The following is a 72,089-nucleotide window of genomic DNA, read 5'->3' as shown; positions in this document are numbered from 1 at the left end:
GATGGTGGCCTCATAGAATGAGTTTGGGAGTGTTCCTTCCTCTGCAATTTTTTGGAAGAGTTTGAGAAGGATGGGTGTTAGCTCTTCTCTAAATGTTTGATAGAATTCACCTGTGAAGCCATCTGGTCCTGGACTTTTGTTTGTTGGAAGATTTTTAATCACAGTTACAATTTCATTACTTGTGATTGGTCTGTTCATATTTTCTGTTTCTTCCTGGTTCAGTCTTGGAAGGTTATACCTTTCTAAGAATTTGTCCATTTCTTCCAGGTTGTCCATTTTATTGGCATAAAGTTGCTTGTAGTAGTCTCTTAGGATGCTTTGTATTTCTGCAGTGTCTGTTGTAACTTCTCCTTTTTCATTTCTGATTTTATTGATTTGAGTCCTCTCCCTCTTTTTCTTGATGAGTCTGGCTAATGGCTTATCAATTTTGTTTATCTTCTCAAAGAACCAACTTTTAGTTTTATTGATCTTTGCTATTGTTTTCTTTGTTTCTATTTCATTTATTTCTGCTCTGATCTTTATGATTTCTTTCCTTCTGCTAACTTTGGGTTTTGTTTGTTCTTCTTTCTCTAGTTTCTTTAGGTGTAAGGTTAGATTGTTTACTTGAGCTTTTTCTTGTTTCTTTAGGTAGGCTTGTATAGCTATAAACTTCCCTCTTAGAACTGCTTTTGCTGCATCCCATAAGTTTTGGGTCGTCGTGTTTTCATTGTCATTTGTCTCTAGGTATTTTTTGATTTCCTCTTTGATTTCTTCAGTGATCTCTTGGTTATTTAGTAACGTATTGTTTAGCCTCCATGTGTTTGTCCTTTTTATGTTTTTTTCCCTGTAATTCATTTCTAATCTCATAGCGTTGTGGTCAGAAAAGATGCTTGATATGATTTCAATTTTCTTAAATGTACTGAGGCTTGATTTGTGACCCATGATGTGATCTATCTTGGAGAATGTTCCGTGCGCACTTGAGAAGAACGTGTAATCTGCTGTTTTTGGATGGAATGTCCTATATATATCAATTAAATCTATCTGGTCTATTGTGTCATTTAAAGCTTCTGTTTCCTTATTTATTTTCATTTTGGATGATCTGTCCATTGGTGTAAGTGAGGTGTTAAAGTCCCCCACTATTATTGTGTTACTGTCGATTTCCTCTTTTATAGCTGTTAGCAGTTGCCTTATGTATTGAGGTGCTCCTATGTTGGGTGCATATATATTTATAATTGTTATATCTTCTTCTTGGATTGATCCCTTGATCATTATGTAGTGTCCTTCCTTGTCTCTTGTAACATTCTTTATTTTAAAGTCTATTTTATCTGATATGAGTATAGCTACTCCAGCTTTCTTTTGATTTCCATTTGCATGGAATATCTTTTTCCATCCCCTCACTTTCAGTCTGTATGTGTCCCTAGGTCTAAAGTGGGTCTCTTGTAGACAGCATATATATGAGTCTTGTTTTTGTATCCATTCAGCCAGTCTATGTCTTTTGGTTGGGGCATTTAATCCATTCACGTTTAAGGTAATAATCGATATGTATGTTCCTATGACCATTTTCTTAATTGTTTTGGGTTTGTTTTTGTAGGTCCTTTTCTTCTCTTGTGTTTCCCACTTAGAGAAGTTCCTTTAGCATTTGTTGTAGAGCGGGTTTGGTGGTGCTGAATTCTCTTAGCTTTTGCTTGTCTGTAAAGCTTTTGATTTCTCCATCAAATCTAAATGAGATCCTTGCTGGGTAGAGTAATCTTGGTTGTAGGTTCCTCCTTTTCATCACTTTAAGTATATCATGCCACTCCCTTCTGGCTTGCAGAGTTTCTGCTGAGAAATCAGCTGTTAACCTTATGGGATTTCCCTTGTATGTTTTTTGTCGTTTTTCCCTTGCTGCTTTCAATAATTTTTCTTTGTCTTTAATTTTTGCCACTTTGATTACTATGTGTCTCGGCGTGTTTCTCCTTGGGTTTATCCTGTATGGGACTCTCTGCGCTTCCTGGACTTGGGTGGCTATTTCCTTTCCCATGTTAGGGAAGTTTTCGACTATAATCTCTTCAAATATTTTCTCTGGTCCTTTCTCTCTCTCTTCTCCTTCTGGGACCCCTATAATGCGAATGTTGTTGCGTTTAATGTTGTCCCAGAGGTCTCTTAGGCTGTCTTCATTTCTTTTCATTCTTTTTTCTTTAGTCTGTTCCGCAGCAGTGAATTCCATCATTCTGTCTTCCAGGTCACTTATCCGTTCTTCTGCCTCAGTTATTCTGCTATTGATTCCTTCTAGTGTAGTTTTCATTTCAGTTATTGTATTGGTCATCTCTGTTTGTTTGTTCTTTAATTCTTCTAGGTCTTTGTTAATCATTTCTTGCATCTTCTCAATCTTTGCCTCCATTCTTATTCCAAGGTCCTGGATCATCTTCACTATCATTATTCTGAATTCTTTTTCTGGAAGGTTGCCTATCTCCACTTCATTTAGTTGTTTTTCTGGGTTTTTTTCTTGTTCCTTCATCTGGTACATAGCCCTCTGCCATTTCATCTTCTCTATCTTTCTGTAACTGTGGTTTTTGGTCCACAGGCTGCAGGATTATAGTTTTTCTTGCTTCTGTTGTCTGCTCTCTGGTGGTTGAGGCTATCTAAGAGGCTTGATGGGAGGCTCTGGTGGTGGGTAGAGCTGACTGTTGCTGTGGCGGTCAGAGCTCAGTAAAACCTTAATCCACTTGACTGTTGATGGGTGGGGCTGGGTTCCCTCCCTGTTGGCTGTTTTGCCTGAGGCAACCCAACACTGGAGCCTACCCGTGCTCTTTGGTGGGGTTAATGGCAGACTCTGGGAGGGCTCACGCCAAGGAGAACTTCCAAGAACCTCTGCTGCCAGTGTCCTTATCCCCATGGTGAAACAGAGCCACCACTCGCCTCTGCAGGAGACCCCCCAACACCAGCAGGTAGGTCTGGTTCAGTCTCCCCCAGGGTCACTGCTCCTTCCCCTGGGTCCCTATGCACACATTACTTTGTGTGTGCCCTCCAAGAGTGGGGTCTCTGTTTCCCCCAGTCCCGTCAAAGTCCTGCAATCCAATTCCCACTAGGCTTCAAAGTCTGATTCTCTAGGAATTCCTCCTCCCGTTGCCTGACCCCCAGGTTGGGAAGCCTGACGTGGGGCTCAGAACCTTTACTCCAGTGGGTGGACTTCTGTGGTATAAGTGTTCGCCAGTCTGTGAGTCACCCACCCAGCAGTTATGGGATTTGATTTTACTCTGATTGCGCCCCTCCTACCGTCTCACTGTGGCTTCTCCTCTGTCCTTGGACGTGGGGTATCCTCCTTGGTGAAGTCCAGGGTCTTCCTGTCAATGATTGTCCAGCAGCCAGTTGTGATTCTGGTGCTCTCGCAAGAGGGAGTGAGAGCACGTCCTTCTACTCCGCCATCTTGGTTAATCGTCTATTTTTAGTTTTTTAAGGAACCTCCATACTGTTCTCCATAGTCGCTGTATCAATTTACATTCCCACCAACAGTGCAAGAGGGTTCCCTTTCCTCCACACCCTCTCCAGCATTTATTGTTTGTAGATTTTTTGATGATGGCCATTCTGACTAGTGTGAGGGGATACCTCATTGTAGTTTTGTTTTGAATTTCTCTAATGATTAGTGATGTTGAGCATTCTTTCATGTGTTTGTTGGCAAACTGTATATCTTCTTTGGAGAAATGTCTTTTCAGGTCTTCTGCCCATTTTTGGATTGGGTTGTTTGTTTTTTTGATATTGAGCTGCATGAGCTGCTTGTAAATTTTGGAGATTAATCCTTTGTCAGTTGCTTCATTTGCAAATAATTTCTCCCATTCTGAGGGCTGTCTTTTCATCTTGTTTATGTTTTCCTTTGCTGTGCAAAAGCTTTTAAGTTTCATTAGGTCCCATTTGTTTATTTTGTTTTTATTTCCATTCCTCTAGGAGCTGGGTCAAAAAGGACGTTGCTGTGATTTATGCCATAGAGTGTTCTGCCTATGTTTTCCTCTAAGAGTTTTCTAATGTCTGGCCTTACATTTAGGTCTTTAATCCATTTTGAGTTTATTTTTGTGTATGGTGTTAGGGAGTGTTCTAATTTCATTCTTTTACATGTAGCTGTCCAGTTTTCCCAGAACAATTTATTGAAGAGGCTGTCTTTTCTCCATTGTATATTCTCGCCTCCTTTATCAAAAATAAGGTGACCATATGTGCATGGGTTTATCTCTGGGCTTTCTATCCTGTTCCATTGATCTATATTTCTGTTTTTGTGCCAGTACCATACTGTCTTGATTACTGTAGTTTTTTAATATAGTCTGAAGTCCAGGAGCCTGATTCCTCCAGCTCCGTTTTTCTTCTCAAGATTGCTTTAGCTATTTGGGGTCTTTTGTGTTTCCATACAAATTGTGAAATTTTTTGTTCTAGTTCTGTGAAAAATGCCATTGGAATTTTGATAGGGATGGCATTGAATCTGTAAATTTCTTTGGGTAGTATAGTCATTTGAACAATGTTGATTCTTCCAATCCAAGAACATGGTATATCTCTACATCTTTTAATTTCTTTCACTAGTGTCTTATAGTTTTCTGCATACAGGTCTTTTGTCTCGTTAGGTAGGTTTATTCCGAGGTATTTTATTCTTTTTGTTGTAATGGTAAATGGGAGTGTTCCCTTAATTTCTCTTTCAGAAATTTCATCATTAGTGTATAGGACTGCAAGAGATTTCTGTGCATTAATTTTGTATCCTGCTACTTTATCAAATTCATTGATTAGCTCTAGTAGTTTTCTGGTAGCATCTGTAGGATTCCCTATGTATAATATCATGTCATCTGAAAACAGTGACAACTTTATTTCTTCTTTTCCGATTTGGATTCCTTTTCTCTCTTTTTCTTCTCTGACTGCTGTGACTAAAACTTCCAAAACTATGTTGAATAACAGTGGTGAGAGTGGGCAACCTTGTCTTTTTCCTGATCTTAGTGGAAATAGTTTCAGTTTTTCACCATTGAGGACGATGTTGGCTGTGGGTGTGTAATATATGGTCTTTATTATGTTGAGGTAAGTTCCCTCTATGCCTACTTTCTGGAGGGTTTTTCTCATAAATGGGTGTTGAATTTTGTCGATAGTTTTTTCTGCATCTATTGAGATGAAAATATGGTTTTTTTCCTTCAATTTGTTAACATGGTATATCACATTGATTGATGTGCATATGTTGAGGAATCCTTGCATTCCTGGGATAAACCCCACTTGATCATGGTGTATGATCCTTTTAATGTGCTGTTGGATTCTGTTTGCTCGTATTTTGTTGAGGATTTTTGCATCGATGTTCATCAGTGATATTGGCCTGTAGTTTTCTTTCTTTGTGACATCTTTGTCTGGTTTTGGTATCAGGGTGATGGTGGCCTCGTAGAATGAGTTTGGGAGTGTTCCTCCCCCTGATATATTTTGGAAAGTTTGAGAAGGATAGGTGTTAGCTCTTCTCTAAATGTTTGATAGAATTCTCATGTGAAGCCATCTGGTCCTGGGTTTTTGTTTGTTGGAAGATTATTAATCACAGTCTCAATTTCAGTGCTTGTGATTTGTCTGTTTATATTTTCTATTTCTTCCTGGTTCAGTCTTGGAAGGTTGTGCTTTTCTAAGAATTTGTCCATTTCTCCAAGGTTGTCCATTTTATTGGCATATAGCTGCTTGTAGTAATCCTTCATGATCCTTTGTATTTCTGCAGTGTCAGTTGTTACTTATCTTTTTTCATTTCTAATTCTATTGATCTGAGTCTTCTCCCTTTCTTTCTTGATTAGTCTGGCTAGTGGTTTATCAATTTTGTTTATCTTCTCAAAGAACTAACTTTTAGTTTTATTGATCTCTGCTATTGTTTTCTTCATTTCTTTTTCATTTATTTCTGATCTGATCTTTATGTTTTCTTTCCTTCTGCTAACTTTGGGGGTCTTTTGTTCTTCTTTCTCTAAGTGCTTTAGGAGTAAGGTTAGGTTGTTTGAGATGTTTCTGGTTTCTTGTGGTAGGATTGTATTGCTCTAAACTTCCCTCTTAGAACTGTTTTTGTTGCATCCCATCAGTTTTGGGTTATCGTGTTTTCATTGTCATGTGTTTCTAGGTATTTTTTGATTTCCTCTTTGAGTTCTTCAGTGATCTCTTGGTTATTTAGTGGCGTATTGTTTAGCCTCCATGTCTTTGTATTTTTTACAGATTTTTCCCATTATTGATATCTAGTCTCATAGTGTTGAGGTTGGAAAAAGATACTTGATATGATTTCAATTTTCTTAACTTTACCAAGGCTTGATTTGTGACCTAAGATATGATCTATCCTGGAGAATGTTCCATGAGCACTTGAGAAGAAAGTGTATTCTATGCTTTTGGATGGAATGTCCCATAAAGATGAATAAAGTCTTTCCTGTTAAATGTGTTATTTAAAGCTTGTGTTCCCTTATTTATTTTCATTTTGGATGATCTGTCCATTGGTGAAAGTGGGGTGTTAATGTCCCCTACTCTTATTGTGTTACTGTCGATTTCCCCTTTTATGGCTGTTAGCATTTTCCTTATATATTGAGGTGCTCCTATATTGGGTGCATAAATATTTACTGTTCTTATATCTTCTTCTTGGATTGATCCCTTCATCATTACGTAGGGTCTTTCTTTGTCTCTTGTAATAGTCTTTATTTTAAAGTCTATTTTGTCTGATATGAGAATTGCTACTCCAGCTTTCTTGTGATTTCCATTTGCATGGAATAACTTTTTCCATCCCCTCACTTTCAGTATGTATGTCTCCCTAGGTCTGAAGTGGGTCTCTTGTAGACAGCATATATACGGGTTTTGTTTTTGTATCCATTCTGCCAGTCTATGTCTTTTGGTTGGAGCGTTTAATCCATTTACAATTAAGGTAGTTATTGACATGTATGTTCCTATTACCATTTTCTTAATTGTTTTGGGTTTGTTATTGTAGGTCTTTTCCTTCTCTGATGTTTCCTGCCTAGAAAAGTTCCTTTAGCATTTGTTGTAAAGCTGGTTTAGTGGTGCTGAATTCTCTTATCTTTGGTTTGTCTGTAAAGGTTTGAATTTCTCTGTCGAATCTGAATGAGATCCTTGCTGGGTAGAGTAATCTTGGTTGTAGGTTTTTCCCTTTCATCACTTTAAATGTATCCTGCCACTCCCTTCTGGCTTGCAGAGTTTCTGCTGAAAGATCAGCTTTTAACCTTATGGGGTTTCCCTTGTATGTTATTTGTTGTTTTTCCCTTGCTGCTTTTAATATTTTTTCTTTGTATTTAATTTTTGATAGTTTGATTAATATATGTCTTGTCATGTTTCTCCTTGGATTTATCTTGTATGGGAATCTGTGCTTCCTGGACTTGATTATTTTCTTTCTCATATTAGGGAAGTTTTCAACTATAATTTCTTCAAATATTTTGTCAGTCCCTTTCTTTTTGTCTTCCTCTTCTGGGACCCCTATATTTCGAATGTTGGTGTGTTTAATGTTGTCCCAGTGGTCTCTGAGACTGTCCTCACATCTTTTCATTCTTTTTTCTTTATTCTGCTCTGTGGTAGTTATTTCCACTGTTTTTATCTTCTAGGTCACTTATCCGTTCTTCTGCCTCAGTTATTCTGCTTTTGATTCCTTCTACAGAATTTTTAATTTCATTTATTGTGTTGTTCATCATTGTTTGTTTCTCTTTAGTTCTTCTAGGTCTTTGTTAAATGTTTCTTATATTTTCTCCATTCTATTTCCAAGATTTTGGATCACGTTTACTGTCATTACTCTGAATTGTTTTTCAGGTAGACTGCCTATTTCCTCTTCATTTGTTTGGTCTGGTGGGCTTTTACCTTGCTCCTTCAACTGCTGTGTGTTTCTCTGTCTTCTCATTTTGCTTAACTTACTGTGTTTGGGGTCTCCTTTTCGCAGGCTGTGCGTTCGTAGTTCGTGTTGTTTTTGGTGTCTGCCCCCAGTAGCTAAGGTTGGTTCAGTGGGTTGTGTAGGCTTCCTGGTGGAGGGAACTAGTGCCTGTATTCTGGAGGATGAGGCTGGATCTTGTCTTTCTGGTGGGCAGGACCACATCTGGTGCTGTGTTTTGGGGTTTCTGTGACCTTATTATAATTTTACGCAGCCTCTGTGCTAATGGGTGGGTTTGTGTTCCTTCTTGCTAGTTGTTTGGCATAGGATGTCCAGCACTCTAGCTTGCTGGTTGTTGAGTGGAGCTGAGTCTTAGCATTGAGATGGAGATCTCTGGGAGAGCTTTTGCCATTTCATATTACATGGAGCTGGGAGGTGTCTGGTAGACCAATGTCCTGAAGTCAGCTCTCCCACTTCAGAGGCACAGGTCTGACACCCGGCCAGAGCACCAAGACCCTTTCAGCCACATGGAGCATACCCCAAGTCTACAGTTGCTCAAAAAGTCCATTGCCTCAATTTTGGGATGATTCGTTTTCTATTCCATTATTCCACAGATGCAGGGTACATCAAGTTGATTGTGGAGATTTAATCCGCTGCTGCTGAGGCTGCTGGGAGAAATTTCCCTTTCTCTTCTTTGTTTGCACAGCTCCTAGGGTTCAGCTTTGGATTGACCACACCTCTGCATGCAGGTCACCTGAGGGCGTCTGTTCCCGCCCAGACAGGACAGGGTTAAAGGAGCAGCTGATTAGGGGGCTCTGGTTCACTCAAGCTAGGTGGAGGGAGGGGTGCAGAATGCTGGGTGAGCCTGTGGCAGCAGAGGTCGGTGTGACGTTGCAACAGCATGAGGCGCGCCATGTGTTCTCCCAGGGAATTTGTCCCTGGATCACAGGACCCTGGCTCCCGGGAGGGGAGGTATGGATGGTGACCTGTGCTTGCACACTGTCTTCTTGGTGGCTGCAGCAGCAGCCTTAGCATTTCATGCCCGTCTCTGGTGTCTGCGCTGATAGCCGCAGCTCGCGCCCATCTCTGGAGCTCGTTTAGGCGATGCTCTGAATCCCTTCTCCTCATGCACCCCGAAACTATGGTCTCTTGCCTCAGGCAGTTCCAGACTTTTTCCTGGACTCCCTCCCAGCTAGCTGTGGAGCACTAGCCCCCTTCAGGCTGTGTTCATGCAGCCAACCTCAGTCGTCTCCCTGGGATCTGACCTCCGAAGCCAGAGCCTCAGCTCCCAGACCCCACCCACACAACCAGGTGAGCAGACAAGCCTCTCAGGCTGGTGAGTGCTGGTCGGCACCACTCTCTCCACTTTGCCCTCTACACCCTTGTTGCTGCTCTCTCCTCCGTGGCTCTGAAACTTCTCCCCCACCACCCCTTGTCTCCACCAGTGAAGGGGTTTCCTAGTGTGTGGAAACTTTTCCTCCTCCACAGCTCCCTCCCAGAGGCGCAGGTCCTGTCCCTATTCTTTTGTCTCTGTTTTTTCTTTTGCCCCACCAGGGTACGTGGGGAGTTTCTTGCCTTTTGGGAAGTCTGAGGTCTTCTGCCAGCGTTCAGTAGGTGTTCTGCAGGAATTGTTCCGCATGTAGATGTATTTCTGATGTATTTGTGGGGAGGAAGGTGATCTCACATCTTACTCCTCTGCCATCTTGAAGGTCTGTCCCAAGTCTACATCTTATAAATCAAGATCTGAATTTCCTATGGGTCTGTCACTTCTGCCTGTTTTTATTTTTGTTTTTTAAGCATTGCATTTTATATCCTTATATATCTAGTAAATTTCTTGAAAGGCATCTTGTCAGAAAAAAGTATAGTTTAATATGAGTTTTCAGATGATATTCTTTTCCTACAGAGAGGATAAAATTTTACCTCTATCAGGCAACTATAGTAGAGGCAGGTCATGGTACAATTTTGGATTGATCTCTTTTAGAACTGGCCTTTGTAAAGGACGATCTAACTCCAGATTTTGTTTACTACTTGTAGATAACACTTCAAGTGTCCTCAAAGAGTCAGGATGGGGTGAGGCATGCAGGGTACAGGATTTAACAAGTGAGTTCTCCTAAAACTTTGTACCATACACACTTAATTTTCTTCACTCTAGTCCTGGCCCTGGTACCATCTGAAAATCTGTGGTATTTACAAAGCATCTGTTCCTTGGGAGGTTCTGAATTCTATATTTTGCTTCACAGCCTCCATAAGATTGCCTGAACTCTGCTTAGCTCCTCAGCTTCTTTGCTTTGACTTATAAGTTAGCAAAAACCTCAAGAGGAAATGTAAAGCCTTAATATCAAGCTCATCTATTTGCACTTATCTCTGGATTTTTTAGCCCCTAAATCACCACTTTCTCTGTAGGTTTCCCATGTTTTCAACAAGATTGTAAAAAATTTAATCTACCTTTTCCAGTTATTCTCTGCAGGATAGTTCGTCTGAAACAAGCTAGTCCTTCAGGGTCAAAAATAAAAATCCCTTTTGTTTCTCCATGTGTGTACTAATGAAAGGTTGAGAGACAATTACATATTTTTCTCAAGTTGTAAATACTATTTGTGGATGTTTTAAATCATCCACATGGATCTTCCTTGTCTTCTGTCCATTATTTAAATGTTGGTGTTCATCAGGATTTCTTGAGAGATAATATCCATGCAGTGCATGAAATGCTGCCCATATTCTGAAGAATCCCAAGATTCTATAAATAGAATTATATCTCTATTCCAGAACATTCATCTGGGCTTCAACCCCAGACTTCGAACACTTTACTGAGTACCTCTCTCTGGATATCCTCTGTGCACCTAGAAATCATTATGCCCAATAATGAAGTCATCACCTTCCTTTTCACCTCCTTACCACTCTCAACTTACTTTCCTGCTCGTATTTCCTTTCTAATTAATGATGGCTGCTTTATCCAGGATCCTGTCTTAAACTACAAACTTTATAAAGTGATCCTCTATCCTTTTATCTTAAAACTCACATGATTCATGAAGTCCTCTATATGCAAGAGTATATATATATATATATATATAATACACATATATATGTGTATATATATATAAAATGTTTATTAGCATGTTTAATGTATTTAGTATATATATAGTATAAAATATTTAAATATGCTCCTGTCATCTCCCACTTACACACTGAGATTGCCATAAATTAGGACTTATGATTTCTCACCTAGACTTTCCCAACATCCTGCAAATGCTGGGATGGCAAATGCTTAGGTTATGCCTGCTGCCACTTTCTCTTCTTTTCCTTCTTACACTAATGAGAAGCATTACTTCTTTATTACTAGAGACTTTCCTGCTGAGTCCAGATGCAGTTCTGAAGTCCTTCTCAAAGCAGCATTCCATAGAGACACTAGTAGACTTGAGAAGCAAGTGGAATCCCATTTGTCACCTCCTCTCTATCCTTCTCCACCAGATGGTATGTAGATAGTATAGATTATGCCACCAGAGATATATCACTACAGGAAATCTGATTATGTCACTTCCATGTTTAAAAATCTATTAGTCTTATTTTGCTTACAGAACAAGATAACAGCTCACTGGTTGAGTGTGTAAGGCCTTTTACAATCCAATTCTAATGGAAAAGTTCAGACTTGTCATTATTGACACAAGTACTCTAATTGCTCATGGCAACACATCCCATTTCTGCAATCTGAAGGTCTTTTATGTTTCTTTCGTTCATGCCATTACTTCCTCCTAAAATTCCCTTCCCCATTCACCACAAGCCTGTTTAACTCCTACAGACTCTTAATCTTTCCTAAACTTCTCTGAGAAGAATTAGTTGATCCTTCCTCTGGATCTCCAGAACACATTTTTAATCTTTAGTAGAGAATATAGCATTTTTCATTATTATGTTTTTAATTATTAACACATATGACTAGAATATCATTCCAAGTAACAACTGTGTCCTCATTCAATGCAAAATGCCTAGCAGGTGCTCAGTTAAGATATATTAAAATAATACATTCAGTGGGCAACCCTCTTTTCCCTTTGTGAGCAGTGACAACAATGTTTGCTTATTTCTCTTTACTCATTTACTCAACAAATACATTTTTGAATACCTACTATGTGTTAGTCATAAGCAACATCCATGACAGAAATCTGCAGTTTCAGCCAAAGCATCACATTGTATCTAAAGCAGCAGAAACCAAGTGAGAACAACTTTAAGTAGGTTTTGTGCAAACATTTCAATTTGTCGTGCTCCCTTCTATGGGTAAAGGAACTATAAAGGTAGTATTTAGAACTCAGAGAGTATGGCACAATTCTTGGCTCACTTTGATAAATATTGATCTTGTATAAATTACTCAGGAGAGGCAGTTGATGGTTCTCTGAGCAACACACACACACACACAGCCCCCACTCCCTTTTATGCAAAGACATAAATCATTTATGAATAGAGCCCCACATGCTCTATGAATAAGTCCCTTGGATTCCAAGATGACTGATATTCAAGGATTTTTCTCATTTGAGTGCAGACATAAATTTAAGCAAGCAGTTAGACTACATGAAATTACAATGCCCGTTTGTTCACTGTAAGGTGAAAGATGCATAATACGTTTCCAAGTGTAAACATCACATGCTTCCAAGTAAACACCATTAAATGCAACTGCACGTTTGTGCCTTTAATAAAACTGAAGGCAAGGGAGTAGCTCTTTGGAAACATCACATGCCATGATCGTTCAATTTTAAGTTTCAGTTGCTGGTGGAAAGTGGAGTGTTAGTGTGTGTATGTTTGTGGAATTGTGCAGAATTCTTTTTCTTTGACTACAGTTGAATCAAGCTTTTGGTTTCATCTGGAAATTGTGAATAGCACAATGAGGGGTCTGTGTGTGGTGAGGAGTCATTAAGAAAATAGTTGGCTGGTGGGAAGCAGCAGCATAGCACAGGGAGATCAGCTCAGTGCTTTGTGATGACCTAGAGGGGTGGGATAGGGAAGATGGGAGGGAGGCTCAAGAGGGAGGGGATATGGGGACACGTGTATGCATATGGCTGATTCGCTTTGCTGTGCAACAGAAACTAACATGGTATTGTGAAGCGATTATACTCCAGTAAAGATCTATTAAAAAAAAAAAAAAAAACAAAGGGCAGCAAACTTTGGTTCTCAGGGAGTCTAGTGGTAAGATTGCTAATGAGAATGTTTAATCTCTAGGGAGTTCATCACTGAAAGGACAGGAGGAGGATAAAAAGAGACTGACAAATAGCTTGTGGTCACTTGGCAAGAGTTGGAATTTGTCATTCGAGCTCACACAAAGGGTCAAAATGCTGAAACTTCTTGGGAGAAATAAAGGATTGTGATTTATGCTTCTCAGTACCTTTGTTTATGTGACTTTCACCACCTTGAATGTTTTTTGCCCTCCCATTTCCAACTTTTCACATTCTGTGTATTTTTGTCAGTTTTGTTCACAATTTAAAAGGCATATAACCCATGACACAAGAAATCCTATTTTTAGGAATTGATGGACAGAAAATCTTTAATGAAAGCTAGGAGATATATATACTAGAGAATTATTGTAGAAATATTTATAGAAGAGAAAACAAAAAGCCACTTAAATGCCTACAACAGGAGATTGGTTAAACAAATTATAGATCATTCCTACAAAGAAATGAAATGCAGCAGTTAAAAGTACAGTAGGTAAGTATAAATATACCAGATGGAAGTTTGTCCAAGTGGTACTGAAGTTAAAAAGAAAGAGGCTGCAGAACAGTATTTATAGTGTGATTCCTTTTAAAACAAATAAAACAAAACCACCATATCATGTCTATATACACAGATATGGTTTATGATGGCTATATCTTGGAATGTAGTAAAAGCAAGACTGAGGTGAACTTTGACTTTTGCATTAAATATGTCTGTATTAGTTGAATTTATTATAACACATAAGGGTTGTTTGATTATGTTTTTGTAATTGAAAATAATTCTTTTTAAAAAACTGATTCATCTTTCAGATTCAAGCTCAAATGTCATCTTATCTAGGAGTGAATTCTCCCATTTATGAAATGAAGTAAAATTTTGTAACACTTGCTTCATATTGTTGCAACATTATGTAGGGAGCACTTAATTGGCTATCAGAAGACTAGAGTTTAAATCCATTTCTGCCACTTTCTACCTGTAGAGTCATCTTGGGAAGTTATATAACTTCTAAGTCTAAATTTTCCTTTCTGTAAAAAGGGAAAAACAATGCTAACTCCACAGATTCCTTGGGAATTGTAAAGAAGAGGCATGAATATACTGGTTATTTGTGTGCTTATCTTGTGTATCCTATAACATTTCAATCCCCATGACGGCAGGGACTCCTACATTCATTAATTCATTCAGTAGATACAGGAGCAACTACTATATGTCAGGCACTGTACTAAGCTTTAGGGATACAACAATAAACAAGAAAGATGGCATCTTCTTCCATATGAATCTTACAGGTAAGTGAAGAGAACACACAATAATCAGACAATTGCCAAACAGTGTAGTAAGCGTTATAATAGGAGAATCAGGAGACTCCTGTAGGAGGTGATATTTTCAGCTGAGACTCAGAGGATGAATAAGCTTTAGCAGACAAAGAAGGTAGAGAGGATTTGAAGAGTGTGTGAAGTACAGGGAAAGTATTGAATGACAGTGTAGAGAATTGAGCATATTAAATATGTTCAGCATGGCTGGAACTTAAAGGGTGAGGAGTGAAGGGTGAAATATGAGGTTTTGCACTTTCCTGACATGCTCCCTCATCCTCCCTGAGTGTTGCTGATTCTCCCCAATAATTGGTGGAAGCTCACAATATTATAGGGTAGAATTTCAATGTCTTCCAAGCAACTGGACGCAGCCGCCGCTGGAGGATTAAAGCGTCTGAAAGTCTGAAAGCCAGCATCATCTTAACACTTATGCAGAGACCCAGCAGCCTCCAGGATACATGAATCCACTCAAACTTCTTCAGAGTCAAGACAGAAGGGGTGTTCTAAGCCAGGTAATCTGGGATATGGAAGTGAAAGAGATGAAGAGAAGAATTTTTGTTTGTTTAGAGTGGGGGATACGTCAGGGATGATAGATACATCAATTCAGCCATATCTGTGATGCAATTACAGGCCAGTAATTACAGGCCAATTACAGTCAGAGAAAGGGGCTGTATAAGCATCCAAATCCCAGTTGCTTAAAAAATCAAGAAGCTTCTGACCATACAGAAAGCTCTGGCATTAAGATTAATACTTGGAATAATTTTTTTAAAAGTCTACTGCATTTGAGTAGCATAATACAACATCTAAGAATCATAGCATTTTAGTGCTCAAATACACCTTTTAAGGCACCTGGCTATCTCTCTCATTTCTTAGAGGATGAACTCTGATGCCCAAGGACAATGAACTCTAGTCATTTATCCACACAGCATTCATGAATTATCTCTAACAAGTGCCTACAGCCTGTTCCCAGTCCTGTACGCTGGGAATAGAAAGATAGAAGAGTGCTTTCCTCTGGCTGCATCGTGCTTACCATCTAGTAGTAAATGATGTAAAATATTTTGAGATATGACACGATACAGAGGAAATATCATGAGTAAAACCTGGAGGAAGGGATTCAGGAAGATGTTACTGGAGGACATAGCATTGAACTTGTTCTGAAGAAGTGCAAGGCTTCTGCAGTTTCGTAAAGAAAAGATAACACTGTAGACAGAGGAATTAGGACATGCAGACAATAGCATAAACATGCTAAATCAAGACAGCCACTGGCAATAAAGCAATTTCAGACCCCTTGGTCTGGATATGAATGGCATTTCCTTAACATCAATCCCATACCTGAACAAAAAGAAATTTGATGGTGATGGATGAATTCACTTCTTCTGACACCATTATTTGCTAGACAAAAACATCTAATAATATGTTATGGATGTGACAGAATTTTATTCTTCAAAAGTTAAAGAAAGAAAAAAAGATGAACGGGTAATAATCACTTAATTCAGATTTTTAAGGAAGGAAATAATGGTTATGTGCAAGGTGGCTAAGTGAAGAAAGTAGTGGAAGAGGGGCAGATGCATTTTAAATATACTACGTGATTATGTATATAATTTTATTTACTTTTCACAACAACTTAGGGTGTGAATATTATCCCATTTAAGGGATGAGAAAAATTGAGGCTCAGAGACATTAAGTGACTTGTCAGGAGGCACAGAGCCAGCAGGTGCTGGGCTTCGAGTTTGAGTCCTAGTCCTTCTTCACTGTGTGTATTCTTTCTATTATGTTACTGTTTCTCCTAGGAACTCTGTGCAATCAAGGCTGTGATATCTGGATGTTCATAAAAGCAAGTAAAGCTATCTATAGCTATATTTCTATAAAAGAAATATAGATTGTGAAGGATAGGCAAAATTTATCCCAAAACTTTATTATGAAATATTTCAAATATACGGACAAGTAGAAAGAAATGTACAGTGAACACCCATCTATCCACCACCTAGATTCTACAGTTAACATTGTGCTGTTTTTCCTTTGTCAAGATTGGTACTTTAAAAAGAAATAAACTTCTGACTATATAAAAACTAGCAATTATAATATTAAGTCTACAAACAATTATACAACTGTGAATATTATACCATAAGTTCCATGAAGTCAAGAACCATGTTTGTTTCTCTCTGTGTAGCCAATGCCGTGTGACTCTTGGCACAGAGTTGGCCCTTGATAAATCTTTTTTGAATAAATGGATGACACAATCCCAGTGAGTAAAAAGGGATTCAGCTAAAGAAGATAATATAGTATGCTCTCTGAAAAGTTAATAAGAGAGGAAAAAATGTTCCATAGATGGAAGGAAACAATTCTCCAGGGATCAATATATCAGAGGATAGTCAATTTAGTAAAGTAAGAGTAAACTGAAGCTACTCTTTCTGCATAGCCTGGCACACTTCAAGAGGGTGTGGAGAACTTAAAATTAACATGGTAAAACTCAGTAGAGACTAATGTGAAGTCTTTCATATTAGTTAGTGATCAATTACACAAGTAGAGGAGGGGCAGCTGTTGCTTGGCAGAGTTTATGTATTTAAAATGTGGAAGAGGAATGGAAAGGAAATGGATTATGAGGAGCCAGTAGTATAAATATGCGGTTAAAAAGATAAACCAGACTTAGCAGTAGAGAAAAAATATATGCATTACAAGAAGTAATAGTCCCATTGTACTCTGAGTATTCCTCTCACACTGGGATCCACATAGTGCTACTGAATGAATCTTACGTGTCTACTGGAATAGAGAAAGGAGTTTATGGTGATAAAAAGTCAGAAAATTATTGGAGATTAGAATTAGAGAACCATGATACTTTTAGACTAAGGAGGAGAGAATAAGGGAGAATGTGATAATGATCTTCAAATATTTGAAGGGCTGAAAGAAAGGAAGTAGAGATACTGGTTTCAAAATGGCAGCTAAGCTGACTACATATACATATACATATGTATACATACTACTATAAATAAATCATATTTTATATTTTAAATATGTAAAATATATGAACCTAAGCACATACATAAGAATTAAAGCATAAGGATTTCCACATAAGAATTGTTATACTTTGTGGCCCAGAAACAGACAGCAAACAGATGAGATAAACTTCAGAGAAAGCTAGAGGTCAGGACTCCTGTGGAAGAACGCAGTTGTAAAGATGGGAAACAGTACAGATGATCCACGCTCAGAGGTTATCTATCTCTGGCATCTCTCATGAGAGTAGGAAAGTAGTCGGGCCAATTAGCCAACGTAGACCACACACACACATACACCAGAGGTAGAGGAATCTGCATTGAGATTAGAAGAGTGACTGTGGGAGCTTCAGGAAGATACACAAGGCAGTTCCTAGGTCAGGTGATGCAAGAGACGGCCCCTGGAGGCCTGGCTAATGGCACCATGGCCCCACCCGCTCTCACTGGAAACCGGGGGACAGTGAACCTCAGCAGTAGCTCCCACACCTCCTCTAAGGAAGCATAAAGTTGAATTGGAATCTCAACGGCAAAGGTGAACACCAAATGAGGAAACACCAAACATGCAAGAAAAGTCTACAGTGTAAAAAAGACAATAAATTCAACAAGCAGAACTTACACCCAAAGAAACAGAGTTAATGGAATGATTAGAACTGGGCTGGTGGAAGCAGAATAGTTATGTTATTTATTAATTCTGAAGGCAAAGCTAAGGCCAATAGAGGAAAGTACCAGGAAGTTAGACTTCAGCAGAGTGTGAAATAAGAACTTTTCAAATAATTATGATCATCCTACGCTGGACTTCAATCAAGCATGTACAAGCTCTGGCCTTGACAAAATATTGGCATTTTAATTAAATACTCAGTTAAAGGCATAGAAAGGTGCATTATCAAAACAGAGCAATTTAATAACAATAACAAGAAAAAAAATAATTAGCCAAGAGACTAAATTAATTGGCCAAGATACCAGGGAACAGCGATAAATAACCTACGTCACTGGACCTGGTATACAGTAGCCCTGCAATAAGTATTTTTCAAATAAACCTGAGCACCACCACTGCAAATATATAATCATTTTTTTCACCAGCAAAATGACACACATGGTGTTCATTGAATATTCACTCTAGTAGGGAAGCCAGCTAATAAATAAATATATAATATAAATGTAAGTGGTGAAAATTTCCAGAATGAAAAATTCAGATGGGTAAGGGGAGAGAGGATAATGTGTGATCAGTTTTGTGGGATTGGTTGGTTTTGAAGGTGAGTTAGGAGACATTTGAGCAGAGACCTGAGTGAAGTGAGGTAGAGGATTAGTCAACTATCACTCCTGTACCAAATGTACCAACACTTATTATCTCCGGATTTCAGTGTGTCTGGGCCCTAGGTGTGGCTGAGCTGGTCCCAGTGTCTGGCTCAGCGTCTCTCACGAGGCTGCAGTCAAGGTGACTTCTGGGACTGCAGTTCTTGCAAAGCCAGACAGGACAGGGAAGGATCCTCTGCAGTCTTACTCAAGAGGTTGTTGGCAGGACTCAGTTCCTCCCAACCTGTTGGATGGAGGGTGTCAGCTCCTAACTGGCTGCTGGTCAAGCGACCACCCTCTGTTCTTTGTCACATCAGTCTCTGCAGAGAGCAGCTCACAAATGGCAACTCGCTTCATCAGGGCAAGTGAGAAGAGCCACAGAGAGAGAGTGAGTAAGAAGGACGTCAGAGTCCTTCATAACCTAATCTCTGGGTGACATCCCATTGCTTTTGCTCTTCTTTACAGCAGGTCTATTCTTGTCTGTTCTTTAGAAGCAAGTCACTAGGTCCAGCCCACACACAAGGGAGGGGATCACACAGACAAGAATCCCAGGAGGTAGGTCCCTGGGAGTCCAGTCAGAAGGCTGCCCAACACAGGAGGCCACTGTCCACAGATCTGGGGGAAGAGCACTGCAGATGTTGGGAAGAGCAAATGCAAAGACCAGGGCTTGTTTGAGGGACAGAGAAAAGGCTGGAGAGGAATAAGAGGAGGAAGTGGAGCTTATAAAGTAGGCAGGGGTCAGATCCTAGATCACATGGCACTTTTTAGGTCTAGGTAATTTGGATTCGATTATGAGTGTGAAGAAAATTTCTTGGAGGGATTTGAGTCAAGGAAGTTGAATTAACCTTTCATTTATGAGATCATAGTGACAGCAAATGGTACATGCATTCTACTTGTTTATTTGTTTGTTATGATTTACTCTTAATGACCTTTCTAAGGGGGAGCTGGCAATTCCATACCTATATTCCCTATATTAAAAAATTATGTTATTTTATTGGTTCTTAACACCCTGAATCTGACAAGCCAGTGATCTATAGGGAGATGATTTGAAATCAGATTTTTTAGGATTTGATCTCCCCTATGTTTTGGGGGAAGAAGAATTAGTTGATTTATTATGAATAATTATTACTATTTCATTGCTGTCCTTTGCAATCAGTTGAGCTTGTCCCACATCAACCTCAGGCAAATTCAGGAAAACAAGAGGCTGGGATGAGAAGCGACATGGTGAACGTGATCCTGACTGGGCATGGGGAGCCATGGGGGAGGGTCTCCTAGCACCCATGGATAATCAGGGAGTGCAGGGTCTAATTCCTACCGGAGAATAAACACACTTAATTGCTGATTCCTTCTCCCTAGTTATCTGGGTCAGTTAATGCCAGCACAGAGCTGCCAGCTGAGCTCTTCCCTGGCCAAGCTGCTCTGCTTTGAAATGCTGCCGCAGGCTACCTCGCCCAGTGACGTCAGAGGGGGTGAGTGCCCGCCAGCCCTCCCCTCTCACGAGATGCTGTGTGTGCTGTCTTTGCTCAGGAAACATCTGGTTGATCTGCTAGTCCTCCAGCGGGTCGCTGGGTGTTTCATAAGTTAGTGGAGCAGAATAGGATGGGAAGACATGGAGCTTCAGCGATTACTCAACCCCGCCAGCAAGTTACAAACTAAAATGAGATGTGAGGAAACGGACTCCCTGGCAGGCCCTCTCCAGGGACCTGGCACCTTGGCTGCACAGTCACATTTCCTCGCTTGTGATGGAAAATGAATGCTGTTTACAAGAGCTTGAAGTGGCTGGAAGGGGACAGGAGCCAAGCAGTGTAGTGCAGGGAGAGCTCCTACTTGGACGCTTTCAGCAATCCAGCAATTATTCAACACTGGCCTGAAATAAGGCTCCTAATGAAGAGTATTATTGACTGTCCCTGGGAAAATGAAACTCCACATTCATTGGTAAACAGAATCCACGACCACTTAGAAACAGACCCAGCCCTTCCTAAGCTGTTTGACATAGAACAAAAGTTTCTGTGTGTCTTTCACTGAGCTCTAAGTACCCTTTTCGTCCTGCTTGGTTTCCATTGACTTTTTTCTCAGTTTATGAACCACTAGAGAGGAATCGAATAAAATAGATAAGAGAAAATGGGTTTGGGGTGCTACCCTCACCCCCACCAACCTCCATATCTGTCCCTGGGGGAATCAGGTTTTCTTAACTTCCAGGTTCTTGGCCTGCAAATGAAAAGCACTTCTCTTCTTATCCTGCTTTGCCCCCTGCCTCTCTCCCCTCCAGCAGCTACATCAATAATACTTTCCTACTGTGTGGACTTCTAGACAGCCTGTATAAGTCCTCCAAAGGTGTTCAAACAAAATGGAGAAGCAAAAAACATTTTTTTTAATTTTTAAGCAATAAGATTAAGCAAAAATATAACTGAAAGACAAAACAATTCTAGCTGTTAAAAATTCTAAAAATTCATTTGTCCAAAAGCTCACTCTTTTGTTAAGAAATAGGTGGAACACAAGATAAAGCATAAATTTTTATATCCATCTTTTTGGCATAGGTTCAAATTGAGATCCTGGAGCTTTAGGATTGCTGCTCCACCATTGATTCATTCATTCCTTTAGCAGAGAGTTTGAATATTGTGTGTGTTCGCTATATTGAGTGTATAGTGTATAGCTGGGAACAAGACAAAGTTCCATTTCCTCTTGGAGTCTTTGTATGTATAGAAGTGTGAGGATGAATCAATCTAATGTGTGTGAAGTGCTCAGACTGTGTCTGGCATTTAGAAAGTGGTCAATAAATCTTTGCTATTATTAGCTATTACCTCCCTTGTGCTTTGACTCAAGCTGTTCCGTTTACCTCCCCAAGTTTCAAAGGAAATCCTCCACCCGTTTTGTCAAATTTCTGTCCAAATTCAACATTTAGCACAAGGAATTGGCTCACATGATTATGTAGACTGAGAAGTCCCAAAAAGATTTTGGAAACTATTTTTAAGTAGACATAGCACTGAACATAACTGTTGTTGAAAACTTTATTTATATACTTTTATCTTATTTACATCTATGTAATTTCCTTTTTCATAACAATTATGTTTAGATCACTCATGAAAATTTCAAGAGCTATTAAACAGCTAACCATCAGCTTGTTATCTTTCTTGCTGACAAATTCTGTAATAGAAATAACATGAACTTATTTGACTTTTAGCAAACACAGGATAAAAGTATTTAATGTTGAAAACTCTAAAGATATGCCTGTTTTAATTAAACTGACTAAACTAAAACTAGCTTTTCTTCTTTTGATAAGTGGGCACAAACCTTTACTATGAATCTTGTTTTTCTTTTAGTGCTAGAGCACAATGCAGCACACCATGGCTTACACAAAGTCACACTCCTTTACATGTGTTTTTCACAATGATCCTCCATTGAAAGGAGAATCGTAGGAATGCAGAAAATCTTGGAGTTTTCTTTGGCCCAACCCTCATGAGACCTTAGATGCAATGGCTGCATTGAATGACGTAGGATATCAGAGACTTGTGGTAGAGCTGCTTATCAAAAATGAAAACATTTTATTTCAAATTTTTAGTTTGAAGGTGTCGACTGAAAAACAATGCACAATGTGAGAGTTGTGAGTTAAGTTTTCTTTGGGGCAAAATGAGGACTATAGCCCAGGAGAAGCCTCTCAGCTATCTCTGAGGAACTGCTCTAAAGAGGTGGAGGGAGGTCAGTATATATGTGATTTTAGTGAAGGGGGATACATGCAATCAAGTACACATTTTGGCAGAGGGTTGCTGCCAGTCACAAGAAGGTTGCTGCTAGTCATGAGGAGCAGATGTCTCTGTTAATGATTTTAGTGATATTCTAGATATTTTCTAGATATAAGAAGAAGCAAGAAATTGGGTTCATAAAATCTTCTCCTGAAAATATCTAACTGTCTGAAGACCTGTTCTGCCAGATCTTTCCAGAGCACTGAGTACCTCATTCCTGATCTCCACCATAAACTCTTTTCAGGGTGTGTCAAAAGTCAGTGACTGGGGCTTCCCTGGTGGCTCAGTGGTTGAGAATCTGCCTGCCAATGCAGGGGACACGGGTTCGAGCCCTGATCTGGGAAGATCCCACATGCCGCGGAGCGACTAGGCCCGTGAGCCACAACTGCTGAGCCTGCGCGTCTGGAGCCTGTGCTCTGCAACGAGCGAGGCCACGATAGTGAGAGGCCCGCGCACCGTGATGAAGAGTGGCCCCCACTTGTCGCAACTAGAGAAAGCCCTCGCACAGAAACGAAGATCCAACACAGCCAAAAATTAATTAATTAATTAATTAATTTAAAAAAAATTCTTTAAAAAAAAAAAAGTCAGTGACTGCATTGGCTAGTGATATCATACTTGTAGTGACAGATGGCAAGTGACAATTTTTAGTTGTCAGTGCCCTCTCATGGTCATAAATTCGACCATGGTTTGGGAGGCATTTCATGATCATTTTGTCCCAGGCAAAGATCTCATTGATAGGCCACTCAGTGTGCTATTACTTGACTAGGCCCTATTAACTATAGCCAAAAGTCTCTGGACCAATGACTTACTAGTCTGTTATTGTCCAAGAAATGATTCCCTCTTGATGCTTCTTTCCATATCTAAAGTTACACTATTACCATCATTGATCTTGTATAGAACTATATATCTGGTCAACAGCCTTAACTCACCTTCTTATTATTTTATCAGAGGCTCAGTCACATATTTGGTAAGGAAAGAAACAACAATCTTATAAAATAGGTAGAATACAAGTAATATAGCTAGTAGTATTTGTAAGGTTACAAGTAAGAATTTAAGCCAAGAACTTCCATTAGGTTCCACGCAGTATATCCCTGGGTCATCTGACTTAATCTGTTCTGTACCAATCCTTACCTTTAAAGGAAATGATATACTGGCATTGTTCATAAGGCACCCAGACACATTTCCTTGTATTATTTAGCCTGGCTACCCTTAGTATGGTTTAATTGTTCCCAACATAAGGGGGGTCTTTTATATTTATGGCAATGGTCAGAGCAACTATGATTGATTGGCCAAGTGAGGGAGTCCCATCCAGTAATATCAATAGTGGCCCAAACAGAACTATAACTTCTTTCTTCTAGAATAATTTCCTAAGGGCCATCCAATTAGAGCCTTGGAGTGGAGAAATCCACCAAGGTAACCAGAAGTACTGGATATAAGTAATTGACCATAAACTCAACAATTCAATTAACTTTAACTCTGCTTAAGATTGTAAAATACATTTAGTTCATAAGCAAGTATAAGCAATTATCAAAGTAACTGGTATACAGGCCGGGTTTGGCATCTTGGATCAGCTATCTACTTTAGATGTCTTCTTCTTACCATCCTGGCCTGGTAGTTTCTCCTCTGTTTGAGCATTGTTTTAAGGTGATTTTGAGGTCAGCAGTGCTCTGTATAGGCCCGTCCGTTTCAGGGGCCCTTTCTAAGTGGAAATATTAATCCAAGAGTCAATTCCCTTCAGGTTCACTGTGCATGAGCTAGTGAAGAGGACCTGATAAGGGTCCTACCATCTAGGTTGGAGACAGTCCTTTAAATGATGTCTTTTCCAGTATGCATAATCCCCTGGTTGCAGGTCATGGGGCATATGATCTTCATCCAAAGATAGATTAATGAGAAAAACTTCAGAAACAAACTAGAGTGTCCTTTTAATGATTCAGCTAAAATGTACAAGAATATAACAATAAGGAGCTATTTGGGAAGTGACTCTTAGTAAATATAGACCTCAATTAACAAAACTTGAATTTACTCTCCACAGAAACATAATCTTTTTCTCTCTAAAATTACCCTCATTTCTACCAAATGTAGCCAAATTAAGACTAATTTGTTTGCTAAATAATTCTGGCTTCAAAAAACTTGGCCTGATGATTTACAGAAGTGTAATTAATCATACAGGCTCTTTTGAAATTGGCTTTGCTGGAACCTTTTATTTGGCACCTCGGATTGAATTTTTAAAAGGCCTCTCAAGGCCAGGAAAGCTATGGCCAAGGCTTGTCAATGATTTCACCTGAGTTATCTACAGATTTGGGTGAATTCCTCCCTTTTCAAGGTCCCCAAAATACCGTGAGATTTCTGCACCTGCTAGGAGATGGCTTTCCTAATTTACCTGATTTTTAAAGTTGCTGGCAACCTAAGAGTTTCCAGTCTCTGGAGGAATCAAGTAAAGAGAAAAGATAAATGTTTCAATTCTGCTTACAAACGTATAAGTTACAGCAACTCATAATTAGCTTGAGGGGAAGGGTTTCCTTATATCTGGAAAACACAGATTAAAAGCTAGTAATATTTTAGACAGAAACCATAAAAATTATAAACATATTCACCAGTTCACACAGTCCTATATAACTAATCCTTTTCATTAACAGTTTTATGAAGCCATCAGGTTTACCATTAGAATTCTTAATTTCTTACCCAGTTCAGCAGTATGATCTGAAAGTTGTCAGAAACCTATACTTGTCAAAAAGTCCTTGCTAAGAATCTTCTCGAAGAGGAAGCATTTTTGCAAATCATCAGAGTAAAACAATAACTGTCTATGAGTGATGAAAGACCACAGAAGGCATGGTTAAAGACCTGCTTACAGGGACTTCCCTGTTGGCGCAGTGGCTAAGACTCCGTGCTCCCAATGCAGGGGGCCTGGGTTCAATCCCTGGCCAGGGAATTAGATCCCACATGCATGCTGCAACTAAGACTTCACATGCCACATATAAGGAGCCCACGTGCCACAACTAAGGAGCCAGTGAGCCGCAACTAAAGGAGCCCTCGAGCTGCAACTAAAGGAGCCCATCTCCACAACTAAGACCTGGTGCAACCAAAAAGAAAAAAAAAGACCTGCTTACAATGCAATTGACAAAGAAACTTGGTTACTGCTGTGACATACAATATTTTAAAATAATGACTAAAATTATGACTGATAACATTTTACCAGGACATACCAGATTTTTAGGAATTCCATATAATTTCTAGAATATTAATTAATGTTCTAGAATATTAATTATTAATAGATTAATAACATTGACTCATACACTATAACCTAAGAAGATTTGTTACTTATTTGACAATGCTTCCCATGTAATTTAACATACCAAATAAACCTAATTAGTTTATAGCTCTCTTTGGGATGTTTCAAGGGTCCTTTGAAGCATCCCAAAGTTGGCTAGAGATCAAAGGAACTACATTAAAATTTGATTTTGGAAATTTGTTATCAAAAATATCAAAAAGTTTCAAAACACTTGGTCAAATAGGATCATAGGACACTGTGAATCAATAGTTATTCACTTAACCAAAGTGATAACAAAAGATTTCAAAGGCAAAAACAGAAAGTTATAACAGATTACTGGTTAAAGGTAAAATAAACTTTACAATCTGATACCAAAAGCAGATCAATATGTTAAGAAAACTGACCTCTTAAAAGAGAAAAAAAAACAAATTCTGGTTTTGCACCAGCTTACTTTTTAAAATTTACTCAGTTAAATTTATTCTAAACTTAGCCAATCCTGACCATGCACAAAACTCTTTTCTCAGGGTTCCTTTTCCATAAACTTTCCATAACTTTCTGTATCCATATTAGTATCCATATTAGTTTGTTCTTTTTTCCATCCAGAAACAACTATCTCTAAGACAAAATTACTTTCTTTTCCCTTAACAAAATGCAATTCCATTCCTCATACCTTCTTTTACTGAAAACACACATCCTACTTTGCTACTATATACTGAAATTTTTCCCTTATTATTTCTAGTAGCTTTAATTACATGTTTAAATTCAAATACTCAACTATTAAAAACCTTAATATCTAGTGAAAACTAAAAAGTAAGCAATTATGAACTTTTACATTAACATTCTGTAGATTGGCAAACATAAATAACAGTAATAATTTCTAAAAACATGTGCTTTCTTATAGAAAATATCTCAGTGTGGAACCAAACATATTTATTGATAGTCCTAAATCCCTTTAGTTTCTTTGTAAAAGGAAGCCAATGTTCAGTAATTAGTGTTTCAGTATCTTGTTTTATTTGGGAATGACCTAACTATTCAATAAACTTTCATCTTTTAACTTAATTTAGCACAAATCTAAACTTCAAGTTACCAGAATCTGGAGAGATTTTTAAAAATTTTTAATTGAAATGTAGTTGATTTATAATGTGCTAGTTTCAGGTGTACAGCAAAGTGATTCAGTTATATATGTCTATATATAATATGTACAGATATGTATATGTATATATATAAAATATACGCGCATATATATATACATATTATATATATATATATATATATACATATATATATATATATATATATATATATATATATATATATATATATATATATATTCTTTTTTTACCCTCTCTTCCATTATAGGTTATTACAAGGTATTGAGTATAGTTCCCTGTGCTATATAGTAGGTCCTTGTGGTTGGAGAGATTATTTTTAAGTAGATATTCCTAAAATATAATTATTCCTAAGGAGTTCATCCAAAAGCTCTTATCTCATTCACACTTAACTTACTTATAAAAATGTCATCATACCAAGTTATTTTTCTTGCTGAAAAATTTGCAACAGATATAATAAGCTCTTATTTGACTTCTATTAAACTTGTTTATACTAAAAGTATTAGTATACCAAATATTATCCTAGATCTCTTGAATTTGGAAAAACATATGGATTAGTCTATATTTCTGACAGTATACTTGATTTATATAATGCTTGTTCATCTTTAAGCCAATTAACTAGAGCCTTTAAAAAGTAATTTTGGAAATACCATTCAGAGGTACAAAAAAATTACTATCTATAGCAAACGTATACAGATATACAAAAACATAAAGATGTAAACAGAGATCTTCTAGCTTTCATTTAAAAATTTTAGCCATGAAACAGATATGATAATATGAAACTCAGTATTTTATAAAAGAACAGTTGGGTCCATTGTATTTCTGGCAGATGGAATAAATTAAGTGTACCTGCTCAGATAGCTTTTTACTAATATTTGTAAAAGAGACTTTTAAGATTTTTCATAGTTCTAATTTTAACAATAGTCTTTTTTATTTTCCTCCTTCTGATAAGAATTCCCTTGCTTCCTAGAGAAGACTATGTAGAATACTTATATCTCAAAGGCACAAAGAAAGAATAGAAGCTGCACCAAGGACTTTTGTTCCTTAAGTCCAGAATGTTTACAATATCTGCAAACCTTCTGAGATCAAAAGGGTACCTTTGGGCATTGGTAGAAAGGAAAAGAGGGCTTTGAATTATTTCTATATCTTCACTTTTGTTCTTACAAAGGCTTGATTTGTAAGACAAGTACAGTTGTCTTTAATTCCTCAAAGAATTGGGGGGCAACCTGAATGATACGGAGGCTGTCCCACCCATCCAACTCTACTATCCTCAACTCCCTTCTTTACATTGGGGAAAAGATCTTCAACTAAGATGGAAATCAAAAGATCCTATGTTCTAGATTTAGAGCTGTGTGTCTGTGGAGTGTTTTAGTAAATCCTTCCACAAAGCCTTCAGAATATTTCTTTCCCTCTGGCTACATAGTTTCATTTTAGCTTAGAGGAGAAGGCCTAAAAAAAAGGTCCCATCAGGATCTGAATGTCAACTTCCAATTTGGCCAATTTTCTACCATAGAGCTACTAAAAAAAAAAAAAAAATCCTTTTGAATATTTTATCAGGTTTCAGCTGGACAAACAGTACATATTCCTAGCAGTACTGAACAACCCCATGAGGACAAGAGGCATTCCCAAAGAGTGCAAAAATTATTATCCTCCCAAGATCCAGAGACACTCCCAAAGATAACCAAAAGAAAGAAAACCTCAGACAATTCCCATGAAAGCAGACAACAGGGGTAGGACCCTGGCTGCACATGGAGTGCAACCCACATTTCTTCCCAGACAAAATTTTTGGGGACCCCAACTTGGCTGTTGCCAAGCCAAGTTCTCAGGACAAAAGGTAGACAAACAAGAAGGCAATGGCTGTCCTTGGGAAAGAAGGGATCTACAACCAATGTGTACTCAAAAGCAAATTCACAATTTAAAGATTTAATTCTTATAAATGTTTTCTGCCTGCCAATCTGAATTAGGAAAGGAAGGGAGAAAGTGGAATTTTACCTTCCTCTGTTAACCAGGCACCACAGATGGAGATAGAGATGAGAGAGCCGACTTTGGTAAGAATTCTTACTTTTGCTGGCTTCTGCCAGTTCTCCTAGGATCCTGTCTGCAGTGAGTAGGGTGTCCCAGCAGGTCCCATCCTGGTCACCAAATATTTTAGAGGAGGAAAAATAATTTCTCCTCTATGCTTTATGCTGAATACTTGGCTGAGACCGCTTTTTTTCTAGATCACAACATAAATGATAAGATTATCTAGGTTAAAAGTTCTTCACTGTGGTCACTGTGATTCAAGATTATCTTTGGTAAGGTGAGCCTACTTGTCCAGCCCTAAAACAATATTTTATTCACCTGAGGCCTCAAGCAGACTCAGTACAACTTAAGTCAAACCCAGTCTGACTCTAGACTCAGTCCAGTTTCTAAGCTGGATCCAGTCAAATTGCAGACCCAGTCTGGTTTCTAAGTCAGACCCAATCTGATTTTGGTGAGTCTCTGGACCCAGTCAAGAAAAAAAAATGCTCAAATAAAATCTGGAAACTCAAGGAAAAGCTACAGAGCTACAATCTGAGAGAGACTTTCTCACCACCTCCAGAGGCAGCGGGAAAGCAGAGTTCAAGGGCTCAGCAGGTAACCAAGTCTGGTTGTTTTTGCTTCTTGGGGCCTTCGGGGGGAGTCTCCTTAAGTTCCCTCTTCTCACACTAGAGCCGTTAAAAGATAAACTGAGGCATATTAAAATTTTTAAGAGCTTGTTTAAGCAAAAGTCAATTCAATTGGACAGCATCCCTCCTTGGAGATAGAAAGGAGCTCCAAGGGAATGTACAAAATGAGAGAATTTTGTAGGCAGAAGGAAGCAGAAACAAGGAAGTTATATTAGGAAAAAAGAAGGTTGGTTATTGCAACATTACTTTCGTTTAGGGGAGGACAGGGGTCTATCAGGCAGATTAACTAGTGCTGATCAGGCAATTCCTGCTGGACTGGTTTGAGATTCCATTTTTGGGAGAGCCAAAACTGTAATTAAGTCTTGGTTTGGGATGTGGGGCTTAGCATAAGTGACTCCATTCGGGGCCTGTTGTCTTGTTTTTAAGAGCAGTTAGCCACAGACTCTGAAAATATTACATATTTTCCTTACATAAGGTGATCTCATGCTCATAAATTGTGCACATATTCCATGTCCTCTGTAGTCTGCTAATTACCTAAGGGAAGAATTTGTTCACCTTTATGAACTCCACTGCCTAGCACTGAGCCTGGCACATCATGTAGAGAACTTGCAAAGCCACTCACATAACATGCTGCCTGGTTGTTGTTCCATTATCATACTTTATGAAATGGAGCAAATATTATATGTCTCCAAGCAGACACACACAAAAATACATATAAATAGATTAGCAATATAAATAATTTTTCTGAAGTCCTTCCATTATGCTGGTTCTAAACGCTGAGAACCTAAACAAAGTGTTTCTATATTCTCAAGAAAAAAATATATATATTCTTCCTTTTAGTTGGGGAGCAGTATAGTAAAATAAACTTTGGGGAAGGCAGACCTGCTTACATTTTGTATGCCTTTTCTTTTTCTCTGACACTTCTGGCTCCTGTAGTGGCTCTGTTCTGATGGGTTGCATGGTGCAGTCACACAGGAGGGCATGTTGACAACAGTGCGGGCACGGAAAAAGGGGGCTGTGTCCATGGGTGTTCCCTGCACCTCTTTTACTCCCCTTAAACTTCAGAGGCTGATGCTCAACCTTAGAAGCTAGGTTTGGGTGTGGGCTACTCAGCGTGCAGCCTGACAGTGGGGATGATTCAGAGCCACGAGGCATACAGCACCTTGGAGAGCACCCCCATGATGGTGCTGGAGGGATACTGGAGATGGTGAAGAACCATGGGGGAATGAGCAGCTGTTAGGAATGAATATGTCTTATCTGGTCACTGCTTAGCCTAAAATCCTTCAAAGCTTACTGGTGTTCTAGGTATAAAGTCCAAAATCCTTGCCATAGCTCTCAGGATCTCCCATGACCTGATGGCCTCCTTCTTCAGCCACATGTGAGATGCCTTCTTCTACTTTCATTGCTCAGACCTACTGGCCTTTGGTAGTTCCTCCAACATGACTGGCCTTCCTGCTTGAGGGATTTTATGGAAACGGTTCCTTCCATGTGGAATAATTTTCTTCTCCAACCTTCATCCAGCCAACTCCAACATGTTCTCCCCTGACCCCTCAAAGTTGGTTAGTGCCCCCAGGTTTAGATTCTAGCCCCCTCTACTTGCCCTTTCTCACAACTCATCACCTTTTCAACAGCTTGTCCATTGTGTCTTCTTCACTGGATAAGCTCCATGAGGGCGAACACCAAGTCTGTCTCACTCATCCCAGGAACTGCCATGCCTGTCCCCTTGCCAGATGGACACCAGACCATTAAGAAATAACTGTGAAGTGAACACACATCTTAAAACTTTTAAAGATAATTCTCTGAGCCGAGTGGGTGGTGCTACCAGAAACATGAGAACCAAATGGGCTCTTCCTGCTTTCTTTCTCTTTCAAACCCAGCTGGGAAGCAGAAGGATTGAAGGGCAGGCAGTAGAGGTGGGGATTCTGGGAGAGGAATCTCAGCCTGGGAGCCAGGCCAGGACCCTCACTGTGAAATAGGAACGTTTTCAAGGAAGTGACCCTCTGCTGGAATCCCTCAGTTCCAAGGTGGTCATTAGCTTTGAACTGTTATGCAGCGTGAATAATTTGCCTGTGGAAAAAATTTAGCACTAACAGTAGTGTTACTTTCATCATGAAAATCCTGAAATCCTGACTAATCTCAGCTGGACTCAGTCCAGACTGTGCCATTTCTCTAACATTAAAATATAACCCATGCCACACCAGCAAAGCCACCCCTTAACAAACAAAGGACCTGAGTGCTTTCAAGGAAAACACAATGAGATCCTCAGGAATCAGGAACCCCTAAAATGATGACTTGGGGAAACAATTTGGCTAGAACTAAATTATTAAATATTAAAGTAGTATTTAATGTAATCAAGTTAAACTTCTATATCTGGATAAGTTTTGCCTTCTGGGTGTGTGTCATTTGGTCAGTCTTCCCCAAATCATTAAATTCACTCATTTAGTTATCATTTGAGGGCCAGAAATCAAAGTGAAAGAAGGGTTGCTATCCAAAAAGATCTTATTGTCTATTCAGAGAGACAGACATGAGAAAATAAGTGAAACAAAGAGCTAGAGGAATGACAATACACTTATAACTTTCAAATTCCAAATGATATTTTCAGCCCTTGCACAGAGACAGACCTTGAAGAATCCAGTGCAGCTTCCAGAGCACCAGTTCTACATATTTTGGGCCCCTTGCATTTAATATTGGCTCAGGGGTTCTCAGTTTCCCACGTAACCTATATCAATGCTGTATAGGACTGTCTTCTCTGAATAAGCAAGCATGAATGCCAAAGGGTCTTAACTCTACTAATTATAGCAAGCTTAGTGACTTTTCTTAAACTGCCTTACCTAGAAACTCAGTATTCTTAGTATACTCAGTGTTCTTAGCAGATTATCAAACACTGTAAACGGTACGGTTTGCCTGACACCATTTCATGCAGATTCTCTGCTCAAAGACTATAATCCTAGAGCTTGTCTTTCAGTGACTTTATACATAAAATGTCAACTTGACCTCTATTACATGAGACATTTAGATTTACTTTACCAAAAATTAAATTCCAGCTACGTTACTAATAGTGATATTTTAATGACACATTTATGAATTGCTAATTTGCATAATTCTATCCATATGACCACAGTGACTGGGGCAGGGATTGACACATTGTTTAGAGGGAATCATGGGATGGTTCAGGATCTACTGGAAAGAAATGTTGTCTTTTTTTGACTCAGCATGAACCTGAGAAGATGCAGGCTTACCATTTGCTATTAGCAGCAATCCTGCCACCAAACACGGCCCCAAATCAAAGAAACCTGAAAGAAGAACAGAGCTGATTCCTAAGGCCAGTTTGAGCACCCATATCAACCCCTACTTGAGACCACTCTACACCTGGCCTTGCATGTAAGTGAGCCTAAAACTCCTTCATGTCCATGAGTTAGGTTGGATGTGACTTGCAAACCAAAGAGACCTAACAGACTTATTCTCACAGAAGGAACAAGGCAGGAAGGAGACTGCAGACAGGACAAGTATAAGTCACTCTGTATTTATTTAGTATTCAATGCACTTCCCTTTCCAGAGAGAAATTACAGAGTCTGGAGTATCCCATTTTAATAAATCCCCTGCTTCCGGCTTTGCATCCCGAATTTGTATGCCCCTTAATCAATGTTTGGTACCGTCACATACAGTGGTTAAAATTTTTCCCTGAGATTATAAGGTCTTTGTCCACAGAATATCTTTCCCTCCAAAATTCAAGAGAAAAGTAGGAAACGGAAAGTCTTCTGGTAGTGGGAGAGGTGGATAACTTAAGTAGAATTCCTGAGAAAAAGGTGTAGAGTCAACGACACTACTAATTAATATTTCCCTGGCAGTGAACTCTTATCCTTTCAACATCTCCAAACATTCTAGAAGGGAAACTGCATAAAAAGACACTTTATCTCAATGCTGTGTGCAAAGTAGGTTGGCTTCTGGTAACTGCCAGAGCAGTCTTGATGCCTCAGTGTCCAGTAAAATGCAGAGCTACTGAGGTATGGACGGCTTTCCCCAGGGGCATATGGGAAAGAGAGAAACCCAGACATGGGTGATGAGAAAAAATTGTTATCACACTATACACTTAGACCTGCAACGTTTTTCAAAATGGTTTAAAATCAGAACAGCTCATGATCCTCCACAAGTAGGAATGGGGAGAGGCTTAGTGGTTTATCATCTCAAATCAAGGCAGCAAAGCATAAGGCAAATGGACATGAATCTTCCAGTCTTGGTGCATGGAGCGTCAGTTCTGAAGAAAATGCAACTTCAGCAGGAAATCACCTCCCTGGGTTGCAAGAAATCACATGTGGGAAGGAGCCAGCTTGCCGGGATCAGTCACTCTTAGATGGTGTTGTCAGTCCTCCACCCAAGATCTCCCTAGAATGGCACAATGGATTGACTGTGTTCCTTACTGAGGACTCCCCTTTTTAAAAATAAACAAGCAAAAGTTTCCCTAATCTGACCCACATTCAACAGCGGAAGAAGGCAGTGGGTCCTGGGGAAGGGAGAGTGGGAAAGGAAGCCGGGCATCAGGCAAACACACTTGGGGACAACATGCTGGAGAGCATGCAAGACTCTGAGGACAAAAAAGTGAAAGGCAGGCTGAGCGCTGGCGGTTGTGGCACTTCCAGAGACATCATTCCACGGACACAAGGCTCCCGATTCCTTCCCTTAGGTTTTCTTGTGATAGTTCTGACAGGCTTTCGTCATGTCTTTCAAGAAGTTAGGAACTCCATTCTGCAAAGGAAAGGAGACTGTCACTTCTATGTCCTCACAGGGATTATTCCTAATTCTTCGGGATGTGGCAAAGGTAAAGGAAGATGGCTTTGGGAGTAATAAATATGACAATAGGGCCCACGAGCAGATTTCCACAGAGCGTTGCAACAGATGATGACAAAAGGTAAGATGCAGGGCACAGGTAAGGCTGAACCGCCGGTGCCACTGTTATAAGACCTTGTTGTATATTTTAACTTTTGCTAATAAAAAGCTAAGATATTTCTAAGACACCATTTTTTCAAAAGAAAAAGAAAACTCACAAATGCGATTGGGTTAGGCTGTGGGATTCTTCCAAAGAAGTGAGAGAAAGGACTTGCTTTACAGAATTAGAAAATGGTAAGGACTGGGGGCAAGAGGCAGGATATGTCATTCTTTAGTTAGTGTTGAACATTGTTCAAGATTTTCTCCAAACATTGTTCTATTTACTCCTTCTCTACAGGGTGGGAATATCCAACTCCACTTTTAAGAGGGAAGAAATTGATGGCTTCCCTAGATTATACAGTCAGAAACAAGGCCAGGATTCAAAATATCATGTGTTTGACTCAAAACTTATGTGCTTTTTCACTCTCCCAGGGAATTGGTGAGCCTTCCAGCCAGTAAGTAGGGCCTTATAAACAGACTGAATGGTCGGCATGATTCCAGGTCCTAGGCAGTCTCTAGTGATCTGGGTACCACTGTGGTTCCCTCTCCTTACAGGAAAACAAAACAACCATAAAAAAACCTGAAGGCTTCCCCAGGCTTGGACATGGCTGGTGTCTCCTGGGCCAGGTTGGCCTGTCTAACTCCTCCATAAGCAGATACAGGGTCCACAGGCACCATTGTCCCTACAAGGAGCAGGCTATTGTGATCCTGGTGCGGGGTCTCAGAGCAAAGCAGGGAGGGCTGGCATTCCAGGTAAAGATTCTTTGTCTTTTGTCCCATCCTCTGTGCTGGGTGTTGGCAACCCCAGTCCTAACCATAGTCACTCAACAGAGCTGTCTCATAAAAGAGCATCATGAGGGCTGAGACAGCGCGTCTCTTCAGCCTGACAGCCCCATGGGCTAAGTCAACATTTGTCAAACACACTTCCCCTCCTGCCTCCTGGGATCTCACCTTGGCAGCCCAGTTAACGAGCCAGGACGGAATTTGGCCACCTGGGTTATCGAAGTAATACATGAAAACTAGAGAGGGAAAGAAAGGACAATTCAAGAGGAAGAAACATGTTAGAAAGATACAATAACAAACTCTGCAAACATTCCACCTTCATATCCAGGCCCAGAAAGTAAGGAGGAATTCAAGTGGACTCGCCCCTCTGCCTTGCCTTACGGGAAACTTACATATAAACATTTTGGAAAACAGTCAAGGCACATTCTGCAGATATTTATTAAACACCTGGCAAGTGCTAGACTTGGATATAGTCTGTCATATTATTATTTCTCTCATTAATCATCTCAATCCTAAGGAGTTGATAAAATTGAACCCCAGTTTATAAATAATAAAATGGAGACTCAGAAGAGTGGGGTGACATGCCCAAGGTGGCAGATCTAACACACGTCACAACTACAGTTCAGATTTTGCCACAGCCTCAAGGCCACACTGATTCCAGTCCAGCAGGTGGCCACATGGACCCCTCCCAGCCTCTCTCCAGAGGCTGGAACTCAAGGCAGGCAGGTCCTGAGTCCCTGGGTTTTTGCTGAGCAGGAGCTGCCTCCTCAGAGGTGGTCCCACCAGCCCTCCTGCCCACCCCTGGCCGGTGTGTGCATGGACAGGACCAGCCTGAAGTGAGTTTCTAAACATTTTGATTCCCTTGGATGTTCTGATTTCATCTGGACGATGCAAGAGTCAGTAAAGAATGAATTGATCAGATTTAAACATCCACGCTGCATTGTAGCCAAGCTTCTGTGGTGAATTGAGTCTCCCTTGTTTCTTTTGCACCCATGCCTAAGTCTCTGACCTCAGGGAATAAGCATCCTGCATTTTACGTGCCTTGCAGCCAGTGTGGCCTTACATCGGTGGCCCTGGCTGGCACGCCAACACGTGCCCTCCTTTTACCTTTGCTCCCCCTCTTGCCATCGCTCTGGATCGCCAGGCTCTGCTTGTACTGCTTCACCCGAATCACGCCCGATTTCTCTGGAAACTGTGGCACGGGGGTGCTCTGGGCCAGGATCACGTGGATCTTCTGTCCTTCATGGTCCAGCTCTCGCCGCTGCCGCACATAGACGTACCACACCACCAGTCAAGGTACGACATCAAGGCCAGCACCTCAGATGAGCAGAAGGAAAGCCCTCAAGCCAGAAGCAAAGGGAGATGATTCTGTTCCTCCACTTGGTGTTTGCTCCCTTGCACTGTTACTTCATTTCCTGCCTTATCTGCCTACCTGCCCTGCAAAACCATAGCTCCTCCCAACTGGTGTTCTTATTTGAGAGCGTGTATTATCCACCTGTGAATGGTTCCCTGCTGCTTTTAGTTATGTGGGGAACCCACTTCTCGTTTCTCCAAGAAGGCAATGAGATCTCAGAGGACTGGTCACTTATCAGCTGTGTGATCCTGGTTTGGTTACTCAACTTTTCTGAGATTGGTTTCCCTCTGAAAGAAAAGAGGGTACCACTGCCCTGCAGGCAGACTTGGTGGGGGCTCTAGAGAGAGACTAGAGCAGAAGCAGCCCTCAGTAAACAATGGGGCCATTGTTCTTTGTCCTCTCCCTAAGCCCTAATCACTGACCTCCATGCACAGAGGATGGTCAGGAAGGGTTACTTACACCTGGAGATCATAGGAAGACACAAGAATACCTGAATATTTAGTAGGCAGATGCCCTTGCTGGTTCTGGTTCACCAAGAATCACGAAGTCATTTCAACTCAATAAACACTTACAGAATAACCACTATGTCTGTGGCACTATTATAGGGAAGATGATTTCATTTTAAGAAACAACAAGAGTCACCACTTATTGAGCCCTTACCACGTACATGCATCGTGTGCTTTACAATTAGCATCAATTTTGATCCTGAGAAAGTCCCTGTGAGTTCAGCATAAGTATCCCCATCTTACAAATGACCAAATTGAGGCTCAGAGAAGTAAAGAAACTTGCTGAAGATCCCATAGCCCAGCTGAAGTGATGGAACCTGAATTTGAACCAAGATTAGGCTCCAAAACCTGGTGAGATTTTCATAGCTACAGAGGGCTCAGCTCTTTAATGTGTTCATTAGACTTTCCAACAGTAGAATTTTAGGTTTCACAGGAGAAGGAATTAAAGCCTAAAATAATCCAAACAATCACTGTAAGTACAACACAGTTACACTTACTGCAACACCCGTGACCACAGCCCCAGGCCAGCTCAGAGGCTCTACAGCACCCACGGTGGTCTGCCCCTCCCCCAGGCACCCTGCAGGATGGTCTATTGCCCCCACTCTCTACGCACTGATGAGTAAAGCTCTTAAATGTTTTAGGGAAGGAATGAAGTTGCTTTAGTTCTGGATTTCCTCTCTCCCAAGTCTTTTATTTTTTCCTCACAGCAAATATGGTCCCACACCTTGCTTAGCTCATGTGACAGACATCACCTGACACTCCACTGAGGAAAAATTAACTTGATATATTGACTGCCATTTCACAGAGTTCTTTGAAGGGTTGGAAGGTCCAGCGTGGCACACAGTCTATGAGTGGAGAGCCACTAGTTTACTGAGGCCCAGAGAAGTGAAGGGCATTTTCCAAGGTCACAGAGCAAACCAGGTAATAAGTGCACACTCAACCTGGGATCTTTCCCTCCAAAACTAATGTTCTTTTCCATTATACTGTTCTCTATTCTAAAAATAGAACAGCCCTTGTTGGAGAGACATATGTGTATATACAAAGACTAAGAAACTCATTATGGGATTGTGTGGCACTGGAAAGCCAATGAAACCAAACTTCAAGGAGTAGCCAGTGTCCACTCCTGAGAGCAGCCCCCAGCAGTATCCACATGAGGTCAGAAAGTGGTGTTGCCCTGGTCCAGATCACCTTCTCTGGTCACAGCTGGACCTGGGCCCAGGCCTGCCTCTAGTGGTGAGAAACTGATGAGAACCTGAGCAGGGTTCTGAACTTCCCTTTGCCTCAGTTTCCTTCCCTGACTGATGGGGATGATGGCTCCTACCCTGCACAGTTGTTGGCAGGAGGAGAGAAAACAACATAAAATCTAAGGGATTAAGTAACCACAATTTCTTGAAATACCTACCACCTGTATTTAGCAGTCTGTGGGAATTGTGCCAGAAATAATCTCTTATGGAGTCTATAATCTAGCTGGGCCAGGGTAGACACATACACACAAAACACACAGAAACAATACCCACAAACCACCCCGATGTCCCCTCTCTTTCTAAAGAACAATCATTTAGGAACATACAGACTCACAGAATGTTAGAGCTAGAAAAGATCCCAGCAATCATCCAGTTCAGTGGTTTCCAAGTTTTTGTTTTGTTTTTTTTAATTCCACAGACCCTTTGTTAAAAGGATTATTTATGGAAATTCAGTGTGTAAAACACTCAGCTGCTATGATTGAAGAGAACAGTGGAGTCGAAATCTCACCTATCCCCGCCTATATTCTACCCCATCTGCCCACCCAGCAAATGTCCATCAAACCCTCCCAGGCTGGCCCTAAGGGGCTTCATAGAGCCTTGGAGTGTCAGCTAAAACTCCTCACATCCATTCAAATGCTTCATATCGAAATCGAGGAAACTGAGGGGGAGAAGCATACACACAGAGTCCAGATCCAATATTCCAGGAGGAAGGGAGGTGGAGGGAGCTGGAAATGTGGGGCCTGAGTCCCAGCCCCCAGTCTGCTGCTAACCACCTGAGTGTGGGCCTCTGTCACATTGCCTCTCTGGGTCCCTACCTCCTCTCCTATAGATTGAGAGAGTGTATTGAATACTCTTTATGAAAAGTTGTTTTCAGGTCCCCAATTCTCTGGCACAAGGATTTCCTAGAAAGCTTTTCAGGAAAGTATGAGCTGCCCTCCCATGACCACAATTACAGATGCTCCACATGGTCAGGTCTGGAAAACTGAAAGCCACACAGGAAGCAACAGCTGTAGCAGATGTCTCTGCAAGAGTCAAAAACAACATTGTCCACATCTGCTGGACATACTACCATTGGGTGATGGCCATGGGGCACAGAAACACTTCAAAAGCTGAGTAATGGTGTACTTTTGGAAAGGATACATCTCTGTTGGACATGGGAAAAGGGTACTTGACTTGCCAGTAGACCACTGCTTCTCCATTGCATTCTTTTTCATAGAGTTCTTTAAAAAAAAAAAAAAAAAGAAGAAGTTATTGCATCTAGAAGTCTCTTTGGCTTGTATTAACAATAAGCTTTGCCTCCCATCAGGAAACTTGCACAAGCCTCTTAGATAGCCTCATCCACCAGAGGTCAGACAGCAGAAGCAAGAAGAACTACAAACCTGCAGCCTGTGGGACAAAAACCACATTCACAGAAAGATAGACAAGATGAAAAGGCAGAGGACTATGTACCAGATGAAGGAACAAGATAAAACCCCAGAAAAACAACTAAATGAAGTGGAGATAGGCAACCTTCCAGAAAAAAAATTCAGAATAATGACGGTGAAGATGATCCAGGACCTCGGAAAAAGAATGGAGGCAAAGATCTAGAAGATGCAAGAAATGTTTAACAAAGACCTAGAAGAATTAAAGAACAAACACCTAGAAGAATTAAAGAACAAACAAACAGAGATGAACAATACAATAAATGAAATGAAAAATACTCTAGAAGGAATCAATAGCAGAATAACTGAGGCAGAAGAATGGATAAGTGACCCAGAAGACAGAATGGTGGAATTCACTGCCACAGAAGAGAATAAAGAAAAAAGAATGAAAAGAAATGAAGACAGCTTAAGAGACCTCTGGGACAACATTAAATGCAACAACATTCGCATTATAGGGGTCCCAGAAGGAGAAGAGACAGAGAAAGGACCCAAGAAAATATATGAAGAGATTATAGTCAAAAATTCCCCTAACGTGGGAAAGGACATAGCCATGCAAGTCCAGGAAGCACAGAGAGTGTCAGGCAGGATAAGCCCAAGGAGAAACACGCTGAAACACACAGTAATCAGATAGACAAAAATTAAAGACAAAGAAAAATTATTGAAAGCAACAAGGGAAAAACGACAAATAACTTACAAGGGAACACCCATAAGGTTAACACTGATTTCTCAGCAGAAACTCTACAAGCCAGAAGGGAGTGGCATGATATACTTAAAGTGATGAAAAGGAGGAACCTACAACCAAAATTACTCTACCCAGCAAGGATCTCATTCACATTCGACAGAGAAATCAAAAGCTTTACAGACAAGTGAAAGCTAAGAATATTCAGCACCACCAAACCAGTTCTACAACAAATGCTAAAGGAACTTCTCTAAGTGGGAAACACAAGAGAAGAAAAGGACCTACAAAAACAAGCCCATAACAACTAAGAAAATGGTCATAGGAACTTACATACTGATAATTACCTTACATGTGAATGGATTAAATGCTCCAACCAGAAGACACAGCCTCGTTGAATGGATACAAAAACAAGATCCATATATATGCTGTCTACAAGAGACCCACTTCAGACCTTGGGACACATACAGACTGAAAGTGAGGGGATGCAAAAAGATATTCCATGCAAATGGAAATCAAAAGAAAGCTGGAGTAGCAATACTCATATGAGATAAAATAGACTTTAAAATAAAGAATCTTACAAGAGACAAGGAAGGAAACTATATAATGATCAAGGGATCAATCCAAAAGAAGATATAACAATTATAAATATATATGCACCCAACATAGGAGCACTCCAATACATAAGGCAACTGCTAACAGCTATAAAAGAGGATATCGACAGTAACACAGTAATAGTGGGGGACTTTAACACCTCACTTACAGCAATGGACACGTCATCCAAAACGAAAATAAATAAGGAAACAGAAGCTTTAAATGACACAATAGACCAGATAGATTTAATTGATATTTATAGGACATTCCATCCAAAAACAGCAGATTACACTTTCTTCTCAAGTGCACATGGAACATTCTCCAGGATAGATCACATCTTGGGTCACAAATCAAGCCTTGGTAAATTTAAGAAAATTGAAATCATATCAAGCATCTTTTCTGACCAAAACGCTATGAGATTAGAAATCAATTACAGGGAAAAAAACATAAACAACACAAACACATGGAGGCTAAACAATGTATTACTAAATAACCAAGAGATCACTGAAGAAATCAAAGAGGAAATCAAAAAATACCTAGAAACAAATTACAACAAAAAAAAGATGATCCAAAACCTATGGGATGCAGCAAAAGCAGTTCTAAGAGGGAAGTTTTTAGCAATACAAGCCTACCTCAGGAAACAAGAAAAATCTCAAATAAACAATCTAACCTTACACCTAAAGGAATTAGAGAAAGAAGAACAAAAAAAAACCCAAAGTTAGCCGAAGGAAAGAAATCATAAAGATCAGAGCAGAAATAAATGAAATTGAAAAAAAGAAAACAATAGCAAAGATCAATAAAACTAAAAGCTGGTTCTTTGAGAAAAACAAAATTGATAAACCATTAGCCAGACTCATCAAGAAAAAGAGCGAGAGGACTCAAATCAATAAAATTAGAAATGAAAAAGGAGAAGTTAACAACAGACACCGCAGAAATATAAAGCATCCTAAGAGACTATTACAAGCAGCTTTATGCCAATAAAATGGATAACCTGGAAGAAATGGACAAATTCTTAGAAAGGCACAACCTTCCAAGACTGAACCAGGAAGAAATAGAAAATATGAACAGACCAATCACAAGTAATGAAATTGAAACTGTGATTAAAAATCTTCCAACAAACAAAAACCCAGGACCAGATGGCTTCACAGGTGAATTCTATCAAATATTTAGAGAAGAGGTAAAACCTATCCTTCTCAAACTCCTCCAAAATATATCAGGGGGAGGAACACTCCCAAACTCATTCTACGAGGCCACCATCACCCTGATACCAAAACCAAACAAAGATACTGCAAAAAAAGAAAATTACACACCAATATCACTGATGAACATAGATGCAAAAGTCCTCAACAAAATACTAGCAAACAAAATCCAAAAATATATTCAAAGGATCACACACCATGATCAAGTGGAATTTATCCCAGGGATGCAAGGATTCTTCAATATATGCAAATCAATCAATGTGATAAACCATATTAACAAACTGAAGAATAAAAACCATATGAACATCTCAGTAGATGCAGAAAAAGCTTTTGACAAAATTCAATGCCCATTTATGATAAAAACTCTCCAGAAAGTGGGCATAGAGGGAACCTACCTCAACATAATAAATGCCGTATATGACAAACCCATAGCAAACATCATTCTCAATGGTGAAAAACTGAAAGCATTTCCTCTAAGATCAGGAACAAGACAAGGATGTCCACTCTCAACACTATGATTCAACATAGTTTTGGAAGTCCTAGCCATGGCAATCAGAGAAGAAAAAGAAATAAAAGGAATCCAAATCGGAAAAGAGTAAGTAAAGCTGTCACTGTTTGCAGATGACATGATACTATACATAGAGAATCCTAAAAATGCCACCAGAAAACTACTAGAGCTAATCAATGAATTTGGTAAAGTTTCAGGATACAAAATTAATGCACAGAAGACTCTTGCATTTCTATACACTAATGATGAAAAATCTGAAAGAGAAATTAAGGAAACACTCCCATTTACCATTGCAACAAAAAGAATAAAATACCTAGGAATAATCCTACCTAGGGAGACAAAAGACCTGTATGCAGAAAACTACAAGACATTGATGAAAGAAATTAAAGATGATACCAACAGACGGAGAGATATACCATGTTCTTGGATTGGAAGAATCAACATTGTGAAAATGACTATGCTACCCAAAGCAATCTACAGATTCAGTGCAATCCCTATCAAATTATCAATGGCATTTTTTACAGAACTAGAATAAAAAATCTTAAAATTTGTATGGAGACACAAAAGATCCCGAAAAGCCAAAGCAGTCTTGAGAGAAAGAAACGGAGCTGGAGGAATCAGACTCCCTGACTTCAGACTATACTACAAAGCTACAGTCATCAAGACAATATGGTAGTGGCACAAAAACAGAAATACAGATCAAAGGAACAAGAGAGAAAGCCCAGAGGTAAACCCATGCACCTACAGTCAACTAATCTATGACAAAGGAGGCAAGGATATACAATGGAGAAAAGACAGTCTCTTCAATAAGTGGTGCTGGGAAAACTGGACAGCTACATGTAAAAGAATGAAATTAGAAGACTGACTAACACCATACGCAAAAATAAACTCAAAATGGATTAGAGACCTAAATGTAAGACCAGACGCTATAAAACTCTTAGAGGAAAACATAGGAAGAACACTCTTTGACATAAATCACAGCAAGATCTTTTTTGATCCACCTCCTAGAGTAATGGAAATAAAAACAAAAATAAACAAATGGGACCTAATGAAACTTAAAAGCTTTTGAAAAGCAAAGGAAACTACAAACAAGACGAAAAGACAACCCTCAGAATGGGAGAAAATATTTGCAAATGAATCAATGGACACAGGATTAATCTCCAAAATATATTAACAGCTCATGCAGCTAAATATTAGAAAAACAAACACCCCAATCAAAAAATGGGCAGAAGACCTAAATAGACATTTCTCCAAAGAAGACATACAGATGGCCAAGAAGCACGTGAAAAGATGCTCCACATCACTAATTATTAGAGAAATGCAAATCAAAACTACAATAAGGTATCACCTCACACCAGTTAGAATGGGCATGATCAGAAAATCTACAAACAACAAATGCTGGAGAGGGTGTGGAGAAAAGGGAACCCTCTTGCACTGTTGGTGGGCATGTAAATTGATACAGCCACTATGGAGAACAGTATGGAGGTTCCTTTAAAAACTAAAAATAGAATTACCATATGACCCAGCAATCCCACTCCTGGGCATATACCCAGAGAAAACCATAATTCAAAAAGACACATGCACCTCAATATTCACTGCAGCACTATTTACAATAGCCAGGTCATGGAAGCAACCTAAATGCCCATCGACAGATGAATGGATACAGAAGATGTGGTACATATATACAATGGAATATTACTCAGCCATAAAAAGGAACAAAATTGGGTCATTTGTAGAGACGTGGATGGACCTAGAGACTGTCTTACAGAGTGAAGTAAGTCAGAAAGAGAAAACCAAATATCGTATATTAACGCATATATGTAGAACCTAGAAAAATGGTACAGATGAACCGGTTTGCAGGGCAGAAATAGAGACATAGATGGAGAGAACAAATGTGTGGGCACCAAGGTGGGAAAGTGGCGGCGGGGTAGTGGTGGTGTGATGAATTGGGAGATTGGGATTGACATGTATACACTAATATGTATAAAGTGGATAAGTAGTAAGAACCTGGTGTATAAAAAAATAAATAAAATTAAATTAAAAAATTAAAAAAAAAAAAACCCAAGAAGCTTTGATATGATGATCCTGTAGGGATGATAAACCACTCACTCATAAGGCACAGAATTCTAGAAAAAGTCAGATTTACTACCATGGAAAGCTTGTTGCCCAGGGGCAGAGTCTAGTAGATATAAAAACAGAGTAAAAATAAAAGAACCCAACAATAATTGTTCATCATATAGCACAAACAACACTCTCAAAAAAATGCAGTGAAATAAAATTAGGCATTAAAAAATAAATTTTCAGGTTTAAAAATCAGGGAAACCACCAGATGTCACTAGAGTACCAAATGTTTTACTGTTGTGTCCTTACGCCCCCCTTTAGATTTCTTGACATATTACAGGTGTCCTGGGACTGAGCCACCCAGTCTAGTGTGTTCAATTGGGAAACGAAGGTTCCAGAGAGGGCAGTGTCCTTCCTGAACAGCTAGAAATTTGCTTAACTGTGCTAACCGTAACTTTCTTTCCTCTCTCCTATGTTGCTTTATACCACAGCTACAGGGACCAAATCTCCTTAATATCCACCATGCATATAATGCATATAGCATCAGCTCTCGTAGGGAGATAGCAAAGGAATGCTATGAAGTGCGCAGCCTCTGCCCCCAAGCTGTGCAGGAAGCTTCTAACTAACCAGTTAGAGAAGGCGCTACACCAAGGCTGCTGAAGGAACCAAGAGAGTCCCTTGAGGAGATACTAACTGTGGCAATGCGTTAATTAATTTAGCTTTTGAAAAAGTGAAATCTATTAGAAGCAGACCATGGGGTAAAGAGCTTGCCAGCCCACTGGTACAGGAGGCTGAAGATGCCCTTGAAAGGAAGGGAAGGAGCAGACATCTGTTGCTTTGCCTGCTCAGCTTTGGCTCTCCCCTTCTTGGACCAGCGTCTCATTCTCCTTTTTCTCCTTCACTATGTGGTTTAAGCAGAACTGACTCGGCGTTAATTATAGGGGTGGGATATTGATCCAGACATGGCCAAGGTGATTAGTTTAGGGAAGGCATGTGTGGACAGAGTCTTGGCTTGCCACTCTAGCAAGTTTAGGCCAAAAAGTGTTTTTTTAAAGGCTCTCATGCAGTCTACAGAAGATCTAGGAGGACCAGAGTTAGGTTAGAACCTCAGGATGGCTCCAGAGAAGCCAAAATACTGCTGTCTCTGGACTGTACTCCATAGTGTGGGCTGCTGATGCCAAGTACCACACATCAGAGGCTCTTCCAATGTCTACAGCACACGACTGAACAATGTCTGCTAGAGAGATGGACAGAGAACTTGTGGCTTCTCCCTTGAATAGGTGGCATCACAATTTCCCCTAGATAGGAAGGCTATTTGATAGCACTAAGTGACCCAAAACCATGATAAACGTCCCCAGGAAGTAAGTATATGATCCATATTGAGGCTATGAGAGCCAACCCTGGGACTCTGGCTGCATCAGTAGGAAAGTTCCTGTTCCTCTCGGGTTATGTACATGGTTAGAATGTAAGCCTGCACCCTCTGGTGGCAACTTTGCCATGACATAAGAATCTGACTGAGAATGAGGTCAACACAGAGGAAAACACAGTCAAGCTGGAGATATAAAGTATTGGATGTAGCTGACCTGGAAGCCAGACACCTATGCACTTTTCAATTCCATGAACAACAACAACAAAAAAATGTTTTCTCCTTTTCTTACACTGGCACTTGTTAGTGCTTGGTTACTTGCAACCAAGATTCCTGACCACAGCAAGGGTCTGTCAGGGTTTCTGTGTCCCTGGGCTAGCTGCTGCGTATCTATCCTGCTGTGACTGGGATGGCAGAGTCCACTCCCCACTCTAAGTGGCAGGAAGAGCCCCTATTTAATGCTTCTCATAACTCTCCCTCACTTCTAGTGAAAATCTAAGAAGTGTAGCCAGGTGGCCAGCCTAGGCCCTTGGGGCTCTGGACCCTCCTCCCACCCTAGTTCCAGATTCTGCTACCCCAGCAACTCAATAGCACCCAACTGCTCACAGTTTTTTAATATTTCATGTTGTTTCATGCCTTCTTCACTTTACTCATGCTATTCCCTAGACCTCAGGTGCCCTTTAACCACTCACCCCCTCACCCTCTCACTTCTTCACATATAGGTATTCTTGCCATTTATAAAACTCTGATTCAACCTCGAAAACAAAGCTTGGGTACCACCTCCTCCAAGAAGCCTTCCATGACCACCTAGGTTTATGAGATGACAACAAACTTATAATAAGAACAAAGCAGCCCTCAGAGCAAACTGGAGAGTGACTCTAATAGTATGCAAGGAGCAAATCCTAAGATTAGCAAAGTCACATTTTAACCTAGAACTTTAAGACTTATGCCAAAATTAAAAATGAAACATAATATAGTAAAAATTAAACCTTTTGCTTACTGCTGGCTAGAATAAATAACATTAGATTCTACTTTCTAATTGGTTTTGTTAGATTGTAGGTGTCACTCACCTTTAACATATTGGTCCCACTGTTTTCTATAGTCTAAGTCCACATAGACATCTGCAAGTAGACCCGGTGAGCAATCCTCCAGAACGCCAAAGACCTTATACTCATACAATCCAGTCTGCTATAAAACAAGAACAGATAGAAACAACCTATTGATTCCCAGGTTGAGATTACACAGCATATGAAAAACAGCTGTTCATGCAGCACCATTACTGAGCACCTCCTCTTGGTCTTAGTGAAACAATAGTGAAAAAGCAGATGAGGAGCCTGATCTCATGGGTCTTATATTTGGCCTTAGGCATTGGAGGTGGTGACAGCTATATGCTATCCAGGTAATTTAAGTAGGATAAAAGAGGGTTATGTGATAAATGGTGTCTAGTTTTGGTGGGCTGGTGCTGCGTCCTATATCATCGGGTGTTCAGGAAATGTCTCTATGAGGGATTTATCAGAACGGTTTCTTCTAAATATTCTAAGGATCCAGCCATGGGAAGATGAGGAAAGCCCACTTCTGGTTGGGAGGGGGCCCGATGGTTTGCCTTACTCACAGAACACAAAGTCAGGGGGTCCAGAGAACTGTGATGGGGGAGAGTGGTAGGGGCTGAGGTCAAAGAGGTAGTAGAGGCCATGCCCAGAGGGCTTTGTAAACCAGGGTAAAGGGGTAAAAAATTTTTTATAATTGCTATGGAAAACCAACAAATAATTTTAAATATGGGAATGACTTTAAATAGGGGATGACTTTTAAAAGATGATTCTTGCTGCTTGGTAGAAAATAGATCATAAGGGAGCAAGGAGATGGGTTAGAACAGCGGTCCCCAACTTTTTTGGCACTAGGGACCGGTTTCGTGGAAGACAATTTTTCCACGGACCAGGGTGGAGGATGGTTTCGGGATGATTCAAGTGCATTACATTTATTGTGTACTTTATTTCTATTATTATTACATTGCAATATTTAATGAAATAATTATATAACTCACCCTAATGCAGAATCAGTGGGAGCCACGAGCTTGTTTTCACTTGCCATTCACTGATAGGGTTTTGAAATGAGTCTGCAAGCAATTGATTTATTATGGTCTCTGTGTAGTCAAACCTCTCTGCTAATGATAATCTGTATTTGCAGCCACTCCCCAGCGCTAGCATCACGGCCTCAGCTCCACCTCAGATCATCAGGCTTTAGATTCTCATGAGAAGCAGGCAACCTAGATCCCTCACGTGAGCAGTGTACAGTAGGGTTTGCACTCCTATGAGATTCTAATGCCACTGCTGATCTGACAGAAGGCGGAGCTCAGGCGGTAATGCGAGCGATGGGGAGCAGCTGTAAATACAGATGAAGCTTCACTCGCTCACCTGCCGCTCACCTCCTGCTGTGCAGTGTGGTTCCTAACAGGCCACGGACCGGTACCAGTCTGTGGCCCGGGGGTTGGGGACCCCTGAGTTAGAAGACCAGTGCAATGGTCCAGAAAAGAGATGATGGTGATTAGACAGTAAGGTAACAACAGTGATGGGGAGAAGTCAGTGATTTAGGGACACATTTTGGAAGTAATGTCGACAGGAATTGCTGACAGACTGACCGTGGGGACAGAGAAAACAAAGAGTTGAGGATAATTCTTATAATATTTGCTTAAACAACCAGGTATATGGGAGATCCATTTTCTAAGACAGAGAAAACTTGCAGAGGAGGTGATTTGTGGACTGCAGGGTAACCAAGAGTTCTACCTTGGGCAAGTTGAGTTTGAGATGCTTATTAAACATCCATGTAGGGGTATCATATAGGTAGCTAGCATTCAGGGTTCAGACTACTGTTTTAGATATCCATGGGGCATAATGAAACCCAACACGTTGTTTTACCAATTCCAAGACAGAATTTTTCTATAAGTGACTTTTTTTTTTTAAGTCTTTATTGAATTTGTTACAACATTGCTTCTGTTTTATGTTTTGGGGTTTTGGCCACGAGGCATGTGGGATCCTAGCTCCCCAACCAGGGATTGAACCCTCCCTCATCCACTAAAATTGGAAGGCGAAGTCTTAACCACTGGACTTCCAGGCAAGTCCCTATAAAAGACTTGTGTATAAAAGAATGAAAAGGGGGCAACACACCAGCCTCAAATCATACTAGTCCCTTTTATTCAGTAAAAGACCATATCTAGATTCCTAAGTACAAGAGATTTTCCTTGTTTTCATGTTAAGCCATATTCTGTGAGGGTTCTGGGCTGGAGTTGGTGACACTACACGCTTCACTCTCCGTACAATGGCAGCTAACAATTCCTGAACCTCACCTTGTCTAAAGGCTCTATTGTTAAAATTAAATCAATGTCTCTTAATTTCAGTGCAAAAGCAAACAAACAAAAATGAAGCTTTTATATGTATTCATATTTCCACGTGCTAACGCAATCTGATTGGCTAATCAAACATGAATGAACCCATCTTCTTAAACACCATTCCAGGGACTTATCTGAGGTCAAGGGGTAAACATGGGGAATCTTTCTAGAGATCCTGAGGCTTCAAGTGTCTCCTGACTCAGGTGGCATAACCCAGGGATAAGCATATCCCAGTTTAGGAATCTCAGATGTATATGAAAGTACCTGGCAGGATATGGAAGGTAAAATTGAAACTGAATTCATAAGGATGTTTCAGTTCCAAAAGTATGTGGCTTTATACCAAGGGTTTCCAACCAGCAAATGACAAACTGGTAGGTCTGACCCCCTTTTATGCTGTACCATGGATGCCCCATAGGAAAGGCAGGACTCAAGAGAAACATCTCCCTCCCCTCCTGTCCCCTCCCCTCAAGCTCACAGATAGAAAGAGAGTGAGGGATTGTACACACCACACATCTACACCCACACACATTTTAATGTCTTAGGAGCAAGACAATTAGCTTCTGTTCAGTAGTACTGGGTCCCCATTTTCTACACATACTAAGCAAAAGGGATAATTATGTATAGAGATAATGATCTCCCCAACTTCACATGAGTTACCTTTGGTTATCTGGATGAATTAAGACAGTTTTCTAGAATTGGTTCCCATCCCTCTGAATATAGTTTCAGCCCTAGTAACCTCAGTCTTGTACATATCATAGAAAAGAAAAACAGAAAGCTCTCTAGGAAGAGAAAAATAGAAAGATGTGATTAAACTGAATACCAAAGAATGAACTATTGTGACAACTTCCTTTAAACACTTCCTTCTTGGCAGAACTGAGAAATGCCAGAACTCCAGAGGACAAAATGCTTTGTGACACCTTTTCTAGTCTATCAATAAAATGTTCTTTTCAGGCTCTGAGCAACCCCACCCAAATTCTTGGATCAAAGCCCTTTTTCACCCCTTATTTCTTTCAAAAGAGGGTCTCAGCAAACATACTCACATTTTCATTATATCTTTTACAAAATAAAGTGAATTTTTTATAATTATAGAAATAATTCATATTCATTAAGGAAAATTAGAAAATGCCAAAAATAATAAAGAAAATTAAAATGACGTGAAATTCCATAATCCTCAAGTATCCATTGGTAATATTTGACATTTTTTTGAGTAAATAAATACTTCTACGTGTTATAAAATGGGAGTAAGGTGGTATAAACAGCTTGTATTCCTATTTTTAACTATATTATTTTGAAACTATGGAGCAATAACAACTAATTTAATTATTCTTGTAAGTTATTTCTGTTTCCATATATTTTCACAATTATGAACATTGCTGGAAAAATGATTCTGTATGGACAAACTTGGTTCATAATTCTAACATTTTCACAAGGAAAGCAAATTCTTCCTTAGAGATAAATTTTAGGGTAAAGGACATTAACATTTTAATGCTCTTTTTACTTTTTCTAAACCTTTAAGAAAAAATTTTTACCTATTTATACTCTCACCAGTAGCAAAGGAGCATCTTACCAGGATTAGGTACCATTGTTTGTACAAACAATTTAATAGAAAAAGAACATAAACCTTAGTTTTATTTGGGCAATGTTTCTAGTATTGCCCACATAAAACTTCAGTATTTAGTCTCTTTCAAATTAGAGATATAATTCCTGTACAACATTTGTTGCAGATATGTTTCCAAACATACTAACATGTCAATAAATTACTCCAAACAAGTTTACTGAAGAGGTTCTTGGCTTTTCCCGAAGGTCCTCTAGAAAACCACTTCTAAAAATGGCTCAATTTTTTTTATCTAAAGTAAAACACACTGCATGATTTTCTAATGCTCCATTTATAGGATATTTAATTTCCTATACTTGAGATGGTAAAGGAATTACTCAATGGTAGAGAATCAGTCAATATCATGTGTAGAATATAATTCCCAGAAGAAACAGAAGATTCGTTATAGCATATACTCTCTTTCTTATTAAGAGAACCCCTATGGCTGTGTGCACAGCTAAAAACTTTCCTGGTCTCCTATACAAGTAGAGGTAATAGCCATAAGACACCTCCCTCTTGTTTTGAATATGTATATGATTCTGGAGCTGCAGCAGCTATTTTGTGACTAAAAGACAACAAACATGAGAAAGCAGAGTGAAAATATTCAAAGAGTTTTATTAACGTCGTTGATCAGCTAAACCAATGCCAGCAACTGCTGACCTCTGAACTACTTGTTAGGTGAGAAAAATGAACCCCTCTTTGTTTAAGTCATTGTTAATCCAGTTTTCTGTACTTGCAGCTAAAAGCAATCCTAATTATTACAAGTAGTTCTTACTGAGAATTGTACTTGAGTTCTGTCATCCCAGAAAACAGTAGAGGTTAAGAAAATCTCCCACCCTTTGGGTTCCAGAAAACAGCTTATCACAAAAGAACCACCTTTCCCCTCATGACTTAGATGAGACTCACATACACACCCCTTGCTTACCTATCACAAGGCCAGACATAGAGCCTCTAAATTCCCTTTCACTGCCCTGTAAATGATTAGCTAAACTGCTTATTCCACTGATCAATTGGAACAAAATACTTGTTAACCAAGCTAGTTAAGCACCCCTCCTTCCTCCAGACCCTAAACTTTGGCCCAGCCTCAGCCTGAGTCAGCATCCAGCACCTCCTGAGAACGGACTGGCCTCAGGGTAAGATATTCTCTGTTCTATTCTCCAGTCAGGCCACCTTCATCTCACTTGCCCACACATGGCTTCTAGCCTTGCTGACTTCTCTCTATAAAAGAAAGACCTTTCTGCCTCACTTCTGAGATACTCGTGGATCTTATGGTCAAAGTATTCTCTCTACTACAATAACCCCCAACCCTAAGTCCAGGTTTGCTTTTTCTTTAACATTATTTTAAGTAGAAAAGTAGACTGACAAAACATTACAAGCAAACATGACTATGTGTAAAACATTAAAATAGTACAGAAATACATAAGCATTACTAAAATGAATTGTCAAGGAAGAGAAGAGATAATGGACACTATGAATGGACATTAAATTGAAGCATATTTAATTTTGCACAGATATCTGAAACTTCACACACACTATCATAGAAAGTTCCACCTCCTTCCACTATGTAACTCAGAAAAAATTTATGGACCCACTATGTTCTTGGCCCTGAGAAAACAATCAGGCATAGTCTTATACTTGGTTTTTCAGCTTGGAATGTATTTCCTTTGGTGATCTGTCAGCAGTCACTGCAACAATCATGTATTACGCATTTGAAGTCTTCCAGTCACTTGGACCTGCTGTAAGTTCTTTCAATAACACTAGCATTTGTTTCTCTAAACACGGTGCAGTTTTCAGTTTTATATTCATTATGTCATATAATCTCAACATAGCCCTGTGGTATCAATAGGGGCATTGGTGTCATCTCCACCTTTACATGAGGAAATGAAGCTCAAAGGGGCTACATTAGTTGCCTGAGTCCTACAGTTAGCACTTGGGACAGCCAGAGAGAGGGTGACACCAGCCCCTTCTTCTGCCCACAAAGTCTTCTAATTTAGCTCTATTCTCTCTGCACATTTGCTCCAAGCCACTGTTCCAAATGACAAGCTAATAATTTCAGTAAAGACAACACAAGCTCTTAGAGCTGGAAGGGGCCTTAGACCCTTATGGAAAAGGTGACAGTGACTCGCCAAGAGTCAGCTGATGACTCTTGGTGGCAAAGCGTGGATGGGAAACTGTTCCTTGCAGCCCCCAAGCCAGTGTTCCTGCACCAGACCACCCAGGATGGACCTCCCACTGAGATACTCCCATGAGTCCTTCAGCCTGGTGTGTTTGTCCAATAGGCCTCCAACAGCCAGAAGAGGTATTTTTTAGATGCTGCTTCTTGGGGATTGAGACAAGGAAAAAGGAAAAGGCAGGAATGGAGAAAGGATAAATATTATCACTTTCAATGAGCTAGAGCTGTGGTATTTTTCCATATATTATTTCAGAGTCATCTCAAAACTCCCGTGCCAGGAAATACAGCGTGGCATTTATAGAATGGGCTTGGAGTCACAACCCGGGTATGGTCTAAGCTCTTCCACCTACTAGCCTTGCTTTCCTCAGCTGCAAAGTGGGTCTAATAAGAGTTTCTACCTAGGGGAATGATTATGAGGATTAAATTAGATAATCCATCTAAAGCTCTTACTGTGGTGTCCAGTACTAGTAATAAGTACTTAGTAAGTACTAATAAGGTAGGTGTAATAATGATCTCCTTTTTCCAGATTAAAGAACTGATAATTCAGAACTGTAATGTAATGCACATTTTACAGGAACTAACATCTATGCAGGACCTGCTCTAAGCTGGGCACTGTACTTGGAGATTAATACTTATAATAACCCTATGAAATAAGCATCTCATTATCTCCACTTTATCAGTGAAGAAGCGGAAGGGGTGTGGAGGCATGCTTTAGCAATTTGTTACTGTCATCACTAATTTTTTAGATGTTCTGTTATTCTGGCTTACTAGTCTAAAAATCAAGCTGTTACATTTCTTACCAATTGTAATTCAAATGCATTTTTTTATTTCAATTTTTTTAATTGCATTCATAGAGTTAAAATAGGTTGAGAAACATTGCTGCCAATAGTTCACTTATTTGTCCTAAGCAGAATAAATTCTGTAGCGCTAATGTGTTTACATATGAGAAATACCAAAGTGTCATAATGTTTGTATTTAACATTTGCAATTCCTACACAGGAGTAATCCCACAGAGGAGTAATCCCCACTGTTCCTAAACCCTGACACTTCACCTGCAGAAAGGCATCACTCATTCTCTTCAATTATGGTGTTTATCCACATTTACATCACTAACTACAAGACAGCCTTGGTGAATCACATCTCTCTAATCCTATAAATGCACCCTCGAGTGTGCATTGAATTTTCTTTGCCTCTCATAGAAGAGCTCATTTCCATTCCTCAGGGCCCAGGACACCTCTCCAATCTACCACTGTGGAAGCTGCCCAACTCCAGCCCTCTGTGGCAAGTAACAGGCTCAGAAGGTGTGAAAAGTAAGCATTTTTCACCAACAAGAATCACTCCTAATGGCAGATGTCAAAGCTGTAGCTGCCACTGGGCAGTGTGTATGAAGAAGACTGTATGAAGAAAGACGGCTGACTAAATCAGATTCAATATTTGAGGTCTCTCCAAGAACACATGGCAGGTTTAATCCTGAAGGACTGCAGATAGCTAGGTAAGATAACACTGATAGCTAATGCTTGTTGAGTACTTACTGAATACCAGGACCTGGGCTGAGTGCATTACAGGGGTCATCCCATTTAATCTACGCAATGAAAATATGAGGTTGTGGACCATCGGTAAACTCATTTTACAGACAACAAAACTGAGGTTTAAAGAAGTTCTGAGTAATTCCTGGAAAAGTTAAGTCTGTAGAGACAGGAAGTAGCTTGGTGGTTGTCTGGGATTGGGAATGGGAACAGGGGATGACTGCAAATGGGCAGGAGGTTTCTTTGGGGGTAACACACATGTTCTAAAATTAGACTTGGGGAAGGCTGCATAACTCCATAAATTTACTAAAAATCAGTGAACTGTACACTTAAAATGAGTAAATTTTGTGGTACTTAAATGATACCTCAAAAAAGCTATCAAAATAAAAATAGAAGGTTATGAAACCCACCCAAGGTCACACAACTAATGAACTTGAAGTTCATTAGTTGCAACAGAACCTGGACTTGAAGCCAGCGATGTGACCGCAGAGTTCAAAGGCTATGATCCTGCCTCAAATAGTCACTGACCTCTCCAAACATGTCATTAGATAAATTAATAAGCTCTCAGGGTGCATATAGCATTAGGGTGACCATATAATTTATCATTCCAACCAGAACACTTTTGAGTGAGAGAGGTGTTGTAAAATGTTTCACCAGGACAAGTGTAAACCAGGCCTGTGGTGGGTATATCGGGATATAGATCACCCTTGCTATATCTCACAACCAAATACCATTCAATTTACAAGGTGCTTCAAAATGTATCCTCTCAATGGATCCTTGTACAAACTTGGCAGGACAGGAATTATCTCCAGCTTGTAGATTGGGAAGCAGAGACTCAGCTAGGGTCTTAGGTTCATAAATCCTAAAGTGACAGGGCAATTAGGCATCAAAACTATACGTTAGACCAGGGTTGCTAAATCTGTCATGCTGGCTATTTTTCACAGTCCACAAGCTAAAAATGGTTTTTACATTTTTAAGTGGTTATATAAGTCAATACATAATTACCTCCATTTTGCCTCTTAGCCTGTAAAGCCTAAAATATTTTCTATTTGGCTCTTTACATAAAAAAATTCACAATCCCTGCTTTAGACCATTGCCACCACCACTTCTAAAACATACACCCCAGGAAAACTCTGAATTACTAGAGTTGTATTGCAATTCCACATGCAAGAGAGAAATCTTTGTGTCATAAGCCCCAAATATATTATATTTTATTTTGAATCACATGGTGGTTGACCATCTAAGCTCAGACCACCCTTCAAAGTAAATCTGCCAATCTTGAGCACACCATACAGGAGAAACGCCAAAAAATCTTAAATAAATCATATTCAAACTCAGAAAACCAAAGAGAAAAAGAAAATCTTGAAAGATGCTGTAGCAGGAGGGATGGGGGAGCACTTTACCTACAGAGGAATACAGATGAGAATTACAACAGACATCTCCTGAGAATCCACCCTGCAAAAAGAGGGTGGAGTGAAATATATAATATTTTGAAAGAAATAAGTTACTGACTAGAATTCTACATCCAATGAAACTGTCCTTCAAGAGTGAAGAAGAAATAAAAACTTTTTCAGACAAATAAAAACTGAGGGAGTTCATCAGTAGCAGACCTCCTCTGGAAGGAATGTTAAAAGAAGCTTTTCAGGCAGAAGAAAAATGGTATAGGTCAGGCGCTCAGATCTACGTAGCAAAAAAAGTGCCTGTTTTATTGTCTTAAAGCTTCTGGAAGGCATGAACTTTGTCTTATTCATCAGGCGTCACCAGGGCTTAGCAAAATGCAGGCACACAATAGGTCCTGAAAGACTGCTTGAATGGGTCATGAACCAATATTTTGGAGGTTTCTTCTCACTAGGACACATTCAAACAGCCCAAAGGCAGCTGTGGAGCACAAAGTTCGACTTATACCGGCAGACGGAAGTGGGGGATCCTACTCATCCCTCCCCCTTCATTCCCCCAAATCTAAATCTTGGGACCAGCATCTTCATACTGCCTCACACCACACCCTCATCCTGAGAGACAAGTGAGGAGAGGGAGAACTGAGGCTCTGACATTTCCATCCAGTTGTACGCTCAGGAAAGATGAAATAGGAGAGAGACAGAGACAGAGAAAGATACAGACAGAGAGGCAGAGACAGAGAGAGAGAGAGACAGAGAGAGAGTTAGCCTCGATCAGCGGCAGGAAGTAGAAGGAGGCAACACATGGTGTTCAGCTTTAAGACATGGTGGCCCTACCCATGAGTAAATATGGCTCTGTAAGTGTCCTGGGTGCAACAATTGTTCCATCAATCACACTGGTACCTACTCCTCCCTTAAGAAAGAGGCAGAAGGGTGGGAGAAGGGAGCAGAAGAGTCTTATCATCCGGAAGTAAAGAAGCCCATGATGCAAATTGGATTATGATCCCACCTGGGGAATGGGAGTGGAAGCTTCTCATCCATCGAGGTAAATCTGTTCTCATGGCATTTAAATCTCTGCTTCCCTCCAAAAGGCCAAACTTTCTCTCAGTCCAGCCTGGCTAACCACAGATTTTTCCCAGTAAATCCAGGCTCTCAGTACTTTAGAAGGTCAACAGTATAGGAAAGAACAGTTCCTAGGAAAGTACCGTCTGCTCCTCACCAAACTCATTGATTAGAAGACCTATGAGAGGACAAAGGCAGTCCCTTCTCACAGTGCCAGACACTTGGTTTAAAAACATAAGAAGTCAAGCGCTCAGCCAGATCTTTTCAGTCCAACACTTTCTTGGTCTAAATCAATGATGTGAGCCTCTGCACACCAGTTTCACACCATCTATTGGCAGTTCACAGTGTCTACTGGCATGGTAACTAGCCTAAAGCTCCAGCGAGATCTGACTGCAGATCCCTGGGAAAGTTTTTGTAAGTAACCCATGGCCTTTCTCTCCAGGGGAACTTCTCAACACTGTTCAGGGGACCACATTCACTCCCAAGTGACCACTAATTTAAAAATCAGGGAGAGTGAGTCTTAAAGTGGGCATTGCTTTTGTCTTAAGATACTCTTTTTTCTCACCCTTACCTTTCAGTTCCCACTGCTTCTCATCTCTAGGGCCCTCTCCTGCCTCTCAATGTCAGAACCCCCTTGAGCACCATGCAAGATGCTCCCCATATATCAGTGGTTCTCAAAGTATGGTCTGTGGACCAGGAGCTTCAGCATCACTTGGCAACTGGTTAAAAAGAAAGAAAGAAAGAGAGAGGAAAGAAAGAAAGAAAGAGAAAGGAAAGAAAGAAAGAAGAAAGAAAGAGAGAAAGGAAGGAAGGAAGAAAGGAAAGAAAGAAAGAAAGGAAAGAAAGAAAGAAAAAAAGAAAGAAAGAAAAGAAAGAAGGAAAGAAAGAAAGAAAGAAAGAAAGAAAGAAAGAAAGAAAAAGAAAGAAAGAAAGAAAGAAAGAAAAGGAAGAAAGAAAGAGGAAGGGCTTATACCCAACACAACAGGGCATCTTGACATTTAATACAGATGGAGATCAAGGTGGCCCTCCATCCTAGCTATTGAGGCTCAAGGGCACATCTCTGGGAATTGTACAGCCTCCAACTTACGGAAGTTCTCTGGAAAGACTTGTAGCTTACGTCAATGTACCATGACTGCCCTCACACCCAGAACGGGTGGAAATAAGACTTACAGTTGGTAGGGATAGGAACTATTCTGAATACCACTCACATCCTCCCCACAGGAGGGAGATGGGACCTGCTATATAACAATACACAATGGAGACAATACATAATACAATGCCAGTCACTCTGTCTCAGCTCAAGCAGTGGATGTTGTGCGATAAAAGGCACAAAGTCAAAAGAGCACAAGCCCTTGGGGGGAGGTGAGGGGAGTAGCCAGGGTTGACTGGAGGACAGGAGGGGTATGGACAAGTCATGGGAGGTAAAGCTGGAAATGTGAGTTGGGACCAGCCTAGTACCACATGCGTAGCCCACCTGGCAGCACTTGCCCTCTTTCAGAGTCAGTGTAGGAGCATATTTACAGCACAGGTCTGGAGCTAGATAGCTGAGTTCCAATCCCAGTTTGAGTCTTGAGCAATCAACTTAACCTTTCCACATATCCATTACCAAACTGGTAAAAAGGTGATAGTCACAGTACCTTACATATACATACATAGTAACTTACAACATGGGGTTGATGTGAGGATGAAGTCAATGCCTGCAAAGTACTTAAACAGTGCCTGGAGCCTAAGAAAGCATGCAATGTGTTAGCTATTACTGTAGGTATTATTATTATTAATTCTGCAATCAACAGGGCCACTGGAAGGGGACTGATAAGATCACAACCTCTCCTTCAGGTGCTTGATTGGGCTGTAGTGTGTAGGATGGAAGGGATCAGAGAGGTGGAAGGCCAAGAAGCTAGTCTGGAAGTCACTGCAATTCTAGGTAAGAGGTGCCACTCAGAGTAGCAAAGGTAAAGGAAAGAAAGGGAAGGGAAATGGACCAGACATCAGATACATCTGAGCAGTGAACTGACAACACTTGGCAAATGCCTGGGCGTGGCTGGTGCGGAAAATGAAATGGTCAGAAGATAAAAGGATGTTGTCTGAAAACATGTCCATGTTTGCACCAAGGTAACTGCTGAAATGACATTAAGAAATTAATTCTGCCTGCCCTAGACTGAACTTCCTGCTCATCCTGTTGTACCCAGTGACCTAGTACTCACAGACATTCAGAGCTCCTCCCTTCTCGAACACTCTATAATCTTCTGATCCTCTGCCAGGAAACCTCAACTTCACTTACCTTGTCTAAAGGTAACTTTTATGCTATTTGCCATGCAGCTACTAGCACACAGAGCAACTGATGACTGGCCATCATTCCACCTGGCTCCAAAGGCCTCCAGGCAGGCCCCCAACTCCATTCCTCCTACCCTTTTAATCTTTCTCCCGGGAAGCTTCAGACAAGTTATTAAGTCCAATGTACAAGGAAGCGGGGAGCATCCAAACGAAGCAAGTCAGTAAAATGACTAGAGATGACAGTAGGTCCCTTCTCAGCAACACTCCTCTCCCCACACATAGCACCCTGCACATCCACTCTCTGAAAAGTCCACTCTTTTTTCTACCTGTATTCAATCCTAAAATACTTCCCACCACACAGACACCACTGGCATCCACCCGGGAGCGGGGCTCCACGTCCCTTGCAGGCAAGTGCATGGAGCTAAGAATCAGCAGACCCACCTTTTAACTCTTTCAGTAAGTTGTAACAAACGACTTGCCCTGTCGGGCCTCAGACCTGAGACTAAATTCTGATGACCTCCCCACTCCCCGCGACCAGCAGGGGGCAAAGTCAGCGGGAGGCACCCCCAGAGCTAGCTCCTCTGGGCTCCAGAAGACCCGCGAGGTCCGCACTTCTGGCTGCAGCCCCGCACTCCCCGCGGTCAGGGGAACCCCGTATGCTGTCGCCCCGTGGTCCTCCAGCGGGCCGACAGCTACCTGGTCCAGCAGCCGGTAGATGCTGATACCGAAGGTCTCCACCAGCAGCTCCCAGTCGGCCCCGGAAAGTGCGGGCTGCTGAAGCTCAGCGCAGGCTTCCCGGAACTGCTCCTCAGAGAACCCGCCGACCCCAAGGTCCATCGTTCCGCAGCAGCTGCTTCTCAGCCTGCTGGGAAGGCCAAGGACAGGCTAGGTTCGTGTTCGGGGGCGGGGCGAGACGGTGGCCCAGCGTGATTGGCAGGGAACCGAAAAGTGATTGGGAGAAGGCGGGACTTGGGAGGAGGAGGCAAAGGGGAGGCGGGGCCAGTGAGGGGCAGGCCTACAGAAGGTTTCGGCAGAGCGAAAGCTGCGGAAGGACGGGAAAGAAAGAAAACTAGAGAAACTTTGGACTTGATCTGGGGAAAGCTGGAGAGGCTAGGAAATGGGGAGGCTTCTAGACAGAAGGGAAAAGGAAGACACTAATGTCATCTCAGAAGCATCCTTCCCCAACACCATACCCACCAAACCTGCTTGGCTGTCTCTCCTTTACCTTCTCTGAAGAAGGCTAGGGAAGGTCTCTGAGTGATTCGGTAGACATGGAGGTAAGATGGACAGAGCAGAAATGCTTGAAAATCTCAGGGGTCAGATGCTAGAGCAATATTGCATTCGTTCTGTTATGCACTTTAAAACATTTTTCTGAGACGAGGTCCATGGGATTTCCCAGAAAGCCAAAGGGTCCCTCTCACAAAAAAGATTAAGAAACCTAATCCATAATGGTATTTTGCCCCCTGGATGGTGGAAGATGATCTAAAAAGGTATCATGGTGTCCATCCAAGATTTCTGCTGGTTGCATAATTTTGGTCTTTTGCAACTCAAAGACCTTTTTGTTCCCTCAAGTCCCTTCGATGTTACTATATTTCTTACCACCAGGCTGCATTTTGGTTTGGATAAAGTAGACAGCTTAAACATCAATCAGTGTAACAGTACATGGGTGCCAGTAAACTCTGGCAACCCATGTTTCCTAATCTGTAAAATGGGGTAAAATTGTGCAACCAGTTAGAATTGAGGAGGTGACTACATAAAATAAACATAGAACATGTTTGCGCAGTGCCTATCAAAGTAAATGTTCATTAAAATGCCCACTTGTTTTATATTTATATATTGAAATGTTTCTCCTTCTGTACTTGAAAGAAAGCCTTGAAGTTGATGGCAAACTCTGCATTTATGCCAGTTTGCAAGAAGAGAAAATTATTAGACTTGGCAGCGTAGATAAGTTACTGCTGTATTCAATTCAAGGCTGGTTCTGTTCTGTTTTATGAGGATGGGAGGAGGGATGGGGTAGTTCCCTACACTAAATGCACAAGAGGTTAGAGACTCTTAAGTTTAGTCCTCTTTATAAAAAAATATTTAAACTAAAGTTTAATTGCTTAAAAAAAGGAATTTCTTCAAAAACCATTGACTGTGAAGTATTTTCATATATCGTCAAGGAATTCCATTTTAAAGGTGGGCTTTGATGAGGCTGCAGCTTTATCACTTTATAGCAATTGATTAATGAAGACAAGCATGAGAGTATAAATGGCATTATGAAAGATATAAGGTGGGAAGTTTAAATTGTGTTTATTACATGTGTTTAAAAGTGTGCTTATCTACTAAACTCATAAGGTAAATGTATATACATTTGGGTATGTTGAGATTCACAACGATGTTTATTTTATTAGAGCTAATGAAGGAAAGAATCATATTAGGAAATAATTTTTATTTTGTGGCAAAAATCTGGAAAAGGGTTGGAAGCGGGTCCAGAAAGACCTGTTCTCCTTTAGGACTTGTCTATTATAATAGGCCAGCCTCTTTCCTTTGTGAAAAACACTCTTTAGAGGAACTTCCAGCAACATGGCAAGTGAGGAATAATATATTTGGGGCTTCCTAAAATCCCAACAGACAAACGTTCTAAGGGCTGGGGTTGGGGTTCTAGTACTCACACGTGGACTAAAGATGTGGTGCTGGGCCATAGCTGGTGGGAAGCCAGACCAGGGACTTCTTCATGGAGCCTGGATCCCCTAAGAGCTGCCCCTTCCATTGCGATGAAACCAGAAAATCCCCAGCCTGTAGACCATGGAGCCCTCAAGGAAACTCGTGCTTTTCCAGAAGCCTTAGGTAGAAAGAAACAAAAAGGCAACTGGAAGAAACCACACCCCAAGCCTATGCCAGAGATGGAATTTAAACTTACATTACCTGCTACCTGAACTGAGCCACAAGGAGATAAATTAACACAAAGGACCATTGAAACGCCTGGGACCCTGCCAGAATCAAAACCAGTGACACTTTCACAGCTAGGACACGTGCAATTATCCAAGAGAAAACAACACTCACAAGAAGGTGCATGTACAAAAAGTGAGTTACAAAGGCCTGAGGGAACAACTCTCAATGTCAGAGAGTTAGCAGATGTGCAAACAGGACTATCAAAACCAAAGAACCACAGATAACAGACCAATATGAGAGTAATTATTCAACATGTATTTGTGATAATATAAGAGGTAAAAGAAGGTCTAGAAAATAGAACACTAAGAAAAAGATAAATGAATGTAAAAAAGAACCAAAAGACGCAAACCACCTTTTACAAATAAAAACTATTAACAGTCACTACAATCAGAAACGTAAAAGAGGAGGTAAAGTAGTTGTCCTACCACAGTTCAAGAGGGAAATAAGAAGGTGGCTATGAGGAAATTCTCCAGAAAGCAACACAGAGATATAAAGAAATGGAAAACATGAAAGATTAACTAAGAGACATGAAGGACACATTGAAAAGGTAAAACATTTATGACTGGAGTTCCACAAGAAGAGAACAGAGAGGTGAAGAGGTGAGGTGGATGGGTGGGGAGATAGATAGATAAATGGACATATGGAAACAAAGAGAAAGTAAAATTCTAAACAGCAAAAAACATAAACAGGGGAGGAAAAGTCAGAGTTTTCTTTAGAAGGTGGGTAAGAGATATTGATTAATTGTCTTCTGTGCATGTTAAAATTTAATGGAATAAATTCTCAAAAGGCAACAATAAGAAAGCAAGCAAATAAAAATGGGCAAAAGATTTAAACAGACATTTCACCAAGAATATATACTGATGGCAAATAAGAACATGAAAAGATAGGCAAATAAGAACATGAAAAGATACTCAACATCATTCATCATCAGGGTAATATAAATTAAAATCACATATGAGATATAAATATGCACCTTTTAGATAGCTGAAATTAAAAAGATTGACCAAAGTAAGTGTTGGCAAGGATGTGGAAGAAATAGAACCCTCCTGCATTGCTGATGGGAATGGAAATGGGACAAACACTGTGGAAAACTGACAATTTCTTTAAAAGTTAAGCATACACGGGAGGGGGAAGGGTAAGCTGGGATGAAGTGAGAGAGTAGCATTGATATATATACACTACCAAATGTAAAATAGATAGCTAGTGGGAAGCAGCCACATAGCACAGGGAGATCAGCTTGGTGCTTTGTGACCACCTAGAGGGGTGGAATAGGGAGGGTGGGAGGGAGACACGAGGGAGGGGCTATGGGGATATATGTATACATATAGCTGATTCACTTTGTTGTACAGCAAAAACTAACACAACATTGTAAAGCAATTATACTCCAATAAAGATGTTAAAAAAAAAACAAAAACATACACCTACCATACAATCTAGCCATTCCATTCCTAGGTATTTATCCAAGAGAAAAAAAATAGCATTGTTCATATAGACACAAATGTTCATAGCATCTTAATTTGTAATAGCCAAAAACTGGAAACAACTCAAATGTCCTTCAATGGGTGAATTGATAAAACAAATTGTGATATATCCACCAACCAAGTACTACTCAGCAATACACTTTTAAATGATTAATATATGTGTATATGAACTTGTGTGCATATGTATGTGATATACATATATATATACAATGTAATTTATGCAATTTTGTATAAATCATTCAATTCAGGAGTGAAGTAGCATGATACCTGCAATTTACATTCAAATTGGTCAGTTAAAAATTGTGTAATATATATAGAAATGCAAAAGTGACAAAATATAAACAACTGATAAATTTAGGTAAGGGTAGCAATATTTTCTATTCTATTCCTTCAAATTTTCTTCAAATTTGAAATTATTCAAAATAGAAATTTTGAGAAAACCCAGCTATATGTGTCTATATGAGACATAACTAAAATATAATTACACAGAAAATGTAGAGGTAAATGTATGCAAAATATACACAAGTAAGCCTTAAACAAAAGAAAGCTGATGTGGCTGTAAAAATATCAGACAAAACAGACTTTAAGGCCAGAAAAAAATTAGTAGAAGTTCATGAGTTAAAGGACAAAGGACACAACTCTTCAGGAGTTCTGAATGCCTAAATTTATATTCATTTCACAACATAGTCTCAAATACATAAGGCAAAAGATGTTACCAGTGCAGTCTTCCCTCAGTATTTGGGGGGATTGATTCCAGGACCCCTGAGGATACCAAAATCTGCAGATACTCACATCCCTTATATGAATTGGTATAATATTTGTATATAACCTATGCACATCCTCGCATATACTTTAAATCATCTCTAGATTACTTATAATATCTAATACAATGTAAATGCTACATAAAGAGTTGCCTGTGTGTAACATTTTCAAGCTTTGCTTTTTGAAACTTTCTGGAATTTTTTTATGTTTTCAATTTGTGGTTGGTTAAATCGAGGAAACCCATGGATGTGAAGGGCTCACTGTACAAGGAAAAATCATCAAATTTACAATCATAGTGGACGATTTTAAGGCTCTTTTCTAGGAAATGGATTGATCAAGTAGACAAAAAAATTGGTAAAGATATGAAAGATTTGAGCATATAATTCATATGTCTGATATAAAGGGCATTTATAGAACCCAATTACAAACTCTCATAAAACATTTATTAAAATTGATGATTCCATAAGCCACAAAGGATGTTTTCAACCAACAGGAAAGAATCTATATCATTCTCTGATGACAATGTAAAAGATAAAAGAAAGGAATAAAAAGGAAACAAAAATAGCCAATCCCTGCCCCCCCCCCATATATTTGCAAACAAAACAAAACAAATACACACTTATTCTAGGAACTTAGCCAGCAATTAATTCCCTGCATCAAATTCCTTTCTGCTTGAAGTACCAGAAAAGAGTGTTCTTTTCTGCACTTACCCTTACTGATTGTTGTCTACATTAAAAAGCAAGAACTCCTGTTCAGCTACATACTATAAATAAATTAAAATCCAACACATAGATTCGTAGAAGACACTTGTTACTCACAAAGCCAACCAAGGATCAATATTGATGATATACACAGAACTAGGAATCAGTGAGAAAAACCCAGATAACGAAATTGAAAATATGAACAGTGAGAAAACCCAAATAGCATAAGAACACATGAAAAGTTGCTTAACTTCCAGGGTAACTGGAGAAGTGCAAAATAAATTACATCATTTCATTTACGTTAAATTGGCCAAAACTTAAAAATTAGGTGTTGGTGAATATAGAGGGAAATGATAGCTCTGACAAAGTATTCTGGTTAAAATTTAAATGACAGTTTGAAAAACAACTTGAAAAGACCTATTAAATTTGAGGATACATGTACTGTCTGGCCCAGCAGTTCCACATCTATTAGTACACCTGAGACAACTGCTAATATTGCATAAGGATGCACATTGTTTTAGTGGCAAAAAAATTTTTTTGATAAAACATAATGATCTACCAACCAGAAAATAAATAAGTATCAATAAACTGTGGCTTATTCATTGTATAGTTTTTGAAATTAAAAAAATAATCTACTTGTAAATTATGGATAAATCTTGAAAACACTGATGAATGAAGACAGCAAGTTGTAGAAGGACGTACAGAGTAAGATACTTTATAGTGTTTACGGACAATACATATGCCCTGAAAACTGTGAATGTGAATGGGAAGAATTCCCGTTAACTTCAACAGTAACTGTAGCATTTTATTTATTTAAAAAAGTATGAGGTAAATAAGTCACAATAGTAATGTATACACTGGGTGGTGGGTTCATGAATGTTATTCTCTACACTTCTCTGTATATTTGAAATTTGTGTAATTTAAAAAAATAAAGGAAATAATTCTAATAAAGGTGTAATACTATAATTGCCATTAACAATAGCAGAAGAAAAACACCATTCTGAGATACTATGAAAAATGAATGAATAATGAATGTTCACAAATGCCTAACTTTGCACAGGGAACAAAGTTAGGCATTACCTATTGTGATTGATCAGTGTTTTTGGTTTTGTTTTTAATTAGGGGATTAAAAGAATATCTGTTCTTATTCACTAGTAAAAGCTACTAGGCCCCAAGTAATTGAAAAGTGAATGAAATATATGGTATCATGGATAAAACATCTGTGTAAAGATCAGAAATTCTCACTTTCCCTAGAGATGTGTTTCACAGTACAGAACTAATTTGATTTGTGGATTCCCAAGATAGAATCATGGTCACAAAAACTAGCTTTGCAATAAAAACTCTGGGTTCTGGTCTTTAAGAACCTGGCAGATCACTTCAATTTTTTAAACCTGTTTACTTAACAGTGATATAAAAATAATAATACAAATGAAAGCTCTCTGTAAAGTGAAAGTAAAACCCTTATGAAATGTATTACCTCAGTAGTTAACTCTAAATTCTATAGCTGAGCTGATGTTAATCTGTTTCAAAGGCCATCCAAATCAATTTAGTTCTATTCTACTCAACTTGTACTGTTGAATGTCTGCCTCTATTAAAATGCTCAAGAGCTTTATCTTGCTAGGGCAATGGAGAAGCAAAAGAGGGTGATGAAGCTGTTACCGGGCTCCAAAACTCATAAAATAGTAACTTGTAAGTTGGTTCATAACAGATTAAGTCTCCTGAGTACTCTTTATAACAGAAACTATGCTAAGGGTTTTCATTTAATCTTTACAATACCAGTTTTGAAATCAGTTCTATTATACTCTCCAGATTTTACATGAAGAAACTGAAGTTTAGAGAAGTGAAGTAACTTGTCCACAGTCACATGGGTAGGTCAAAGGCAAAGCTGAGGTTTGGAGCTAGTTTTGTTGGATTCTAGAACCTATTTCTCATGTCTGGGTCACCCATTACTGATACAGGATCTATAGACATGAAGCAGTGAACATAACTTCTAACCCAATTAGATTTGTAAACAAGGTTTTCATTCCTAAAAGACTTTAATGAACCATTATAGCCATAAAACTATAAAATTTAATACTGAAAAAGGATTTAGATATCACCCTTAGTTTATTCTTTTATTAATTTATTTATGTACTCATTTGTTTGATAGGTATTTATTGAATATTGATCAATATTTATCAAACAAGTGACTATATTAATAGGTAAAAGAATAAATTAAAGACAATATCTGAATTCTCCTTAAGTATGAAATTTTATGCTTCCATGGCTATAAGAGCTATTGTAGAAAAGATACACGAGATGCAAATTCTTATCTTTAGCTTGCAATCCACATGAACACAATTAATTAGAGAAAGTATTTTATGTATGTCATGTATTATCTAGTCCACCACTTTTACAGCTGAGAGAATTGAGGTACAAAGAGGTAATACCTTGAATAATAACTTGGTTATCCAGTTAGTCAAATCATGTTGTCACAGACCCATGAAGACCAAGTGTCCCTAGTGTATTTTGCCTGTTAATATAAATATAATAAGACATACAAATTAGGTGTTAGGAAAGATGAGTTTATAGTTTTGCCTGTTAAAACATGCTTTGTGTGAACTTTATTAAATGAAAATGATAATTCACAAAACTAGGTTTGTTTGACTCCTGGAAGGGATCAGAGAATAAAATCATCAACCACCTTCCTTCCAGTAAGGGGATTCCAGAGACTAGCTGAAAGTATTGTATTACGAAGTCCCTTCTGTTGCCCTGACAAATCTCCACAGGGGATCCAAGTTCAGCACTAGGATGTTTCAGACCAAGTCTAGGGTTTCAGCTGGGTTGTGATCTCCAGACTGCAGGGCTGCACTTTCATATGAATCAGCATAAATATGGGTTCCTCTCTTAGAGTGGAGCACTCAAGTTTGGATCCAAAGCCTGACTGGGATTGTAGACTATGCTCTTCGTAATTTCAGGCAACTTAATTTAAGCCATTTCCACCTAGAAAATGTCTCATTCAGGTCCTCTCTATGCACTGTCTCACTAAGTTTGTGTGTCCATGAGGGTAGATCAGATTTGTTTGGAAGTTTAAAAACCTTACAATGATACTCCTCTCTTTCCTTCAGACCCCACATATGATTTGTCAATAGTTTTTGCTATTTCTACTTCCCACATAGCTTGGATTTTTCCACTGCTTTCCATCTGCACTACCCACCTAGCCGAAGCCACATGACTGTTCCCCTGATTGCTCAGTGACCTTCTGATGGTCTCCCTGATGGAGCCCACTCCCAACACAGAGACACACAGAGTGCTGTATTAAAATGCTGAGTCATCCTGTAACCCCACTCCTTACAACCATTCATTGACTTAGGGGTGCGTTAAATAACATTCAAACTTCTTCCCCTAGCCTACAGAGTCCTCCGCCATCTGATTGGCCCTTCCTGCATCTTCATCCCCATTTTCTCCACCCTCCCCTCACTCACTAGGCTCCAGCCTGCTGTTTCTTAGTTTCTGGGTTGTGCCAAGTATTTCCTTACCTCAGAAGCATGGTCCTCACTCTTTTCTCTGCCTCAGCAGCTTTCCCCACACCCTTCACTCATTCTCATCCTTTGGATATCAGCCTGAACCTTCCTTCCATAGACTCTCCTCCTCAGCCTCTTTTATTTGCTATCTCAGCCATTTGCTTTTTTCCTGTATAACATTTACTGCTACTTGTGACTGAACCTGCACCCCAGTGGGGGCAGTAGGAAAACTAAAAAGTAAAAAAGTAAGTGATCTTTTCTTTCCAACAATGATCTTGATCTGTAATTAGCTGAGCATCTGTCTTCTCCATTAGAGCATAATCCCAAAAGCAGAGACCTGTCCACCCCTCTCACCACTGTTATCTCCAGTTATGAATACACACTGGCATGTAAATAACTGTTGAGTGAATTAATATAAGAATTCTGTTGATCCTTATACGTATTCATATATATATGAATTATATACTAAGTTCTTTTGTCAGTTCCATTAGATTTTAAGTTGTTCTCAGTTTTCTACATAGACAATCATATTGTCAGGAGTGGGGAAGATAACTGCATCATAGCTTATCCAATAGCTATACCAATTCTTTTCCTTTCCCATGTTATTATATGAGCTGAAACATCTGAGGAGATATCTCTGGCTCCATCGTGGGAAATAGGGTAAACTAGCAGGTAGAGCTCCAGGCCCCTAGTCTTGCCTCAAAAATAAGAGCTAAGCTTTAGTTGGTTTTCTAATTGCTCTACAGAAGAGTTTATGAAGGGAAAAGGGTTCTACTCCCCAAAAGAAACTTGAGAATCACTGGGCTAGAACTTCTGAAACAATGTAAACAGTGGTATCCCAGTCATCCTTGTCTTTTTAAAAATGATCATTTTTTGACTATTTAATATGAGCCAGGTAATATGCTAACTAGTTAATATACATTTTCTCACTACAAACCCTATGAGTTGTATATCAATATTTCCATTTAACAAATAGCTTTTAAAAGGCTAAGTGAAATGTCCATACATGCAAAGAAAGTAAATATTACAGTCAGGATCCAAATCTTTCTAATTCTAGCCACTTCTCACAACTACTGAGGTAAATAAGGCCATATATGTGGAGATTTTAAAATACTTTTTCCCCTTTAGTAATTTGAAGGTAGACAAATTGTACTTTCTAAAAAATAGCCACAACAATATCTCTTATCCCACATAACTCCTATGATGTGACTGTGACACTCATACCACCAAAAGGTAGTGTCTGTGTCCCCTCATTTTGAATCAGGGTGAGCTTCTGCCCACACTCAGAAGTGATATTCTGTGACTTCCAAGACCAGGTCATAGACGATAATACTGCTTCCTGTTTCTCTAGGAAGTCTATCTCAATTCCTAGACGCCATGAAATGAGGAAGACCAAGCAGCCTTGGAGGGGATCCAAGGCCCCTGGCTCACAGCCCTGGCTGAGTTTATAGCTGGCAGTTAGCACTAGCTTGCCAGCCATGTAAGCAAGTCATCTTGAAAGTAGATCCTGGGGGAGGAGCTTCAAGATGGCAGAAGAGTAAGACGTGGAGATCAACTTCCTCCCCACAAATACATCAGGAATACATCTACATGTGTAACAACTCCTACAGAACACCTACTGAACGCTGGCAGAAGACCGCAGACCTCCCAAAAGGCAAGAAACTCCCCAGGTACGTGGGTAGGGCAAAAGAAAAAAGAAAAAACAGAGAAAAAAGAATAGGGATGGGACCTGCACCAGTGGGAAGGAGCTGTGAAGGAGGAAAGATTTCCACACACTAGGAAGGCCCTTCACTGGCGAAGACAGAGGGTGGGCAGGGGGGAACCTTTGGAGCTACAGAGGAGAGAGCAGCCACAGGGGTGCGGAGGGCAAAGCGGCAAGATTCCCGCACAGAGGATCGGTGCCGACCAGCACTCACCAGCCCGAGAAGCTTGTCTGCTCACCTGCCAGGGCGGGCAGGGGCTGGGAGGTGAGGCTCGGTCTTCAGTCGGATCTCAGGGAGAGGACTGGGGTTGGCTGCATGAACACAGCCTGAAGGGGGCTAGTGCACCACGGCTAGCCGGGAGGGAGGCCGGGAAAAAGTATGGAGCTGCCGAAAACGCACGAGACGTTTTCTTGCCTCTTTGTTTCCTGGTGCGGGAGGAGAGGGGATTCAGAGCGCTGCTTAAAGGAGCTCCAGAGATGGGCGCGAGCCGCAGCTATCAGCACGGACCCCAGAGACGGGCATGAGACGCTAAGGCTGCTGCTGCAGCCACCAAGAAGCCTGTGTGCAAGCACAGGTCACTATCCACATCTCCCCTCCCAGGAGCCTGTGCAGCCCGCCACTGCCAGGGTCCCGTGATCCAGGGACAACTTCCCCGGGAGAACACATGGCGTGCCTCAGGCTGGTGCAACGTCACGCCGGCCTCTGCTGCCGCAGACTCGCCCTGCATTCCATACCCCTCCCTCCCCCAGGCCTGAGTGAGCCAGAGCCCCCGAATCAGCTGCTCCTTTTACCCCATCCTGTCTGAGTGGGAACAGATGCCCTCAGGCGACCTACACGCAGAGGCGGGGCCAAATCCAAAGCTGAACCCCAGGAGCTGTGCAAAGAAGAGAAAGGGAAATTTCTCCCAGCAGCCTCAGGAGCAGCAGATTAAATCTCAACAACCAACTTGATGTACCCTGCAAATGTGGAATACTTGAATAGACAACGAATCATCCCAAATTGAGGAGGTGGACTTTGGGAGCAATGATGTATATATATTTCCCCCCTTTTCTCTTTTTCTGAGTGTGTATGTGTATGCTTCTGTGTGTGATTTTGTCTGTATAGCTTTGCTTTCACCATTTGTCATAGGATTCTGTCCATTTTTTGTTAGTTTGTTTTTAAGTATAGTTTTAAGGACATGTTATAATTGGTGGGTTTGTTTTTTGGTTTGGTTACCCTCTTCTTTCTTTTTTTTTCTATTACTTTTTAAAAGTTTTTTTACTAATTATTTTTTATTTTAATAACATTATTTTATTTTATTTTATCTTCTTTCTTTCTTTCCTTTTTTTTTCTCCCTTTTTTTCTGAGCTGTGTGGATGACAGGCTCTTGGTACTCCAGCCAGGTGTCAGGGCTGTGCTTATGAGGTGGGAGAGCCAAGTTCAGGACATTGGTACAGAAGAGACATTCCCAGCTCCACGTAATATCAAATGGCGAATATCTCACAGAGATCTCCATCTCAAAGCTAAGACCAGCTCCACTCAATGACCACCAAGCTCCAGTGCTGGACACCCTATGCCAAACAACTAGCAAGACAGGAACACAACCCCATCCATTAGCAGAGAGGCTGCCTAAAATCATAATAAGGCCACAGATACCCCAA

The 72,089-nt window shown here is 40.0% G+C and overlaps 1 protein-coding gene across 3 annotated transcripts; it reads right to left on the bottom strand.

Annotated features, from left to right (window-relative positions):
• Positions 1–32,832: 32,832 nt before the first annotated feature.
• LOC132354781 (phosphatidylcholine transfer protein) lies at positions 32,833–60,235 on the bottom strand. Of its 3 annotated transcripts, none has more exons than XM_059906831.1 (6): positions 60,062–60,235; positions 47,031–47,148; positions 39,276–39,355; positions 36,139–36,310; positions 35,200–35,267; positions 32,833–34,068 (listed from the first exon to the last, which is right to left on the bottom strand). In XM_059906831.1, the coding sequence occupies exons 1-6, from the start codon at positions 60,200–60,202 to the stop codon at positions 34,003–34,005; spliced, it is 645 nt and encodes a 214-aa protein (XP_059762814.1). In that variant the 5' UTR covers positions 60,203–60,235; the 3' UTR covers positions 32,833–34,002. The 3 variants fall into 3 exon arrangements, with proteins under 3 accessions (XP_059762814.1, XP_059762815.1, XP_059762816.1); XM_059906832.1 differs by having other exon boundaries at positions 36,139–36,292; XM_059906833.1 differs by lacking the exon at positions 35,200–35,267.
• Between the last annotated feature and the right edge of the window lie 11,854 nt (positions 60,236–72,089).

The sequence above is a fragment of the Balaenoptera ricei genome, chromosome 20 (assembly GCF_028023285.1).
Source record: "Balaenoptera ricei isolate mBalRic1 chromosome 20, mBalRic1.hap2, whole genome shotgun sequence".
Lineage (NCBI taxonomy): Eukaryota > Metazoa > Chordata > Mammalia > Artiodactyla > Balaenopteridae > Balaenoptera > Balaenoptera ricei.
This window is presented reverse-complemented; position numbering and strand designations above follow the sequence as displayed.

What these genes read in the sequence shown, in the direction of transcription:
- LOC132354781 (XM_059906831.1), bottom strand. Translation starts at nt 60,202, where the DNA reads ATGGACCTTGGGGTCGGCGGGTTCTCTGAGGAGCAGTTCCGGGAAGCC. An exon ending in TTCCCATGTCCAACAGAGAT is followed by an intron (nt 36,311 to 39,275) that starts GTATCCTTTCCA and finishes CTGGTGGTGTGG; the next exon opens with TACGTCTATGTGCGGCAGCG. An exon ending in TCGTTAACTGGGCTGCCAAG is followed by an intron (nt 34,069 to 35,199) that starts GTGAGATCCCAG and finishes TTTCCTTTGCAG; the next exon opens with AATGGAGTTCCTAACTTCTT.